This window comes from Corylus avellana, chromosome ca3, assembly GCF_901000735.1.
Source record: "Corylus avellana chromosome ca3, CavTom2PMs-1.0".
Classification (NCBI taxonomy): domain Eukaryota; kingdom Viridiplantae; phylum Streptophyta; class Magnoliopsida; order Fagales; family Betulaceae; genus Corylus; species Corylus avellana.
The window spans coordinates 16,935,123-17,007,211 of NC_081543.1; the positions used below are offsets into that span (position 1 = coordinate 16,935,123).

Sequence of the window (72,089 nt, forward strand, 5' to 3'; positions counted from 1 at the left end):
TTGACTAAGGTTGGAGTGAAAAAAGAAAAAGAAAAGGGCTTTAGGTGTTATTGAGGGCAAACTTGGAAGAGCAGGCGGAAAAAGATCACGTGATATGCACGTGAGACGTTTTCCATCCACTTTGACGGCAGAAACTAACAGAAGGTTTAAATTGACAAATTTTGTAACTTTAGGGGGGTACATTGCAAATTTTGAAACTTTGGGGTTCAAATTGAAAAACTCTTGAAACTTTAGGGGGGTAAAGTGGATTTTCCCCATTTTGTTATTAAACGATATGGGGTTTGCACAACAATAACAATTAACAAAGTGTAAATGTCCTTGAGAGGTAGCTCAATTGGCTGGGACCATGCTTAATGAAGCAAAGGTCAATAGTTTGAATCTCCCCATATAGTTTGAAACTAACAGAATGTTTAAATTGACAAATTTTGTAACTTTAGGGGGGTACATTGCAAATTTTGAAACTTTGGGGGTTCAAATTGAAAAACTCCTGAAACTTTAGGGGGGTAAAGTGGATTTTCCCCATGTTGTTATTAAACGATATGGGGTTTGCACAACAATAACAATTAACAAAGTGTAAATGTCCTCGAGAGGTAGCTCAATCGGCTGGGACCATGCTTAATGAAGCAAAGGTTAATAGTTCGAATCTCCCTTCCCCTCTTGTGCAAATATGTAAAAAAAAAAAAAAAAAAGTTAAATGATTAGATAACATAAATGCTTCTTTGCAATTTAGCGTCCATCTCGCATACATCTCACTATTAAATTTATATGAACACCTTTGGGTTTTGACTCCCAAAAATCAATGGGAGAAATTGTTTTCTAAGTGTAATAAATTACTTACACGTTACAAGTGCACTTAATAAGACTATAAACCTTAACAATTCTCTATCACATGTTACAAACACTTTCACTTCAAGTGATTTATATCTCATGTAACTCATCATTATTATTGTAACTCTGTTGAGTTGGCATGCTCCATCTACTATTGGTGTTTTTTCCTTTTTAATTAATGGTAGATGGAGCATGTTAACTTAGGAAAGATGTATGCGAGATAGACGATATAATGCAAAGAAGCATTTCTCTATAAAAAATTTCATTGTGGACATAAGTGCATGTACATTATGTTAGAGAGAGAGAGAGAGAGAGATAAAACATAATAATTTCTTTTATTTCCTTGAAATATAGTCACAATTTTTCAAATTAGGACTTACTAAACACAAGCATGTACTGAGGTTTATTGAATTAGTATAGGAGCTAATTAATTTACTCCATTTATTTATTTAATTACTAGCTTGTACTGTTAGCTAGAGACCAAATTAGAAATATATAAGAGTTTAAGCCCTCCTCTCAAACGTAACCGGAAGCACACTCCCATCCAAGGCCAACAACCTCTTCCCATTTTCAACCAAAGCACCAACAGTCCCGCAGTCAAACCTACAAATGGGACACACTTCCGTACGACACCATTCAATGTTATATATATTGTCTCCCACTTGGGCTTTTACGATCTTGAAGTAATTCCCGGTGGGTCGCTGGCCTTCGTCTTCTCCGGTGACAATCAATCTCCTTCCACTGTCAGTGCTAGAATATATTCAGAATATATTTTGATATTCACCATAATTGCTGATTTGATATATTTTCCTTTTATATATATATATATTTTGATATTATTCTGCAATATTGTACATTAATTTCGTGATTGTATTTTCTAGTTTATCTGGCCTTATTCAACTGTAAATAAGCCTCTTTGTATACAATTCAACACACATAGAAATATAGTATTAAGTTTCATCCCTATATTCTCTAGTTTATTTTAACATGGTATCAGAACCAAGTTTTGGCCTTGTCTAGAGAAGTAGGAAGTCAGTACGTTCTCCACACAATTCAAAGGCTTTTTCGATCTTGTTTTGGTATAATTATTATACCAACAGGCTCAAAAAGGTCTGATCTATCCTGTGGAGTTCTCAGATCGTTGTTCTAAAGTTCAACGCGCTCTCATGCGCTGTCTTAAGTGTCTGTGTCACTGTTCATGCGCCTAACGCGCCGCCCAGTCAACCGTTTTTTAGAAAAATACCGCCAGAATCCAGATCGGAGGCTGTCGATCTACGGGCCTGTCGAAAGCACACGCCACTAGGAGACCCCACGTGCCTCCACGCGTTGCCCAACTTTCTGTGGAATTTTGAACCTCCGCACGCGCCGTTTTGGGCCACCACGCGCCGGCCCTGTCAGCCGTTTTCAGAAACGAATCATAGATTCATGATCGGAGGTTGCTGATCTGTCAAACCAGTTGAAGCACGTGCCACCAGGAGCCACCACGCGCCGCCATGCGCCACAACCTTAGTAAGTTTTTTTTTTGAGCTCACCTAGTTACACTAGAATCAGCCACACTAGATCATTTCTGATTTTTGGGCCCATAAACTTATAATACACTCAGCCACACTAGATCTCAGCCCCTTTTTAACCAAGCCTATATTCCTTATTATACACTCAGCCACACTAGATCCTAACCCCTAAAAACAAGCTCATATCCCCTATCATGCACTCGGCCACACCAGATTCAATCCTCTCACTAGGCTCATAGAACCTATCATACACTCAACCACACCGGATTATATTAAAAAAAAAAATAAATAAAAAAAAAGGAAAAAAAAATGGTTGTACCTACTACCACTCTCCCAAACACCAAAGATATTTCCCAACCAATCCCTATTATTCTCGATGGCTCCAATTACTCAGCTTGGTCTCAAAATATGAGTAGGTGGCTCAAAGGACATTGTCTTTGGGAGTATGTTTCTGGTGAAGAACCTAAACCTCTTGCTGGAGAAGAGGAACCCGCTGCGGCTTTCTCTACCCGCCTCTGCACATGAAAAAGTATCCATTACAGGATTATCTCTTGGTTCTCCAACCCTTGTGTCGTCTCCATCAGCATGACATTTGGAAATCTTGACAATGCCAAAGATGTTTGGGACATGTTAGCTCAGTGCTACAGCACTACCGATCTTGCTCAGCGGTTTCAGATTGTGACCAAGCTTCATCGCATGCGTCAGGAACCAGGTCAGAGTATTACTGATTTTTATTCCCAAATGACTTGTCTTTGGAATCAATTAGCACTATGTGAGCCTAATTGGAGGAATAAGGTTGATGCCTCTGAGTACATTGCTTTTCGCGATAGCATGCACCTAGCCGAGTTTCTTACTGCAATTCGAGATGAGTTTGAGCATACTCGAGCTTCTCTTCTTCACCGCTCACCGTTGCCATCCTTGGAAAGTGCTCTTAGTGAACTCGTTTCAGAAGAGATCCAATTCGCCACTATGAAGTTACACACCTCTGAGATGGTCATGGCCACTGCATCCCGCAATACGCGTGCCCCTAATTCTATTTCTGTCGGGTCTTCCTCATCCAATCGGAATATCCAGGGCCATTATTGTCAGAAATTTGGCCACGAGTATAGTGAATGCAGAAAAAAGGCTCTCTCGTGGGGAATCATTGAGCTCTAGTCATAAGGCTGCTGAGGTCACTCATACTGATACATCTTATATGTCTTACATCGATGTTACACCCCAACCCAGTACCCTTTCTCTTGCAGAAATTGAAGCACTCATTCATCAGGTTTTATCTAAGTCCAATCTTAATACCGCCATGTCCACCACACCAGGTAATTCCTCTTGGTATATTGATTTTGCTTGTTGTAATCACATGACACCGAATTCTTCCATCTTTTCTGCAAAATCTGTGTTACCTAGGCCTACCACCATTTACACTGCTAATGGTTCCCATCTTGATGCTAGTCACGTCGGGTCTGTTTCTACTCATCAACTCTCTTTGTCTGATACATACTTGGTGCTTAATCTCTCATTAAATCTTTTATCTGTTGGCCAATTTTGTGAACTTAGCTTAGAATTGCACTTTTCTAACCGAGGTTGTGATGTGTAGGATCCACGGATGGGACAACTAATTGGGACCGCCTGTAAGATTGGACGTCTGTTCGAGCTTTCATCAATCCATCTTCCTCCTGCTGTGTCTGCTGCCACTCCATCTTGGTCTCCCTCTACCACCCTCAGTTTATGGCACTCTCGTTTAGGACATGCATCTATTTATCGTATTCGTTCTTTAGCTACAAGTGGTCAGTTAGGGTCTGTTGAGTCTGAGTTATTTGATTGTGTTGCGTGTCAACTTGGAAAATAAAGTGCTTTACCTTCTAATAATAGTGCATCTGTTTCTTCTGCTCCTTTTGATTTGGTGCATTCTGATGTATGGGGCCCTGCACCTATTCCCACATTGGGTGGATCCCGCTATTTTGTAATTTTGGTGGATGATTATTCTCGATACACATGGCTTTATCTTTTACAAAATCGGTCTGAACTTCCAAAAATTTACTTTGAATTTCAACAGATGGCTCAAACCCAATTTTCCTGAAACATACAAATTTTTCATTCTGATAATGCCATGGAATATCGTGAATATACCTTCCTTACTACCTTCAAACAAAATGGCACTCTTCCCTATCGCTCATGCCCAAATACTTCTCAACAAAATGGTCATGCTGAACGTAAACACAGGCACATCTTAAACACTGTTAGGGCTTTGCTCCTATTTGCTTCTATCCCTGAACACTTTTGGGGAGAAGCTGCTCTTACCGCTGTTTGTACCATTAATAGGGTCCTGTCTCCTTCTACCTTAAATAGGTCCCCCTATGAACTCCTGTATGGTTCTCCCCCTGATTACCAGTCCTTCCGCATCTTTGGTTGTGTCTGTTTCGTGCTTCTTCCACCCCATAAACGAACAAAATTAGAACCTTGTTCTCGTCTATGTTGTTTTCTTGGGTATGGCATTGAACACAAAGGATATCGTTGTTATGATCCTATTTCCAAACGGCTCCGCATCTCGTGGCACGTCACTTTTTGGGAACATAGGTTCCTTAGTGATATGGAGTCTTTTCCTACTAGTCCCTCTAATTCTTCTCCTATCTTCACTAATGTCTCATTTGATTTGCTCCCGGACACTACTGATCTTGATGTAGGGATGACAAGCTCTCCAGACAACATTCCAACGGTCAACCCCAATGACTCTGTCCCGCCTGTTGATCCATCTACTCTTGAGCCAGCTCCCTCTGTCCCTCGTCGTTCTACTCGGGTAACATTTCTTCCTTCCCACCTTCATGATTATCACTGTTATTCTGCTTTTGCTACTCTACATGAACCTCACTCATTCCGTGAGACTCATACTAACCCTCTTTGGCAGAATGCTATGTCTCAAGAACTTAATGCCCTTTCCAAAACCCATACTTGGGACTTAGTTGATTTACCTCCAAGCAAAACTGCGGTAGGGTGCAAGTGGGTATACAAGATTAAGACAAAATCGGATGGATCTATTGAGCGATACAAGGCATGTTTCGTGGCAAAGGGTCCAATCAGGAGTATGGTATGGATTATGAAGAGACTTTTGCACCGGTGGCTCGCTTTACTTCTGTTCGGTCCTTCCTTCCTATGGCTTCTGTGCGTCGTTGGGATCTTTTTCAATTGGATGTGAAAAACGCATTTCTCAATGGTGATCTTAGTGAAGAAGTTTATATGCAACCTCCTCCTGGGTACGATCATCCACCACACAAGGTTTGCTGACTTCGCGAAGCTTTGTATGGTCTGAAACAGGCTCCACGGGCTTGGTTTGCCAAATTGAGTTCCACTATTGCGCAAATTGGGTTTCTTTCTAGCCCCTATGACACTGCTTTTTTTATCCGGCAATCTGATGCTGGTCTCATTCCACTCTTACTATATGTTGATGATATGATTATTACTGGAGATGATACTGTCGATATTCGTAACCTTCAACAATTTTTGAGTCAACAATTTGAGATGAAGGATTTGGGTTTTCTCAGCTACTTTCTTGGATTGGAAGTGTCTTCTGATCCAAATGGTTACTATCTCTCTCAAGCCAAATATGCTTTAGATCTCCTCTCACGAGCTGGCCTTACCGATTGTAAAATTGTTGATAGCCCTCTAGAGACAAATGTCAAACTTCGTGCCACTAACGGTGAGCTACTTTCTGATGCCACTCTCTATCGACAGTTAGTTGGAAGTCTCATCCATCTTACTGTGACACGACCGGATATTGCCTATGTAGTCCATCTTGTTAGTCAGTTTATGACCACGCCATGCTCAGTTCATTATGCGGCTGTTCTTCGCACCCTTCGCTACGTGAAGGGCACTTTGTTTCATGGTTTGCATTTCTCTTCTCACTCATCATTAGACTTATATGTATATTCAGATGCTGATTGGGTAGGTGATCCCACTGATCGTCGTTCCACCACGGGTTATTGTTTCTTACTTGGTGATTCTCTCATCTCTTGGTGTAGCAAGAAACAATCTGTTGTTGCTCGCTCTAGCACTGAAGCTGAGTATCGTGCTCTTGCTGACACCACCTCTGAGCTCCTCTGGCTCTGTTGGCTCCTACAAGATATGGGTGTTTCTCAGACCTCCAGTTCTCTTATCTTTTGTGACAATCAAAGTGCGATTCAGATTGCGTATAATGATTTATTTCATGAACGTACTAAACACATTGAGATCGACTGTCATTTTGTGCGCCATCAACTTTTACAGGGGACTCTCTGTCTCTGTCCTATTGCCTCCGCTGATCAGTTGGCCGATGTGTTTATCAAAGCACATCCACCTGGACGGTTTCGTGATCTTGTTTCCAAACTCAAGTTGGCATCTACATTACCACCTTGAGTTTGAGGGGGGATGTTAGAATATATTCAGAATATATAATATTTTGAATATATTTTGATATTCACCACAATTGCTGATTTGATATATTTTCCCTGTATATATATTTTGATATTATTCTGCAATATTGTACATTAATTTCATGATTGTATTTCATAGTTTATCTGGCCTTATTCAACTATAAATAGGCCGCTTTGTATACAGTTCAACACACACAAAAATATAGTATTCAGTTTCATCCCAATATTCTCTAGTTTATTTTAATAGTCAGCATCTCTCTCCCCCAACTTCCATGCAGTTGACTGCACACAGGTAGTGCTTGCAGAGAAAACAACCTTCAAGTCCCTACTCTCCCTAATCATCATCTCTCCCTCCACGAAAGGCGTGAAGATGACAATAAACCCTTCTAAGCCCGAAACGTTTTCCTGCCCGACGTACAACGGGCACGACCCATTTCAATTAGTCAGGGTGAAACAACCGCAATTATCGGTGATAATAGGATTGATGTAGCATTCTACACTGGCTTCAAAGGGCTTCCGGCATTGTCGAGCACCAACGCAAGGGAGGACGATGGTTGGGCTGCTGCTGATATGGCTAGGACTAGCCATATGAAGCTAAGGCTTCCGATCAATGTCATGAAGGAATTCATATCTAATTAATGGATTTCTTGTAAAACAAATAATAAGGATGTCTGAGCTAATTATAAGTTGGTGTAAATAGTTGTTGTATTTGTGTTTGATGTTTGGGGCGGTATTTCTAGGATGTGGTGCGGGCATGTCAGCCGTCAATTCATAAAAGTTGATGCATCTTATCTTATTACAAATTACGTGTGTCATATGGCCATTGAAACTAATTGTATTAACATGTTAAGTGATAAGCGCTTAAATATTCATATTTTCAGCCCTTATCTTACATGTTTTAATCCTTTGGTTTTGGTTAATTAGGCAATTTTACTTCCTTTTTGTGTTTTTGAAGTTTTTACAGGCTTTTGGAAGAAAGTGAAGTAAAACTGGGTGATTTAAGCTCAAAAAGAGAATATGGAGAAATTGGAGCTCCCTGGTACTGAAATCAATCGCAGGGTACTTGTGATCGAGCGCAATACCAGAGGAGATACTGCATGAGCCAGGCCAGGAGCAATCGAGCGTAGGCAAAAGAAGGATCGATCGTAGACCTGCGATCGAGCGCACACGGGCTGCGATCGAGCCACCCGTGTGCAGGAGGCATTCCAAGTGGCGGCTACAATGTCCCTATTTCCATATTAGGGTTTTTCAAACTCCAAATTGTAATAGGACTGAAACTCTGCAAAAACCCTAGGGTTTAATACTTTTCCAAGGATTTCTAAAGCCTATAAATAGACTCTTAAGCCTTTAGAATAGGTAGGCTTGGAGAAGGGAGAAGAATAGGAGCTCTCAAGTTCAAGTCTCGGGTTTATTCTTTCTTTTCTTTATTTTCTTTTATGAAGATGTTTAACATCAACTCTATGTATAGCTAATTTACTTAGTAGGGCTAGATTGAAGCCCTAGTTATGTTAAATTAATATTTCAATATTGGCGCCTTGTGATGATCATGTTGTGCTATTTAACTTGATTAATACCTGCTTGCATGAATTCCTCATATGTGTATGCCTGATCAACATGTGCATGTGGCATGGACTTATTAGTTAGATCAATTTGGATGGCCTAGTCCTTGGTTTAACATAAGTAACAAAAGAATCCACACCACGATTCTTGGGTTAATCAACATGGGGAACCGGGAGTAGACATGCCCTAGGCCCTGTGTGTTTGTCGATTTCCATAGAACCTATGCTTTTCTAAAGAACAACTTAGTATATACCATGCTAAATCCTTTAGGAAAGAAAAGAGTTAGAGTATGTACTCATGCCTAACTCGTTGCTTAGGGAAATCAATAGCTTAAGGCGTTAGAGTTTAACCCTTAGGTTGGCAAACATTAAATATGCATAACTTGATCAAAACATTGGCATATTGAAATACTAGTTTAATATAATTAGTGGTGGATATCAAAGCCCTACCCTTTGTTATCATCACATCAACAATCAATCTTTATTTTGCTTTTGCTTAAGGAATTTATTTTTAAACATAAATTCAGCAATCCTCGTGGGAATGATCATGTACTTGCACCCTATACTACCATGTTGACCTTGTGCACTTGCAGATAAAACGTACAATTATTTACCTATTAATTTAGGTAGATTTTTGCACAACAAGTTTTTGGAGCCATTGCCGGGGATTGTGGTGAATTTTGTTTAAATTTATCTTCTTTTAGTTTTGTTATTTTAATTTTTAATTTTTAATTTATTTTAGCAAAAATAAAAATGAATTTCTTGTTTTTCTTAACTTTCCTATTTTCTGTTTCAGGTTGCGGATTGGCATTATGTGATTGCGATCAATCGTCAGCCAAGTGCGATCGAGCGCAGTGCGATCGAACACACCGACCTGCGATCGAGCGCCGTTCCAGAAAGCATCCGGACCAGGCAGTGCTGAAGCTGCCAAGTTCATGCAAGGTCGTCGATCTCAAGACTCAACTGTTTTTCCCCTCGATCTTGAAATTGAGCGGACAATCCGACAACGACCTAGAGACAAAGAAGGAGAGGAAGAAGTTGAAATGGAAGACGTGCCAGAAAATCCAATTGGGCCAAGACCCCTAGAAGCAAATCCACCACGAGTGAGGAGACCAATGAAGCAAGCATACGTGCCCACAAACCTCCACCAACCCTCATGCATAGCATATCAACCGGAGGTGGAGGGCAGTTACTATATCTCTCCCCAAATCCTCAATGCATTGACCCACTTCAAAGGCACAGCTACTGAGGATCCCAACTTGCATCTTAAGGAATTCTTTGACTTATTCAAGTTGCAGAATGTTCAAGGCCTCACTCAAGAGAAACTCAGGTTAGTTCTTTTTCCTTTTTCCTTGAAAGATAATGCTAAACTGTGGTACAATTCCTTGCCTGCAGAGTCCATTCATACTTGGGAAGAATTGACCACCAAATTTCTGAAGAGGTTTTTCCCAGCCCAGAAGACAAAGCAACTTAAAAGGGAACTTCAAATGTTCCAACAACGAGATGGAGACTTGTTCTTTGAAGCATGGGATCACTTCAATTCTTTACTCCTAAAGTGTCCACATCACAACATCCCTCAAGATGAGCAGGTACAAATTTTATATGAAGGATTAGACGATACTAACAAAGGGATGGTTGATTCAGCTTGCGGAAGAACACTTATGGAAAGGAGTAGTGAGGAAGCCATGGAAATTTTTGAGACATTAAGTGAACACTCACAACAATTCTGTTCACGAGGAAGGAGATGAGTCAAGAGCAAAGGCATGTATGAGGTGAATCTCAGTGGAGTATCAACTAATTAGTTGGCTGCAGTAGAAAAGAAATTGGATATGCTCGTCAAAGCCATGACTATTTAGAAAACTTCACCTCTACAACAGGACACGCAATGCCAGGTATGTGCTATTTGTTCCCATTTAAATCACACCACTGAGAAGTGTCCTTTTGCAGAACAAGAAGAGGTGAACTTTGTAGGACAAAACAACTATCCCCACAAGAACAACCCATACTCCAATACTTACAATCTAGGATGGCGCAACCATCCTAATTTCTCCTGGAGTAATAATCAAGGGCAGTAGAAGGGGACCCAACAAGCAAGTCAACCAGCTCAAGAGCCAAAGATGAACCAACTAGAAAATATGATACATAGCCTGGTGACTTCACAACAACAATTCATGGCTGATCAAAAACATGTCAATACAAAGACTGAGCAAGCCATCCAAAAGCTGAAAGTGCAAATGGGTCAGATGGCAAAGGAGCTAAGTGAGAGGAAGCAGGGGGAATTCCCAGCTCAAACAGTACCTAACCCAAGCAATCACCACCAGCTGAAGGCAGTCACAGTTCAAAGAGGTCCCACTCCTACAAGAGCACTTGAACCTAATTCTGAAGAGCTCAAGTGCAGCTCTTCACACTAGGAGTCCTACAACCATCAGTAGATGCGTTGAGCAAGCAAGAACCTCAAGTGCATCTACTCACAAAAGTGGTACTGATGCCACTAAGAGGACGATAACATTATTATTTTTTTATCTTGTTTTGTTTTCATCTCACTTTCTTTCCTTCACACATGTCTTGACTATCTTTGATGTTTTGACCTTTTACTTTTCTTTTGAAAAAATTTTTTTTTTTTTTTTTTTACAATTTTGACATTCTGGTACTATGATCGATCGCAGGGTACCTACGATCGAGCACAGTAACCGAGAGGGACTACATACTTTCTATTAGAGCGATCGAACGCACCCCAGGTGCGATCGAGCGCACTATGCCTAGACATGCGCGCCTCTGCCCAAATGCGATCGAGCGCACCAGGTGTGCGATCGAGCGCACTCGGACAGCAGGGCCTGCGAAATATTTAGGTCAGTTTTTTTCCCATGGCCCACAACATCTCTCCCAGCGCTGTACAGTCCCTTCCCAAATCTCCACCTCCGGCACTCATTCTCTTCCTATTTATCAACTAGATTTCACCAAATCCACTACACCACCACCATCTAAGACCCTTTTCCAGCCACCATACCACCATCTTTTCACCGAAAACCACATCACATGCCAACCTCACCCCAACCCTAAAACATCACCGACCACTCCTCCAATCTCCATATTTTTTTTTTTAATTTTTTTTAATTTTTTTTTTTTTGCAATAGTGGGTGTTTATCCACCCACATTGCCTCTGTGTTGGATTTGTGGTGTGTTTGCAGGGGGTTTGGAGCATCCTTGGCCGAAGTTTAGATTGTAAGTCAATCAGAGTGCACACTACGTGTTCGACAAAAGTCCCCAACCAACTCCCAAATGCCTAGAACACGTGCTTCATCTTCCAGAGGGTCGGGAGCTCATGATATTTCTCCCCCACCAGCTTTTGAAGAGCGGGAGCTCCTGTTTGAAACCACTTTCGCCATTAGAGAAGATTTCCAAAACAACGAGGCAACTCAATGGGCGGTTGCCGAGTTTAGGCGAAGGGTTCTCAAGAAGCTCTTCAAACCAGTCACCTCTACTGTCTACCGGAAGTTGGTCGTTGAATTCTACGCCAAGCTCTCCCATGATTGTAACAACTTGGCCGCTATCTCCTCCAAAGTTCGAGGGCAAATTGTGCATGTGACGAGAGCCGACATAGCTGCCGCCTTGCAATGCAACAATGAGCATCCTCCCGAAACTGCCAATCTTGCCGAGCAACCGGCCCGCTATTATATGGCAGAGATCATCGACGATATGTGCCAAGGAGACTATGTAGATGCCCGCCACAATGCTGGCAGCCGGTCCAAGTTGCCGCGAAGGTTATGGTTTGTAGACTCGATGCTTCATCGCAATGCCTTCTCCTTGGGACACAAAACGCAACGGCGAGATCAATTTCTACAAACCCTTTACGCCTTTCACAAGGATGCCTGGTATTCGATTCCCGAAATTATCTGGAACCAAATCTACAAATTTTGGAATGGTGTGCATGTTGGGGGAGCAGAGTCCACTTACTCATGGGGGTTGCCTTTCCCTTACTTAATCACACATATCCTTCGGAAAAAGGGCATCAAGGGCACTGCAGCTGACGAACCAGTCATAACCACTCCATTATTTGGCATTCGCCAATGGAACAAAAGCTGCTCCCATATGCCCCAAGCACTCCCAGAAGCTGGGGAAGAGGTGGATGAGGCCGAGCCTATGGCTGAAGATGAACTAGATTCTGAGTCGGTAACTGACAATGATGACGAAGCTGCAATTGATATTCGAGCCATCCAGTACCGATCCCTTTGTGAAAAAATGGAAGGACTTCAAAGAGAGCTCGCCGATCAACGAAGGGAGGCCCGGGAAGATAAGGTCCACATGAATCAACTCTTGACTGCCATAGAAGAAGTCATGAGGTCCATCCTAAGCCGATTATTGCCTCCACCATCTGGAGTATCCACTTCTGGACCACACTGAGAGAGGACCACAGTTTGGCTGAAGACGTAAAACTTAGCGCTCATGGGAGGCACCCCATAGCATATCCTTTTATTTTGTTGTTTAAAATATATTTTGTTGTGTTTAGTATTTTAGGTGTTTTTGGTATTTTGTCATTTCTTTTCCATTCTGTTACTGCGATCGATCGCACCACACATGTGATCGAGCGCAGGTCTCCATATGTGAGACTGCCGCACTCTGATAGTGCGATCGAACGCACAACATGTGCGATTGAGCACACTTGGGCAGCATCTCATAGTTATCTTTTTATTTTATATTTTTTTTAAATGTGTTTTAAGTTAATTTTTGTTTTGTTACTTGTTTGTGTGTTTTATTATTTTGCAGGGACAAGTGTGCTTCAATTCAAGTTTGGGGGTGTGCAATGAGCCATGCTTTCCAAGACTATTTCGTCCATCTCCCGGTTACACTCTTTTCTTAATTTAGACACATTGGGGACAATGTGTCATTTAAGTTTGGGGGTATGGGCACACATGTTCACACACACTTTGTCCCAATGTCATGTTATTTGTTTTGTGTGTTGTTCGTTTATTTGAAAAAAAAAAAGAAAAAAAAATATGCATGATCATGTTTGTCTTAAAATTTTGGTTTATCTTAAAAAAATTGTGGTTTGATTTCATTGGTGAGCTTAAAATTTTGAACACATGATCCAATAATTGAGTTTTTCAATTTGGTTACTTGCTTAAGACAGTTGAGAATTCACATGTTTGATTTGATCTTACACAAGCACATTAGTACATAATTTGTGAGGTATGACATGAAGTCTGATGTGTGTGTTTCTATGTCTTAAGTGAAACTGGATGATTTATTAGATGGATACCTTGGCATTTATATATGTGAAAAAAAAAGAGAGAAAAAGAGAAAAAAAAAAATGATCATTGATAAGCTTTTCACTGAGTAACTGGACCTCTTGTCTCAAAGCATTGAGTGTTCACGTCAAAAGGTGAAGAATTTTGATTTGGTTAATGTCAGGGTTAGTTTGGTTTCGTAGCCTTTTTGACTCGAGTTAGTAAGTCCTAGGGGTGTCTCTACACCTAATGCCCTAAAACCATCTGGTTTGGGAGTCATTGACTTAACACTCGCTACATGGGTCAATTAGAAAGCTTAAGGGAACCGAACATTGCACAATCTGACCAAAAAAAAAATAAGGAGAGAAAACAAAAAATTATGCCATGGTTTTTCATTCTAATAGGGATTCTAGTGAATTTTCAGATATCGAGACATTGCATATTGGAAAGATTTGGAAGCCTCATAATTTTGTACTAATTCACTGTACACAAATTTCAAACTTGTGATGATTTAGCATGTCCTTTGTAAGTAATTGCACTTTGAGATTCCAATTCATTGTGAAGATGGAGTTCATCTTTTTAAGCTTGCTTATGAATGAAAATCATAATCTTGAAGTGATGCTTTAATTTTTGGAATAACATGAACTCTTGCATGATGTTTGTGGGTAACATTTCTGGAAAACCCTCACGAGACTTCACTCGTCCACTAGGGAATTCCTAGTGGTTTAAAAGGCTTGTTGCATATGCTAAATGCAATCGTACATCCCACGAAAGATGGATTTATCTTTTGTTTTTCTGTTTTTCCACTCCTGTTTTTTGTTTTGTATTGCTAAGGGACTAGCAATATGTAAGTTTAGGGGTGTGATAAGCGCTAAAATATTCATATTTTCAGCCCTTATCTTACATGTTTTAATCCTTTGGTTTTGGTTAATTAGGCAATTTTACTTCCTTTTTGTGTTTTTGATGTTTTTACAGGCTTTTGGAAGAAAGTGACGTAAAACTGGGTGATTTAAGCTCAAAAAGAGAATATAGGAAAATTGGAGCTCCCTGGTACTGCGACCGAGTGCAATATCAGAGGAGATGCTGCATGAGCCAGGCCAGGAGCGATCGAGTGCAGGTAAGAGAAGGATCGATCGCAGACCTGCGATCGAGCGCATACGGGCTGCGATCGAGGGCACCCGTGCGCAGGAGGCATTCCAAGTGGCGGCTACAATGTCCCTATTTCCATATTAGGGTTTTTCAAACTCCAAATTGTAATAGGACTGAACCCTGCGAAAACGCTAGGGTTTACTACTTTTCCAAGGACTTCTAAAGCCTATAAATAGACTCCTAAGCCTTTAGAATAGAGAGGCTTGGAAGAGGGAGAAGAATAGGAGCTCTCAAGTCAAGTCTCGGGTTTATTCTTTCTTTTATTTTCTTTTATTTTATGAAGATGTTTAACATCAACTCTATGTGTAGCTAATTTACTTAGTAGGGCTAGATTGAAGCCCTAGTTATGTTAAATTAATATTTCAATATTGGCGCCTTGTGATGATCATGTTGTGCTATTTAACTTGATTAATACCTGCTTGCATGAATTCCTCATATGTGTATGCCTGATCAACATGTGCATGTGGCATGGACTTATTAGTTAGATCAATTTGGATGGCCGAGTCCTGGGTTTAACATAAGTAACAAAAGAATTCACACCGCGATTCTTGGGTTAATCAACATGGGGAACCGGGAGTAGACATGCCCTAGGCCCTGTGTATTTGTCGATTTTCATAGAACATATGCTTTTCTAAAGAACAACTTAGTATATACCATGCTAAATCCTTTAGGAAAGAAAAGAGTTAGAGTATGTACTCATGCCTAACTCGTTGCTTAGGGAAATCAATAGCTTAAGGTGTGAGAGTTTAACCCTTAGGTTGGCAAACATTAAATATGCATAACTTGATGAAAGCATTGGCATATTGAAATACTAGTTTAATATAATTAGTGGTGGATACCAAAGCCTTACCCTTTGTTATCATCACATCAACAATAAATCTTTATTTTGCTTTTGCTTAAGGAATTTATTTTTAAACATAAATTCAGCAATCCTCGTGAGAATGATCATGTACTTGCACCCTATACTACCATGTTGACCTTGTGCACTTGCAGGTAAAACGTACAATTATTTACCTATTAATTTAGGTAGATTTTTGCACAACATTAAGAGACAAGGCGTCTCCAACATGCACTTTGTTCTTAATTGGTAGCAAAATTGTCTTCCTAGAATTGTAGCTAGTTTGAAGATATACATTGGAAGAAGCAAAGAAAATGTCAAAGTCAACGTTTGGTTAATTAATTATCTTGAGTTATATGGAATATCGAAATATGATAGAGATTTAATATATTATCTGAAAGCTGAAAAAACATAAAAGAAAGAGAAAAAAACGTTACATCTCAAAGTTGGAAAAAATTTGGAAGTTGATCGACGGTCCGTGTTAACAACAACTAATGTAGATAAATTATCCACCATCAGATAATGCAGGAGGGAGACTTTGAATTAAAGCAACAACTAATTAATGTAGATAAATGAGAAAACATGTATTCCAATGTTTAAGTTAACAATACTATCTACCGTCAAATGGATCTGGTTTACATGCTATTAAAATAACAGCGTGTATGCTGTAGTGTAAGTAACGGTCAAGATTGAATCTTAAAGTTGACTTACTTTGAAATGCTTTTAATAGGAGAGAGAAAATAAAGAAAGATTTTGAGAGATTCAATCTTAACCGTTGCTTACACTATAACATACATGTTATTTTAATAACAGCATGTAAGCCGGATACCCCCCCCCCCCCCAATAATGTTCATCTTTTGCTGTCTATGGGGCTTAATTACTTGTCGATCTTGGATAGTCTTTCCACTTGCTCAAATAGGTCGACTCTATAACGGGTTTGGACACAGTTTTCGAATGAGTTACAAATCAGACAATAAATTACTAAAAATTAATTGCTTTCAAATCAGACAATAAATTACTAAAAATTTGAATCCTTCACCAACTTTGTTGTGAGATGACATTGTACACAGTTTTCGAATGAGTGAATCACACGAATAGGAGAAATGATAATCTGCAAAACCAATAAGGGATTTGGCAAAAGAGCTTGTCGAATGTGTTGGCGAGGAATAGCTCTGATGCCTAAGTTAGTAGATTTTCTAAAGAATAATAACTCAATGTAATAAGAATTTATCATTCTTATAAGAAGGATGTGCTAGTTGGCACCAGTTGTTATCCCTTAATTCTCACGTCTTCGCATTACCCAGGTTGTGGGGTGACCGTGGCTAACCTTCATAGTGGGGCTGGTTCCGAGACTAATGATCACTCATGATCGTGTCTCGGTCGTGGTTGAACTTGGTGACGGATCACAAGAGTATAGGCAATTGCTACCTATCTTTCAGTAATAATGGGTTTGGAATTCTCAAGCCCTCCTAATATGAGACGTCCGTTAATATTTTATGTAAACGTAAAAAGATTAACATATGATAAATTTGGATACTACTAACAAAACAATCTTGAGGCTCTACCTTCTCTCTAGAATTCTTCTCTCTATTTTTTTCTAAACAACACCAAAAAGAATTTCAAGAGGATCTAGATCTTCCCTCCTCCCCTTTCTCGGTAGCAGTGCTCGGTGTCTTCTTTGTAGGCTCCTCTAGTCTCCTTTTTTGGCTGGTTGCTTTAGATTTAGTTCGTAGATGTAGATCTAGTCCCTTCAACCTGATTGTCTTCTTTAGCCAATGCGTGTCTTTTAAAGGGATGTCTACGATGCTGTGCTCCTTTACTGCTGCTTGTGGTTTTTTTTTTTTTTTCCTGGTCTTCTGGTTGATGGTGGATTTGTTGTCCTGGCTTTTAGATTGAGGATGGAGTGGATCGGTGTGGGGGCTTAACTCTCATGGTGCCGGATTTTTAGCTTCTAGTTTTTTTTTTTGTTTTTTTATTTTTTTATATTTGGGCTACCCATGTCCTAATCTAGTCTGCACAAAGCAAACATGTTCCTTAAATGTAATTGTACATGGGTTAGCAAAAGCTTGAATTCATTTTTATGACTTTGTAACCTTCATAGCTTTTGGCTATGATTTTTCATAGCTATATGCTCAGTGATGTGAGAGCTTTATGCTCGTGAAATTTAATCAATGGAAGTTCCCTATTTTTTCCAAAAAAAAAAAAAAATGATAAATTTGACCCCAATATTCTTCCCTATATCAGACTCCTCAAAGAAAATATACTTGAAAATTAATAAAAGCTTATAGCTTATTTTTAAAATTTGCATAGATCGAAATAATTTATAAAATTTGAAACTCATTTGCACTGATAATTGTTAGAACAGTTTTCGGTATGGTGTGGACTGGGCGTTCTTCGGGACCTTCTAGGTCTGCAATAAATCATTGTGCACTCCAAAATTGCTACAAAAGAAATAAGGGCGTCAAAAGATCCGCCAGTCTCTATGCCGAGATACTCCGATGCTTAAGTCAGTTTCGTGGAGAAGAGAAATACTATGCACAAACTTAACAATTCAATCTACTTGAATCTAAGTACTCTTGAGGGTGAATTAAGAATCAAATTAAACCGCTTCTCTAATTTTAGTGAGAGAAGCTCCTCCTTCTCTCTAGGTAGAGAATACACAATATCCTTGTGAGGTTTTCCACCACTGTCTGTGTGGCTTGTTGGGGAGGAGGGAAACCTTCCCTCCTACCCTCTCTCTTTTCTTTTTCTCCAATTGCACAATATTGTTTTTGCTTGGTTCTCTCATTTTTTTGTCACCTAAATACACATCGTTTTTGCTCATTTTTCTGTCATCCACCTCTCTGCTGCCCTGTGTTGCTCGCCTCCTTCCCCGTTTGGTTGCTCGCCGCTCGCCGCTCACCGTCCTCCACGTTGTAGCCCAGATCTTCCTTGGTTAATGGATGAGTTTGTTTAAAAACCCGATCTACTCTCCTTAGGTTGACCCGGGCCTACACGCGCCACTCCACCGTCACCGTCACCATCAGCCTCCCAGCCTTCCAACGCCACCGCTCGATCCACCATAGCATGGCACGTCCCGGAGCGTGACCTCCACACGCCTGAGCATGGATCTCACGTGCCAGCACATGTTCCCCACACCCCGGGCAACAGAGCCCTCCACCGTCACCACCGGCCTCCCAGCTCTCCTCCGCCTCCATGTGCTCCTCTTTTTGCATTGCACCTGCAAGAGCGTGAGCTCCACATGCTTGAGTGTGGAACTTATGCGCTGCCACCACTGCTGGTTGTTGGGTTTTGTGTTGCATTCTGCTTGTTTTTATTTTTATGTCTTTTCCTTTCTTTCCATGTATGTCCTATTGTTTTGTTTGGGTTTAATGGGTTTTAGTCTCCCTTTTTTTTTATTGTTTATTTTTTGTAGTGGAGACTAGTGCTTCTGGAGACAGTACTCCCTTTCCATCGGTTCCAGATGTGGATCTTACCAGTGCCCTTCCTATATTGACTTCCCTCGGGTGGTCGATGTTCTTTGCTGGGAGTGCATATGGGTTTGGACCTCATGGGGTTCTTACACCTGTAATTAGGGTTTGTAAACCGCATGAGGTTTGTGACTCTTCTTGTACTCATTTTGTCTTTAAACCGCTTTATGCGGTCCCTTTGAGAGGACTTGGCTAATTATTTGGCCCATTTCCTACTTTGTTCCTATTACATGCACTGTTAATTTCAGTGTTTGGGTCTATTGTAGGAGCGCCCACCCCTTTTCAGTATTTTGATCACTTATAACCCTGTCCCTATTTGATTATAAATTTTTTTTTTTAAAAAAAAGTACTCTTGAGGGTGAGAGATTATAAGATATTTCAAGATGTCTTTGTACCTTGTGTAGGGGCCTATTTATAGGCTAAATAGTTGAGGTAAATTTGAACCAATTCTCCTTATTTGAGTTGATTTGGGAGTCCTAGGAGCTGGAGTTGGATTGGGGCTCCTACTCCAATTCAAACTTTATCTTGACCCAGATTATTCCAATAGAGCCCACTTGGATTGTATCTCCTGTCATTTCATTAATAGCTCTGTGGGCCTATCATTGGCCCTAAGGCCCAAAAATTTAATGGGCTTGTAGTGCAATTTTATTCCCAAAAATAACCAAGAATGAATTGAATACATACTTGATTCCAAGAAAATCAATAGATTTTTAACACGTTTTCCAATACATCAATAAGATCTTGGGTCGGGACTTAGGGTTGTTAAGATCAAGATTCCTTATAATACCTAAAATATTGTAGAGCCTACAATTCTTAAAATCTTGATTGTTCGTTGAGCAACAAGCATTTGTGGTCATCAACTTTATGATGCCTAAACTACGTTTAAAAATAAAAAGAAACCCTAAGAGCACTGGCAGCAGCTTTCCTTTGATTTTCTCTAAGTTTAGGACATAAAAATACTTTTGCCTTCCCTATGAAAATATATTTTACAATAGCTTCATTAACCTTTCCCTATACCATTAACATATTATTTCTTTACAAAATACAAGTTTCCTACCAATCCTCACTTTTTTCACAAAATTTCAACACAATTCTCAATTAAAGACAAAAAGATGAAAGAGGAGAGAGATGAAAGAAAAATGTTTATATTAAAATAATGCATAGGGAACCATTTTTGGTTCCCTACACATTGGGAAATAGTGTAGCAACACAAGAGTGTTGGTTAAATTTAGGACAACTTATGTGGGTGAGTTTTTATGATTTTTTATTTATTTTTTATTTTTAAACATAGGAAAGAGAATGGGTCATAAGGTATCTGCTCTAGTGCTCTAAGGCTAAGGCCACCCAAACATCTTCGAATGGGCTTTTGGGTTTGAATTTTTCGTGGGGCGGAGTGTTGAGTGGTGAGATTAGTTTGGGAGGTTGAATGCTTCTTAACATGCTTTCGATTCTTGGATCCTCACTCAACCCAATCATGATTTGTGTAAGGTTTGAGGAGTTCTAATGGTCTGTGTGACGTCCCACATTGCCTGGATATGGAGATAAGGATGTGCTTAAATGTATACTACACCCTTAATGACAACAACGCGTTTTAAAGCCATGATGGTCATGATCCCATCAGAACTCCTCAGTTAAGCGTGCTTCTGCTGGAGTAGTACTAGGATGGGTGACCTCCTAGGAAGTCTGGTTCGAGGGGAGTCAAAAGCGGACAATATTGTGTGTCATTAGGGTGGGATGTTATAGTTTGAGTGGGCAATTAGGTTTATATGGTTTGTGGTGTCTAACATTTTATGATGGGTGTTCGAGTGAAGACAGGGGCGAAGCCAAGGGCTTTGAGAGAGGGCCTCTCAAACCCCCATTTTATTTTTATTTTTTTCATATGGGAAAGGAGAAAAGGAAATAATAAATTGAGACTTGAGTTGAGTATAGCATGTTAACAATTGACTCACATATTACATATATATAAAAAGTAAAACCTAATCTCATAAACTGTGTTGCGATTTGGCGATTCCAAATTTGTGATTTGCAAATTTAATCAGCCAAATTTCTCTTCTTCAACCCATTAAACAATTCAAATAAAGTGTTTAATTATTTTTTCTGAGAGGTATGTTATCAAATTTTTACACTAATTTATTATTAAATAAAAAAATGTCAATGTACAATTTTATATTTAAATTGGTCAATAAAGATTAATTGTTTATGAATATAAAAATCAAACATAAATTATAATTTACATTTATATGTTTTAAACAATAATTACTTAATTAATTAATTAATTTTGTTAACTATATTTTGTTAATAAGTTTTTGTTCAACTTTATTTTTTAATCTTTATCTTCTTGAACCAAAATCCTGACTCCGCCACCGGTGATGAGCTTAGTTTGGATGGTCAAAGAAGATAAAAGTTTGTTTGGTTGCTGAAAATGTGTTGGAAAATTTTTTTTTTTATTTTTGACTTTTGCGACTTACAATTTATTCAAAAGTCAAATATGAAAATTTGAAGGATTTGCATGGAAAGCAAGTAGTGACAAATTCGCGCATAATTACTGCAATTGGGACCAGAGACAAACCAAGAGAGGGCCGGAAGGGGCCATGGCCTCCTCTCTTTTTAAATCTAGACCCATCCCGAGAGGCTGACGGAGAAGCCATTACTAGAGTCGAAACTCGAGTATCTCGGCCAAGAGAGAAAGTGAAGACTAAGTTGACCAAAGACGATTAGGACTTTAGGAGAATATCCCTCATGATAATTCTCCATAATAATTTTTATCTTTAGGTTTCCTTTGGCACTAAGTATTTTCATAATTAATGTATTTTTATTGTATTTTATTTACATTATGAGCATGATTTTATTACCTTTCGTGACTTTAGAGTTTCACAATAAATTTGGATCAATTGTATTGGAATAATCAACTTTTGCCATCAATAATATTATTAATTAGTTTTCTTTTTTCAACCTTTACATCGATTTTGTGTATTGATCAGAACACAGTTTCTCTTTTATGTCTTGTTTTTGCTACATTATAAGAGCCTGTTTGAAGTTGCGTTTAAGAGACCTAAAAATACTTTTAACATTTAAAAAGTTTATTTTTTAAAAATAAAGTACTTGTTTGGTAAAAAAATTAGAAGCTCTTTTAAAGGTCGAAAAAGCTTAAAAATAGCTAAAACGTACTTTTGGCAAAAGCTTAAAAATGAAGCTTTTGCCCAAAAACTCTTTTGACTTAAAAGCTCTATTTTTCAAAGGCAATCCAAACAAACTCTAAGTGCAAGCACATTGTGAGACAGAGAGAGAAATCTAAAACATAACAATTTCCATTTCTTTGCGTGAAAAATAGCCATTACTTTACTGAGGACTTACAAAACACATGCACCGAGGTTTATTTATTTAGTAGATGGATAAGCTAATTAACACCATTTATTTAAGGAGAGGACTTCCGGCACTGTCGAGCACCGGAGCGGGAGAGGACGATGGTTGGCCTGCTGCTGATATGGCCAGGATTAGCCATATCATGAAGCTAAGGCTTCCGATCAATCTCATGAAGGAATTCATATCTAATTAATGGATTCTCGTAGAACAAATAGCTGATTATAAGTTGTTGTATTTGTGTTTGATGTTTGGGTTGGGGTGGTATTTATAGGATGTGGTTAATTAGGTGTCAATTCATTGAGATGACACGTAGGGAGGAGTAGGTGAATAAAAGTCCATGCATCTTATCATATTACCAATTACATGTATCTTGGGGAGGAATTTAATTATATTAACACTCGCGTTAAGAGACAAGACGTCTCCAACTTGCACTGATTGTTCTTAATTGGTAGCAAAATTGGAAGAAGAAAAGAAAATGTCAAAGTTTGTACAAAAAGTAGAGCTAGACCACTTGTTTTGAAGTTTTGGATTGTCGTCCCAGGCTATCCATTCACACACACATGTATATCTCCGTGGAAGCCACAACAAATTAAATCCACATGCTCGTTACCTAAAAAAGATAGCGATTTAATACATCAGATAATGCAGCAGAATTAACGTTAGATATATAAGCAGCAGGAGGGAGACTTTTTGAATTAAAACGTTAAAATGAGCCATTGAGGATATATAGAAGAACAAGTAATGTAGGTTAATGAGAAATTGTTGGGAAAATTGATAATTAATTGGCAACCAATTTCTCACCAACCCTTTATGCGAAAGACATGTTTGGAAAGAAAACACATGAGAACACACACTAATCACACACGTACACAAAGAGTTTACGTGATTTGGCAATATGCCTATGTCTACAGGGCATGATCCGGTCCCCTTATTTTCTATTGGGAAATATTGAGAACAATGGTACAAACATGAACCGCTCAAGTTTAATATCTCAAACCCAATCCCTAACCCCTTGTACACCCCACTCAACTGTCCCTCTCAAATACCTAATAAAGAAAAACTCTTTACACTTTGTAAATGCCACAAAGTGCTCTCACCAATTTGGATTTTCCCAATAATCTCAACCAATGACTACATATCCTTTTATAAAGGCTTAATCACGAAAAATAGGAGAACAATTTTAATTCAATTGCTGTTGGGAAAACAAAACCATCATAAATACAAAGTCTTTTCCATGATGAAAATAAGCAGTGCAGCCCACATGTTTATCCACACACGTTTTCTCCAAAAAAAACTCCAATTCCAAGTTGCTCTTGGACTGCTTTGAAAACTAACATTATCTTCTTATAAATAAATTGAACTTGATAGCGATTTAATACATCAGATAATGCTGCAGAATTAACGTTAGATATATAAGCAGCAAGAGGAAGACTTTTTGAATTAAAACGTTAAAATGAGCCCGATGAGGATATATAGAAGAACAAGTAATGTAGATAAATGAGAAAATGTGTATTCAAATATTTGTTTTAAGTTTATAACAAATCACAACTTTAACTCGTTATTAGAACCATGATCTTCTAAGCATCGTTGATGGCTCAAAAATTTGTTTTGCTCAGTTTGTTGTTGATACGGAAGGCAAGCCTACATCTGTTCTTATAATTCAAATTATATAATCTGGCAAAAGAAAGATCAGTTCATTTAGACCGTACGTTTTGTTTGGTAGGTGGAGGTGATTTACAAATCGCCAATATTTGTTCTTCCTTTGTTCTCACTTCAAAATTCGCCTTATTACGGAAGATATCCTGCATTGTCCTGATGTTTGTTCCAATGTTTGGCTAATAATTTTGCCTTTGTTACCATATAAAACTTTGAATTTTTTGTATAGAAAAATGAAAAAGTTTTGTTTTGTAGTGAATTTTTTATTAGAATAATAATAAAAAGTGAATGATTTGATATAAAAAGTTAAAATGTTTTGATGTTTATTTATTTATTTTGGAAAAATGATGCATGAACAGTAACAAAAGGATGAAAAGGGTTGACAAACAAGGGCAGTAATTTTTTTTAGGGTTAAATACTAAAAACCCCCTTAGGGTTTGAACTCTTAATTTTTTGCCCTCTAGTAGGTTTTTATTTTTATCATAGGAAGTACTTGTGGTTTTTATAAAGACAAAAATGGTACCTCTGTTGAAATTCCGTCCAAAATTTAACGGAATGCTATGTCAGTACCAATCAAATTGCGCCATCTGTCCGATCAAATTGCTCATTGAGGCTGCGCTGGTCATGATCCAAGGCCCATATAACACACACCCATTTGACCATAGAATCAAGTCTATATAATAAGCCAATGACCATTATATTGCACGTACCGGTGTACCATGTCATATGATATATCTTATCAACTAATTATTAAAGCAGTTACCAAGTTATTACAAAAATGTTGACATGCTCATATCATACGCATGGTCAGTCAGCTAACATATCCCACGATTTTAAAAAAAAGTGTTCGTGAGTGTTTACTGACCTCGTATGCTCACTTAAGCCTTCCGACGTCATGAATTCCTGTTATACGAAACACGACTTATCGTCATAAGCAGTACTAGAAAATTTTATGAGGCTCTATCCAACAAAGGAAACCGTCAAAACCCTCATACACATTTATGGGCTAAGGGGCGTGTGACTCGCTCTCTGGTCGAGCGCTCGTTCCTAAGGGTGAGTGTTTGGCCAGAGGCTAGGGTTTGGCCAAAAATGCCTGAAAAATTATCCTAAGTTTCTATCTATGGCTGTGTGTTGGTGTCTTCTCCTCCTTTAAGCTTAAAATAAACACCTATGACACTAGATGATACCACTAAAAGAATAATGGAAAAGTGTTTAAAAAGTAAAAACCTTTGAAAATTACTCTTGCTTTTTAAGAAATAGGCACATTCAAGCATAAAGAAGACAAAAGTGGGTTGAAAGCTTTTGAAAACATTCTATGAGAATAAGTTTCATAGCCCCTTTAAAACTTGTAATATTAAGAATAATAGCAATAGAAAAGTACAAAGGAAGGATTAAGGAATTACCTTGGAAGATTGTTAGAACTCCTCCCTTCTCCAAAACACCAAGGGACACTCAAGGCTCACAGACTCTTAAGAATCAATCCAGCAGGGTTTCTTTCAGGCAACAGGGCTGGAATGGGGGTTGTGAGTCGCATGGGGTGGGGTATTTATTGGGGAAAAAGGTTGAGGGTGTTTTAGGAAAAATCTTAAAAAGGGATGAGAGCTCGTGTACTTTGAAGACGAGCGCCTGTACGTGTACTGTTCACTATATGTTATAAATGCTTTTCAAGCGTGCATTTTGGGTATTAACCAAGGGTCTAAAAATCAGTCAACGAGTGCTCGTGTACTGTTCATGCGAGCGCTCGTATGGTCCCCTAGGCGAGCGCGTGCCCAGTGAGGGTGTTTTAGGCTATTTGTTTCAAAGAAAGGCTTAAGGGCATTGGGTTATAGTAAGAAGGTTTAGGATTCTTTGTTTAGGGTTTGTTTACAAGGGATTATTAACCAGTAAGAGGTCTTAACTTTTTTTTTTTTTTATTTATTTTTTTTTTTTTATAAAAAAAATGGTTTTAAAAGCCGGGGTATTACAGAAACAATATCATAGCAACATAATTCATGAATGAGTTTGAACCATAAAGAGAAGTAATTATAGAATATCCTACTCGAATAGAGATAGTTCACACTTCAAATTTTGTGCTAAAATTAAGAACCTCGATCTCTACAAGGGAAACAAAATCAAAGAATGGGATTTTTTTTTATTAATTTTTTTTTTTAAAAAAAACTCTATCAATTTCTAAAGAGTAATGCTATAAGTGATTTTTGTATCCTTCATGTGTCACTCTAAAACTTATGTTGCATTTAAAAACACAATTGGGCTTGTGATTGATCACTATTGAATTTTGATTAAATGATAATTTTAAAAATCACCTTATTTTTTAAGTGACATAAGAGTAACTTCTAGCATATTACTTGTTTCTAAATCTTAAAATCAAATATATACTTTGTCATATATATATATAACACATCCTACAAGGCTACGACCATACTATTTCACCATTTTTTTTTATTGGCTTCTTGTTTAACTCTTGCACCCGGTCCTTCTCACCCGTCTCCAAAGTTAGAATGATAGATATACAGAGAAAAAAAAACAAACAAAAAAACGCAGGAATAGCAGAATCTTGAAAGTCCTTAGTCCACAAAAGATGATACATGTGTGAATGGATAGTCTGAGACGACAATCCAAGACTTCAAAACATGCAAGTGGTCCAGCTGTACGTTTTGTACAAACTTTGACATTTTCTTTTCTTCTTCCAATTTTGCTACCAATTAAGAACAAACAGTGCATGTTGGAGACGTCTTGTCTTTTAACGTGTTAATACAATTAAATCCCTTCGTAAGATACACGTAATTAGTAATAAGATAAGATGCATGGACTTTTATTCACCCATGGCTAACATGTGGACGGCTAACATGCCCGCACCACATCCTATAAATACCACCCCAAACATCAAATACAAATACAACAACTATTTACACCAACTTATAATCAGCTCAGACATCCTTATTTGTTTTGCGACAATCCATACATTAATTAGATATGAATTCCTGCGGCTTCATGAGATTGATCGGAAGCCTTAGCTTCATATGGTTAGTCCTGGCCATAAAAGCAGCAGCCCAACCATCATCCTCCCCTGCTCCGGTGCTCGACAGTGCCGGAAGTCCTCTTGAAGCCGGCGTAGAATACTACATCAATCCTGCTATTACTGACAACGGCGGTCGTTTCACCCTGATTAACCGAAATGGGTCTTGCCCATTGTACGTCGGGCAAGAAAACGTTTCGGGCTTAGAAGGGTTTCCTGTCATCTTCACGCCTTTCGTGGAGGGAGAGACGGTGATTAGGGAGAATAGGGACTTGAAGGTTGTTTTCTCTGCAAGCACCACCTGCGTGCAGTCAACGGCATGGAAGTTGGGGGAGAGAGACGCTGAGAGTGGAAGGAGATTGATTATCACCGGAGAAGACGAAGGCCAGCGACCCACCGGGAATTACTTCAAGATAGAAAAAGCCCAAGTGGGAGACAATATCTACAACATTGAATGGTGTCCTACAGAAGTGTGTCCCATTTGTAAGTTTGACTGCGGGACTGCTGGTGGCTTGGTTGAAAATGGGAAGAGATTGTTGGCCTTGGATGGGAGTGTGCTTCCGGTTATGTTTGAGAGGAGGGCTTAAACTCTTATATATTTCTAATTTGGTCTCTAGCTAACAGTACAAGCTAGTAATTAAATAATGGAGTTAATTAATTAGCTCCTCTACTAATTAAATAAATCTCAGTACATGCTTGTGTTTAGTAAGTCCTAATTTGAAAAATTGTGACTATATTTCACGGAAATAAAAGAAATTATTATGTTTTATCTCATAATGTGCATGCACTTTTGTCCACGTACAATGAAATTTTTTATAGAGAAATGCTTATTTGCATTATCGTCTATATCGCGTACATCTTTACTGAGTTGACATGTTCCATCTACCATTAATTGAAAAGGAAAAAACACCAGTAGTAGATGGAGCTTGTCAACTCAACAAAGTATTAGAACATAATTCTTGAAAAATAAGAAAAGTCAGAAGGCTACACAAAGTCATATGAGCTACAATAATAATGAGGAGTTACGTGAGATATAAATCACTTAAAGTGAAAGAGTTTATAACATGTGATAGAGAATTGTGAAGGTTTAGAGTCTTATTAAGTGCACTTGTAACGTGTAAGACCTAATTTATTACACATAAAAAACAATTTCTCCCATTGATTTGTGGGAGTCAAAACCCAAAAGGTGTTCATATAAATTTGTGAAATGGACGCCAGATTGCAAAGAAGCATTTATATTATCTAATCATTTACACTTTGTTAATTGTTATTGTCGTGCAAGCCCCATATCGTTTAATAACAAAATCTATCACTTACTGTTAACTATCACAAGAATTCACTGTTTGCAATTAAACACTCCCAACATTGCCTTCAACAATTTTTTCCAAATTTCCCGATTTATTTATAAGCATGTAAAGTTAATATTTTAAAACTCTTACTTTTTACTTTCCAATGACTATCTAAGAGATGAAGAAATTATTAATACCAAATATGACCTTTCTTTTTCTCTAGAAAATTAAATATTATTGTGTATACCTTCTTTAATATATTGAACTGGATACTATCTGTTATTGTTTAACACTGCATTCAATAAGTAATTTGCTAGTTTCAAGTAATTTGAAGGTTTTCTTAAACAAATTAATGTCTTTATGACAGTAAGGAGTGGCCTAACACCTAGACACTGGTGGCCGAACCATTCTTAAGAGTCACAGGGGGCCCTCGGCTGAGCCACGCACCAAATATTTTTTGGGAGTTGCTCATTTGGGGGGTGGCCGATCCTTTTTTTTTTTTTTTTTTTTTTTTTTTTTTTAAGTTTAAGATTGTTTCTCTTAGCTTCTTAGTTTTTATATTTTTATTTAATTCCTTTTTTATCACTATTTTTTTTGGTATTCTAATTTTATTTGAGGCTATTTTCATCCTTAAAAAGATTTAACGTCTAAAAATTTTTTAAGAAAAAAGGGCCAAAAAATTTAGTTGGTAGGGGCAACAAGCCAAAAAAAAAAAAAAATCACCTTATAAAGTTTTTTTTTTTTACCTTGAAATTTTTTGTTTGCCTTATGAATTGGGGGGGTGAGGGTGGCCATGGCCTAAAAAAACAAAAAAAAAGTAAAATTTAAGGGATTGTATATACCTAAAACAAGATCATCCAACCTATTCATTCCTCCTTTTTTTCTTTTCTTCTTTTTTTCTTTTTTTTTTTTTTTTAAAAAAAACGCATTATGAATTTAAGGGATTGTATATGCCAAAAACAAGATCTTTCCCCTCACACTTTCCATTCTGTCATCTCACAACAGAGTTAGTGATGGATACAAATTCAATTTACTAGCCGAATTGCTAGTAATGCAAACAACAAATATGATAAAGCCCTTATAGAGTCCATTTGTTTGAGCAAGTGGAAAGGTTGTCTAAACAACAAAATTACTATTTAGGGACAAGTGAGCCCCATAGCATATCTCATATTTACTGTTTAAATTGCTTACAATCTGAATAACAATATTACTATAGGTCACTATTCATTGGTGCTCTCTTTTTGAAAGAATATTTTTTATTGAAAATGTGAAAAATAGGTCTTGAAAAATGTCACATCACGATCCGTTTCAAAGAAAAAGCAAATGATTTGCCCTTTGCCAATGCTCACTCAGAATAAGTACGTTTAAAATTAGACAGGGCTTGCTTGTTCCAGCCAACTTAAAAATAAAGAAAAAGTAGGAAAAAATGATACTTGATATATATATTTGTTTTTGCAGATATAAATGAATGGATGATCCCCTGTTACAATCACTAAAGGTTTTTACATTATAGACACCGCCGTTGTCAATATACTGATCTACGCATATGCATAATGGACACCAAAGAATAACAGAAAAAGCAAAAAGAAAGAAAAAAAAAAAAAAAAAGATACATAAGAATGGTAATGAAGGCACAAGAATGGTTGCTCTAAACTGAGCAGAAGGATATTTTGCTGCACAAGCAAAACTAATGACTTCTTATTATCCTGCAAATTTTAAAGCAACAGATGCATAGATAGTTAATATTCATGAATGCAATGTCTGGGATTCAATCTGTAGAGAGAAGATTAATAAATGGAGGTGGAAGAATATCTTGCCTTCCTAATCGAGAGAGCTCAGGTTCTGCCAGTAGCATATCTTGCAGTGGTTTCACATTAGTTTCTCTTTCACTGGAACCACAAAAACAAAGAGCAACATGAATTCTATTTTGTCAATTTCAAGCAGGTTTTTCTATATTCATATTTTCTACTTTAGGCAACAAGATATATTCCAAATAAAAATGATAAATGAAGATGCTCCATTTGGTGGAGGCGGAAAAGAAAAGACTAGATAGATAATATAAGAGTGGTGGTGCATGTATGCTGCACATTGTACATGCCATCATCAGATACTGATATACAGGCTTTTTTTTTTCTTTTTTCATTTTTTTTTTTTGTATTGGTAAGTTATGCACCCGATGGGACTTAAATCTACGTCCTCACCCTCCACCTTGTACAAAGGGAGGAAGTACCATTTGAGCTAAAGCTCATTGGCCACAGGCTAAATTAGCATATCAAAAGCATATATATCATATAGAGTTGATTGGTCAATCACAACATTAAACTTCACCAAGAAGCTGTTTCGGCTGTGCTTAACCAAGCTGTATTCCACTGTTCCATTCTAAGATCTTATCTCCGAACTACATTATCATCTGAAGAACTGCAAACATGAAAAACATTTTCCTGCTAAATATGGAAGTCGCCTATCCTTGGCCAGAAATGGGGTTATGCTATAATATAATTGCATTTTTTCCACCTAATCATCAGTTACAGAGGCCTTTAGACTATTCTGCTTTTAACTCCTAGTTTTGCACTTTGCCCTCGATTGTGTTTTATTCAAGTTAGTATATGTTCAACAGTTTTCTTGTAAATACAGGCATATAATTTAAAGTAGAAGGAAAAGTGAAAATTAACTAGATACCAATAAATTGGTTCAAGGGACAGCAGCCTGTGGTGAAGAGTGCAATCACTGCCAACATAAGTCACAATTAAGCTGCCAGCATCAGGGTGAGGCCAGCTCCTAGAAGTAGGAAACCGGAGTATAAACGTGCCAGGCTCTTGGACGCCCCTTGGACCTTGAAGTGAAAATTCTGCTTCTTCTTTTGTTATGAATCCCTCAATCCATTTAGGAGACGTAGAACTCCACATTGCATTAATCCAGTCTCTTGATAATGTGAAAGCTACAGGGAATAACCAACACCACATCTTCTCAAACTTCTCTTGGGAAAGATACTCTCGACATCCAGCGATTCTCCTCAGAAGCTCAAAGTCCTAAAGTAAAATAGAAATCAGCAAAACAATGGAGGCTAGTATCTTCATCTTATAAATGTCCATTTACAAGCAATCAAGGATTTAATTTAGTAAACCAAAGCTATTTCTGAAGTATGGCAATTGAAATTCACAAATAATAGAATGAAAAGAAAAATGATATAGACAATGTTCTGACTCGCATTATTGAGTTCCTATGGGGGCAAGTGCATGAATTCTGAAAATCTGAATGCATCACATCCTACAATAAGAATAGACTACAAAGCATCTTCAATGCTTAAACTACAGAGGTAGGACACTGCAAGTGCATGTAGAAACTACAACATGATTATCACTTTCTCCAATTTTTTAGCAATTGGAACTGCTCACTAAGATTCAATTTGTTAGTTACCATTGTTAGGCACTTCTGACATGGTCATGATTAGTAGGACGTATTTGTGTTATTATTCTTTTATCCCAATCTAATAATAAGGTTGATAGACATGTCTATACGCAGCTTTTATAAGTTCCATTGAGCACCAAACGAAGTAATGGAATTCAACATATTACATGAGTACAAAAATGACGCCCATAAGGACATGCATGGCAATAGATTCAAGCTTCATCATTCATGATGTTGCTTCCTTCACTGAAAAATGATGAGCAAAGGCTACTTGCGACAAACTGGAACCAGGTTGCTTAATAGTCACAGGATCTTGAGGTATGTTTAATTTAGATGAGCTTGCAAACTCAAATATCATAGAGTTTTCTAGTCATAAACCAATCCATCTAAGATTAGCACATGAACTGCCAAAGCCTGCCTATATCTGTCTTCACAAAAAACTGAACATTGTATATCTCAAAATATTAAGTAAATAAATTCACCAATCCTTTCAGTTTAAGCTTTTGGAATAAGAGATGATGTAACATGATATCAGAGCAGTCTTGAATTCGAACCCTAACTTTTTAATTTGCCTCCTATTTCTATTAAATATTCATATATTAGGTCTCATTAAGGGAGAGTTTGGGCTACGTGGGCATGTTGGAATATTAATTAAAGAGTTAAATTCACTCGTTCCTATTAACATAAGCTTTCAGAATAAGTACTTATTTAACAATGTATACATGTAGAGGCGTTCCTTAAGCTTATTTTCAGGGAGAAACTAAATTAGACATGGGAGCTTTTTCTGAGAAATTTATCAAAGCATCACTTGCATGAGATAGTGCATATGACACATAATTCATTCTTCCAAAGCAAAAAGCTTTTTACAAATGACAATTTAAATAGAATTGATTGGCTGAGAAATCGTATGTCTTTCCAAAGAAATGTCCCCCAGATATCGATTTTGCTCAAGAAAAGGGAAACTGAAATTTCATATATCTTAACCAGGATGGTTGTGTGAGGATACAAAAGGAATTAAAAGTAAAGACCACAGAGAAACTTATCAATAAGATCTCTGAAGAAGAAAATAAATATCACAGAATAAACCATAATATTATCATTGTAATTCTATCCTAGAGCCAGCATGTAATTAAAAGCATATACAGCAACATTTTCTTTCCATATTAAGTGTTGTATGCTCTCCTATTTAAGCCCATGTAAACCGTATGAAATCATCATCGAATGCGAGTATTTCTTCTCTCTCTTTCTTCCTTTCTTTTCTACTTATAAAACGGAATGGACAGCAAATAGAAAATGATCAGGATTTCAAATCTTAGAGACTAACAGATACATGAAGGATGCAGACCATATTGCTTACAAGTTATATCAAACAGAGACAACAGAAGAAGCAAAGAAAGCAGTTGCATTGACACCATCTGACAAAATAGCAAAAGCTGATTTGTTTTTCTTTTCCTCTTCTTTTTTTTTCCCCTCTGGGACACAACATCCTAACAACTAAATCTTTTCAGAAAAAAAAAAAAAAAGAAAAAAAAAAAAGGTCCCAATTCATTCTCATCTGTATGCAACACTTGTAAGTGTAAATCCATTTTATATAATAATAAACACACACACACACATATATACATATACATACATGTAACATATCTTGTAAACTCATAATGCACATCTTTAGAAATGAAAGGTAATATTAAATATAGGAAAAGATGATATCTGCCTCGTCAATATCACCATAATGTCTCAAACACTTAGATGTTTCAACAAGTAATCAAATAAATTGCTAGCTACCAATGTTTAATAGTTAAAAAATCATGACAATACATTGTGAGGAGAGGGGGTGGAAGAAGAGACCTGTTGTGTTAGAGATCTAGAACTGCAACAAGCAACCTTCATAAAGTGCTCTTCAATCTCAAAAACCACGTCCTCCCAACGAATTTTATGGTTGTTTTGTGAAATCGAATTCCAAGCTTTTGTTCCTTCCTCTATCAATCTCTTGGCAATACTTATTTGGTGCCTACGAAATTATTATAAAGGAGAAGAGGTAAAGGGATGGCGGTGACCATTTGGTTGATCCAATAATAATCCCTTGATAGGGAAGAAATCTGCCCTATTAGAAATGAAGACATAGGAAAGGGAGCAAAGAACAATAAGAAAGTATATATGTATCCTAGGGCCAATTTGGACTTTGGCATAAGCGAGCTTCCTTGAGTGGATATAATTCATAGTTTCGAGCTCTCGATGTAAATTATTTGCATTATAGTCGTGCATGATCTTTCTTTCAATCCAGCAGATACATATTATGTATGGTAAATGGGAGTAATTCTAGAAGTTCCTCTCGTGTCACTCTAAAAATGAGGTGACTTTTAAAATCACCAATTGATCAAAATCTAATAATGATCAATCACAAGTCCAATAGTGATTTTATGAGTCACATCATTCTTGAAGAGACATAAGAGGAACTTATAGCATTACTCGGTAAAATGTGAACATAACACTGTCATTGTGATTTGAAACTTAAATAGGAAAACCTTGAGGCAAAACCATTGAGGTATTAGTCAAACTTATAGAGCATTTCTCAATGAAGATGGCAGCAAGATATTTTTGTCACTACAAACATCAATGGCAAATCATCATGCTAAATGGGATATTATGATATGGCTACTTAAACTCCAATTTGGCTACAGCCACTAATTAAGCATTGCTTTTTCTAGATTACCTACCGGTGGTGTGAACATCCCGAATAGAGAGACACCTGATGCGCGAATTCTGAAAGTTCATTGTCAGAAGCAGACAAAGCAATCTCCTTGAGCATAAAAGACCTCTCATTTAAGCCTGAGAGGGAGTATTTGAAAATGGTCATGTCTGATATTGGACTTCTTCTACTTGACATACTCTTAAAAGATGAATCTCCTTCTCCAGTACTCTCTGAATCAGATGGCGAGTCATCTACTTCTTCGAGTTTTTCATGTCTTCCCTCCAAACTTGTCCCAACCTCATTCTCAACCTAATTAAGAGTATTATTCAAATGAGGCTAGATTTTACAACATATATAAAGTCCCATCTATCTTACAGAAACTTTAAGGTCATCATCCCAGAATATGTTTCCAAGGGTATGTGCAGCATATAAGAATCGAAAAAGACCATAGGATCCAGCACTTGCTAAAAGAGACAAAAATAAATCATAACCCAAAAGAAATTAAAAGAAAAATATGAGTATACTTTGTTAACTACAGAATTCAAGGCATTAATCAGGAAGATCCACAGTTCCAAAATTGCAACCTGGATTGCAAGAAGAGGTACTGTAATATGCGGTAAAATAGGTTTAAGCTAATGATACATACATAGACAGGGGAAAAGGTCAGAATTCCCTGAAAATGACTGGCTATGATTATTTACTACTTACATAGACTTGGGCACACCGGTCTGGTTTGTATCTAATCAGATTCCTCTTTTTTTCCTTTCCCCCTTTTTTTCTTTTTGGCTTAACTATCCAATCATCTCAAGAGTATTTGATACATATCTCATATCCAAAACTTTGGCATGCCATTTCTTGCATGAGTAAGTTCCATACAACAAGTGTCCCATCTATTTGGAATAATTTTAAAAACCATTTTCGCTTCTCAAACACTGAAACTCTTCTCAAATATCAGTTATCCAAACAAATTTCCAAATGTAGCCTCCAACACTAACACAATTTTCAAAACAATCCACAAAACTCTTTTAAAAAACAAAAGACTTCTCAAAAAATAACTAAACACAGACTAATTTTTCCAAGCGTGGATGTTGCTTGTTACATATAAAAAAAAATATATATAATTAAAAAATAAAAAAAGTAGCAGATGGTTTGGTGGCGGCCTGCCCAGTGGTACGTGGCCACTGATTTGTCTTGCAGTCCTGTAGTAGCCGCCAAATCACCACCACAGTGCTTACTGCCAAGCGGCCACCACCCGTGGAGACTAGCTCTAGTAGCTCTTTTTTCACATTTTGTTTCTTTTATTTTTTTGGAACACTTCTCAAATCTTTACCAAACAAATTCTCTTCTGTGGACTTTATATATAACACTTTTTCAAATGTGGCCCCTACCAAAACAATTCTCAATTTTCACTTTTTTCAAAACCCAAAACAATTCTCAAAATTTTACCAAACTAACCTAACCACTTTTGCATACCACATACCATTTTTAGTTCAATTGGCATTTGATGCTCTATCAGTGGGTGTTCTGGATAAAAGAAAAATAGCTGAAAAAAGAAAAAACCAGTAATACCTGATTAGCTGTCCAAGCATGAGAGTTGCATTCCTCATCAGGTCGCTCCAAGGTAGGGCCAATCTTAAAGGCTGCAGATATTTTATCATGTCCTGATCTAACCCGCTTTGATAATGGACAGGGTTTTGCTTCATGTACAGAGTTGTGCTGAATTTCTAACGACCCCTCATCCATTCCAGATGATTGAGATAAATTAAGAGGATGGATGGCAGAAGTTGATCTTTTCCATGTCAAAGAGGATACCCGAGTATTACGGCCCCGTGATATACAACGAATTGGAGGGGAGAATACCTCAAAGAATGGATAACTTTCCCTTTTAATCATGTGAAATCTGATACGGAAAAGCCTATTATCACACTTTGACGAAAGCTGAAATTAAAAAGAAAGAGAAGTCATTGACAAATTCCAGTGGTACACAACCAACTGGCCTGCACATAAACCTAAGACAAAATTTGACCTCTGAGCAAAAGAAAAATTGGAATGCTATTTCTATTTGTGCTACGCAAGATAGGGGGACCTTTCCAGTCATAACACACTTAAAGACGCTAATTCAGGGAAAGACCACTTGCTTTCCTGATAGACAAAATAATTCTCGAATAATAGATATCAGTACTTTTTAAGGACAACCTTATGCAGGATCTTGCATGGGCACCACATGCAAATGTGTGACTTTATCTCTTTACAATTAGATACTATTTAAACCAGTTACGTGGGGACCATGCATAAGCAGACAATGACTAAAAGCAAGGTCAGCAGTAGAAACCCACTAGGTCCGCTACTTTGCCTTTAGTGTTATGGTGATTTTGCCTTCATAAGCACAGCAATATATCCAATAAAAAGGAAACCTAAGATCCTACCAACAAGATGGTCTTAACAAAAACTAAATTATGAGATTTACCAGTCAAGTCACACAATTAAGATCAAATCAAAGATTTACACTAAAATAGGCAATTAACATGAGAAACATGAGAAACATTTTAGAATCCTAAACAAAATTGATGTCACAATGCAAAGCAGACCTGAACCCACAACTCTTTTTGTGTCAAAATATTACTAAAAAGGAAACAAGATAAAGACCATGAGTCACAATCACCCAAACACAAGCACATCCATTTTCATCCTCTCCTCTCTCTCAGTGGTAAAGAGCATTCCTAAAATTTATATATGGTAGGATGGAAAAATGAAATATAAACATTAAAGTGCCTTAATGAAAACAATTTTCTACATGTAGGAAATCCATTTTACCTTATATAAATTGTGTCTTGCGATGACTTAGTAACTTTCATAAGTACAAGTTCTAGAACAGCATGTGAACAGATGGGTAATTATCCGGGAACTGCCCACAAGCAAATGTAAAACTTGTAGAGTTATAAACGATCGTATCATCATTACCTAAACTTTGTACTCTCACAGATCCCCTTGTCCTGCCCTATATAGTGGGCACATTTTAAGTGACGTTACCACAACTTTTCCTCACTTGAGAAAAAAGATTCCATAAGATAGGCCCATGCAATGTTCAAAAGGAAGACTAGCCAACTGCATCATGTGACAAGTTGCACCATAAGATGGGCCCATTGAATATGCCTACCTTGAAGATCAATTCTAATTGATCAACTCTAACATCCAAAACCTTATGAAACATTGTATTGCTTGTGGCCCATCGCAAATGTCATGACTTGAATATACAAGCAAGTTGCTTATAAATCTTCCTACCAAATCTAGGGAGAGAATTCCATATATGTTCACATAGGAGGTGTCAAAAGTAACATTTTACACATAATATTAGCACCTGAGATATCTTGAGCTTAAAGGATGCACGCCCCTGCAACAGTTTACTTGGTCTTTGACAAGAAGCATATTCAATTCCATCATAGCTAGCTAAAAGAGGAGCTTCTCCATCAGTAGTCTTTTCCACAAGTGCCCAATTGTCAGCATACAAAAGTGAAGCAACAACCTGTCAAAACAAGCAATGTGTAAATATAAGAACTAAAATTATTGCCAAAACCAACAAGTAAACAGTATGGTGAATTGTATAATATGAAAATCCAGATAGATAAACCTCAATATCCTTCTTTACAGTCTGACCCAAGGCATCTAATAAAACAACATCCAAAGAAAAGTTCCGGCGACAAGATGCCTGTGAACGGAGGCAATAATACACATTAGAAGAAATCTGAGTAGAAAAAGTGGACAATTATATGAGAATGGACGATAATTTGTACAGCATTGTGCTGAAAAGGCATTTAACATGAGACAGAATGCTTAGTAAGAAAGGAAATATATAGAACCTAAATATATATATATATATATATATATATATATATATATCAATTTATTTGATGGTACAAATTATCAAAAAAAGAAAATTTATTTGATGGTACAAGAAAGTATAGCAGCAGCTTCCCTATAACTTCTTCCCTTCCCTAAATATAGGAAAAATCTAAAACAAAAAACCCACGGAAAGTCACATTCAGCAGCTTCCCTATTGCTTCCCTGAATATTAGGAATGCTATAATGCTATTAAAAAAACCACAAAATGTCACATGCAGCAACTTCCCTATTGCTTCCTTAAATATTGGAAATGCTAAAGTGCTACCCAATACAGTGGGCCTATACCTTCTCTATCCATTATTTTAACACAAAATATTTCTCCCATCTGTCGTCTCTTCTCTTTTTGCCTTTCATTGGAGATTGTGTTGGACTTTTGTAAAAAATGTAAGGGTAGGTAAGGAACTTGTATTTTGTAAAGAAATAATATTTTAATGGTATAGAGAATGATAAAGAAAGCTATTGTGGAGTGTATTTGGAAAAGAAAACAAAAAGTAGTTTTGTTCCCTAAATTTACGGAAAATCAAAAGGAAGTTGTTAGCACTCTTAAATAATACAAAGCCATAACACAAACTACTTCGGATCTGAATGCCATATAGATCAAAAGTATTGGGGGGAGGGGGGAATTGATTCACAATTTCAACATGCATAAGAATCACTCTAGTATATTACAACCTTAGACAATGAGACATCCTACACTCAGCGTATACATGTATCTTCTCTTTTGTTATGCTTAAAAAGAAAATTTGAAGTTGACAGGGAAATCTTAATTCGAGAACTTAGTCCTCAAACTAATCATCAAGAATGTTTAAACTACGCATAAAAGACATAGAAGCTACAGAACAAGATCTAACATTAATAACTTAGACTACTATATGGCAAAGGTGATAAGGCACTAAGCCCTGATGGTTTTTCTATGGCTTTTTTCCAGACTTGTTAGGAGGTTATTAAAGAGGATTTCATGAATGTTTTCCAAGAGTTTCATATTCGTGGGAAGTTTGAAAAGAACATCAAAGCAACTTTTATTCCCCCCATCCCTAAGAAAGCTAGGGCTATGAATATTAAGGACTTCCGCCCCATTAGTCTTGTGGGTGGGGTTTATAAAATCAACTCTAAAGTCCTAGTAAACAGGCAGAAAACAGTTTTGGAGAAGATTATTTTCAGGTCTCAAAATACATTCATCAGGGGGAGACAAATCTTAGATTCAGTTTTGGTAGCCAATGAATGTCTTCATAGCGGAATTAGATCAGGTGAACCTGGTGTGCTCTATAAGTTGGACCTAGAGAAGACCTACAATCATGTTAACGAAGGTTTGCTACTGTATTTGTTGACAAGATGTGGCATTGGGGAGAAATGGAGGTTGGATAGCTCACTGTATTTCTATGGTGTGTTTCTCCATTCTGATTAATGGATCTTCATCTTGTTTCTTTAATAACTCATGTTGGTTGGGACAGTGGGATCCTTTATCACATATGCTGTTTGTAGTTGTCATGGAAGCTTTGAGTATAATGTTGTCCGCCATAACGGATAGGGGACTCTAATTAGGTTTTTCAGTGGGATCGAAGAATAATGATGAGCTACTAGTGTCTCATCTCTTGTTTGAAAATGATATTTTGATCTTTCATGAGGCAAATCTAGATCATTTCAATCATTTACGCTGCCTCTTCTAATGTTTTGAAGTTGTCTCAAGGTTGAGAATTCAAATAAAAAAAAAATGTAGTCAATTATTACTGTGTAGCGTGAGCTAACTTCAAAAGTCACTTAGATAAAGATAATCTAGTCTATCTTGATTCAAGCAAGAAAATGGATGCACTAACACGCAACAACTTTCATGCTAGTGTGCTCGGCCTTTGCTGCTTGGGGTAAAATTATATCATGTCTTTATCTAAATCAGAATTAGTTCTTGTTGGCACTATGGATGATATTAGAAGGTTAACTCGTATCCTTAGTTGTAGGGATTCCTCTTTGCATTTAAGGTATTTGGGTCTTCCTTTGGGGGCTTAGTACAAGGGTAAATTAATATGGGATGACATTGTTGAAAAAATAGAATGTCATTTGGCTGGTTAGAAGAGGCTTTATGTGTCTGAGGGTGGTAGGTTGACATTGATTAAAAGCACTCTTTCCAATTTGCCAAGGGATTTTTTGGTGGAGTTGGTGACAAGTTCAAATTCTATCTACTTAGTTAGTCTAAGATTTGTTCTCCGATTTGCTCAGAGGTGGTTTGGGGCTTAGAAATATTTTTTTTATATAGGTAATCAAAGGAATATCATAAAAATTGTAAAGCACCCCTAAGCATACAGGAAGTATACAAAAAGGACACCAAAACAGAAAAAAGTAACAAAAGCAAAGAAAAACCTGCAAACCCCAACAACAGAAACCCAAAGCCCACAAAAACTCAGGACTCCATTAGAGCACAACAAGAGCCCTCTTGCAGATATATGTTATTCTTTTCAATAGATGTAAGTCAGAGATTTCCTTTTATACACGGACTACAAGAACATCAACATAAGTAATGGACCTAGTTATCGATTGTCATATGATTAAAATGGCTAACATATTGAAGCTACAACATTTAACAAATCAATTTGAAAAATATCACGACAACATACATAGAAGTTGATGTAGGGATAAATATTAGACGCATCTCAAAAGATACACACAAGTGCATATACCATAAAAAATCATGTGAAAGGAAAACGTAAGGAATTACTCCAAATATGCTTCCATTTCCAACAAAAAAGTTGATGCATACAACAGGACAACCAAGAAACACGCCACATAAAGAATCTCTCTGACCTTGCCACCAATAATACTCCAAACACCATCGCTGCCTACTTCAATTTCAGAGGCAGATGAATTATCAATAGATAATTTTAGAGGTGCATCCTGGCATCAGACATTGTATTTGTCAAGTGAAAGAGAACATAAAAAATTTTGAGGATTCAAGAACTAAAACCGCATTGTACCTTTTCATGGTGATTCTTAATAGATAAAGTTGGAGGCAAAACTTCCACATTGTGGACATAACCCTGCAGACTGTCACCATCTACACCATTATGGGCCAAATTTATTTTCCTTAAACTACTTGAAGTCAAATCTTTGTCAAATGAGGAACACAAACGCTTCTCTTCCACAATCTCTCCATCAATATGAAGCTGAACAAAATCTGTAGAAACCTGAAATGAACACATCAATAATAAGCACCTCATTAACTCCGAAAAGAACACAGAATATCACATTCACTAATACTAGAGCAGTACACCTGAACTGCTTCATAGTGTACTCTACACACAGGGTATTGACTCAGTAACAGCTTTAGGCCAAATATGTGATATTTTTGTGAGGCTTCAATAACCAAAAAACATACCCTCTTAATGCTTTTGTTATTCCACATTATACAGGTCTATCTTTTCTTTTATGACCATTGAGAGGCCTGTTCATATATATATATATCTTCTTCTTCTTCTTTTGGGAATATAAAATTTCCAAAAAAAACTTGAAATTTAAAAATTTAAAATTTAAAAACTTGAAAAAAAAATTTGCAGCTCTAAAACATAACAACAATAATCCAGTATATCGAGCTTATCCACATAAAATCTTATTCCCAATTTCTAAATCACGTATTCTTCTCATTTCCGTTCACTTTTGTCTAAAACAGTGACTCATGAAAATTTCCAGGAACCATTGCTCTCAAGTATTATGCATCACAGATGAAAATTCATAAACTCCAACATGAAGAGACAACCTTAAGATGTAAATAAGAGAATAATACTAGTTCTAAAAGTTATCAGACACAGGTAAAAGAGAACAATACATGTCAAAGAAAGAAAATAAGCACAGAAATTAAGAGCATGGATGAAGTAACACCAATACAGTTCAGCTCCCCTTATCCCTAACAATAGATAATCATTTAGAAAAAACTATTGAGCAGATCATCTCACAATGTTAGATAAACCCGCACCAAAAAACCAAAACAACAACAAAAAATTGACAAAGGGGAATCTCTAACTATTCAATATCACAAACCTCACATCCAACATGAATCCATTTTTCAAAAGGAGACTCAATCTTCTTGGATGCATGTGGAACTTTGGTCCAGGAAGTGGAATTTGCAGGATCAGGAGCTTCTTTGTGTAAGAGAAGCAACGGCAGAAGCATCATTCTCTTTTTTTCATCTAGAATGAGAAAAGGAGTACCGCCAATGCTAGCTGAGTGCACCTGCATGCTCAAGTGAACATTAGCCACCAATTTATTGTCAGAGTTTAAAAACATAAATAATTAAAATAGAATCTACATGAATAACAATAATTGGGCATTAAAAATGTACTGTCATAGGTGAATGACAACAACCAGAAATCTTAACCCTTAGAGACGAAAACATCTTACAACGTTGGAAATATAGATCAATTATTTAATTTTGCAGACTCACATAGTTCGTAGAGAACTCTTAGACTTGATCCTCACTAATATATTCCATTCCTTATAAAAGTGATAGGGTTATTTGACTGCATAATATATGGTTTAAGCTGGTGGATTTGGGGAATTTTTGTAGTTCTATATAGTGATAATCATATAAAACCATAAGAAAAAGTCTTTACCACAGTGATTTGCTTGTTGTCCAATTACAGAAAAACATCCAAATCTTAAAAATACGCAGAATGGTGAACCTATGCTCTTCAATTAAGTGCATTTAGAGGAACTAAAGAACACTTTCAAGTGCTTACAAAATACTAATACCTCAATATAGAATAAAATACAGTACTAGCAAAAACAGAATGTGCACAAATTTTCCCACATTGGCAAATCAAAAGAACAAGAAAGAGGATATGAGAATTGAAAAGACATATAGAAGTCTTCATATGGGCATAAAAAATGTGAATCCACTCAATTGTCAATTTTGATTCATTAATGGGACCAATGCAGCACAGAAACTGACAGGCAAGAAGCATAGGCACGTGAGTTGGAAAGAAGCAGCAATGAGTCAGACCTGCTCTAGCACTTAAATTATAAATGAACTCACAATTCTAGACACAACTAAATTCAACAAATAGACAGGCATCTAAGAATCAGGTAAATGTTGCTTGTCAATTCATGATTTTTTTTAAAGAAAAAAGATGGATAATATAGATGTAGAAAGTTGAGGGCAGAACAGAATTGACCCTTTTGTTTGATCTAAAGTGGGAAGGAAAGGGAAAAAGGAAAGGTATTTCCCTCATTCAGTTAGATGGAAATGGAAAGAGAGATGCAGTCCCTTTCCTTCACACACCAAATCCTTTCCACCTGAAAGAAATGGTTGTGAGAGAGAATATAGTTTACATATTTTATTCTACATCTGGTCCAACCATTTGATTTCTCTTCTCTCCTTCATTCCAAGGTCAACCAAAGACATGGAGAGAAAGCATTTTTCCAATCCATCCCTCCACTCCCTCTTCCTTCTCTCCCCATCCTTTCCTCCCTCCAAATCAAATATAGCGTAACTTGGAAGAACTGAAAACCGGCTATCATCACTTGGTTAAAAGTGGAGGATGTACAGGAGGCATAGAGGATTATATATGACAATATATAATAATAATGCAACACAACTAATAGATAAAACGTGGAGGATGTACAAGAGGCATAGAGCATTATATATGACAATATATATTATAATGAAATACAACTAATACATAAAACATGAGGGATAAATCAACGACATCAAATATTTGTGAATGACTGAACAATTAGACAAAACTGATTATGATGAAAATGAAACATGCACCTTTTTGTACTGAGGAGAATAGAGCATTAGTTTCAGTGATGAGCTTTGGGTGAAATCAGGCCCACAAAAGTAAATAATTGGACATATTGACATATTCAAAACTGAAGATTTTGATACATAAACATGAAAGAAAAACAGGGGGAAATCTGGAACCTAATCAAAACTGGAATTTCACGATATTTTCTGAATAGATTGAAGTGTGCAAATAAATTACAACTTATTCCCATTGAGAAATTTGGCCAGGGATTGGAAGGTTATCTTAACCAGCAAACTTATGGAGATTTTTTTTTGATAAATAAGTAAGAATATCATTGAAAAGCGCAGAGGGGCGCAACCCAAGTACACAGGAAGTCTATAAAGACACCCCTTTATAAAAATACTTATGGAGATTTACACAAGTCAAAGTGATAATTGAGCATTAGAAACTGCAATGACATTTGTTTGCACTTTACTAACCAAAAAGATCTAAATATCTGATGTTCCTACTGATCCAGAAGTACAAAAGGAGGACATGAAGGCATTGGTGAAAAAAAACAAATAGATAGAAGAACTATCTAAAAAACAAACTACAAAAATTAACTTTTGTTCAGATAACTGAGGTTAGATGCATATGATACCTACAAAACAGCTAAATATACCTTATTCCTAAAACTAATTCAAGGAATACACGAATGCACAACAAATTATAAATGACGGGGCAACAAACCAAGAACACATAAATAAGAAATGGGCTTGCTCCTAAGGAAGAACAAGGAGAATTGAATGCCACAATGAACTTGAAAATGCAGTTGAATACATCAGGAGAAACGAAATATTTTTTTCCTCAATAAGGAAGAACACAGAGGATTAAATGCCAAAATGGATTTCAAAATGCAGTTGAATAACTCAGGAGAAATGGGAATTTGCAGTTTCCTACAACTAATCCATACAAATCAAAAACATTGAACAAGCTTGTACCATAGCTGACCAATAAAATATCACAAACCATGAAGTAATGAGACACGTAAACACATGTATCAAACCATAAATAAACACACACACACACACAAAAGATATTGATATTGTTCCACTCCAGCAGTGGTAATAGAGGCTACACTGCAATAAACTAGAAAATTCCAGTTGGGTTTCTAAAAAACGGGTACTATTTTCTGTAACCATGTAGCAAATTCACAAAAATTGAAGAAAAGACAAGTGATCATCCGAAAGAACCCATAAATTGCACAAAAATGAGAAACGGGTATTTCCCAAGCAACAAACTGGATTAAAGAATTAAAAGAAAAAGAAGCAAAGTAAGAAAATGGGCAGTTAGAGTAAAGACCTGTTGAATGATTGTAGCAGGTAATGTAGTGGAGTTCATAAGGTAGACCCAAAAGCAAAGAGAGAAAGTCCCTTCTCCTTCAATTTCCACTCCAAAATCCTTCAAAAGAGAGTACTCTCCACACTCTACCACCTCATTACCCATGATTTTCCGCCCTCTGAATTCTGATCAAACAGGCTCAAGAGGGCTTCTTTACTCGTTTGCCAACGTTTTCAAGAAAAACCTTAAACCCCCCACCAGCTCTTGTGGATGTTTGGTGACAGCTGTTACTTGAAGGTTGGTATACTGTTCCGGTTCCACTTTGAAAAGTGCGCTTTAAGAGCCTGCTGCCGTGCGATATATCGTTGCTTGAAACTCGACGGTGTACGGTGGTTCGTGACTCAGCGTCCGTTGGGTGGCTGATTCGTCGAATTGTCTATTCGATTTTGGGGATTTTGAGGATGAAGTTTAAGGGAGGAGATAGAGGCAAAGTTTGGGGGGCGAAATTTCGTTTGGCGTAGAAATAGAATAGAAGAGAGCCATCGTTTTGAAATGGTTTTGAATATTTTGATTTTTTATTATTATTAAAAATGTCTCTACTTTTCTTGAGAAGTAATTCAATCAACTAGGACCAAGCCTAATAAAGCGGAGGTCATTAGTTTGAATTCTCTCATCCTCTTGTGTGGACATATAAAAAAAAATGTCTCTACTTAGATACACCATATAACCATAAATTGCTTAAAACAAATCCTAACTATCAACCGGCTCCTCTCCAATTGAAATAAATTGCCAAGGATCCAAATCCTCGGGTCCAAGCGTAATTTGCTCTTTTGTTTTTATGGATGACTTGGATACTTGAGGACTTGACATTGATACTGGGTGCTATCACTTATGTTGATATGTTAAATGTGACACATATAGTAAATAATAAACCATTAACTTTGACAATAAAGTGATAGTAAAACTTTTTTAAAATCAAGGAAGTGCCGCACAGCTGAGGGTGAGGGGTTTCTCCCCCTCCCCCCCTCCTCTCTTTCCCCCCCTCTTCTCCTTGATCCGTCTCCCTTCCCATTTTCCTTCCCCTCTTTCCGACTGGTGGTTTCTTTTCTTTTTTTGTATTTGTTTTTGGATTTCGCTTTCTTTTTCCTGTTGTTGTTCTTTGTTTGCTTGTTTATTTTTTCTTGCGAGGTGTTTGTTTGGGCACACTTTGTGGGTGCCGCTCATGGAGGATTCACTCAAACTTCCCCCCAATTTCTTTGAGTGCGCCGCCGATCTCCTCCGCGCCAGTTTTGCCGTTTACTATCTTCTGCTGGGTCTTTTCACGCGTCCCCACCGCGATGTGCTTCCAACAAAATCTACGCATTGGTTTCCGGCAAGCACGCGATCGGCTTTTCTTCCGGCTGCTGTCAACCGCTTAGTGTGCTCCTATTTTTAAATTTTTAGTTGTATTGCTTTGATTTTTCCTGTATTTTTCTTGTTTTTCTTACTGCTTGTAATAAGGTCATGTCCTATTTCTTGATCTCCTCGCTTGTTATTTTGGTCCAGACTCCTGGGGTTGTGGATGTGAATGATATCTTGGCTTTCGGGTTCAGGAGGATGTGTGTCGGCATGGGGTCCTTTTGATCATAGGGTCGAGGAATAAGAGCTACCTATGCATTAGTTTGTGTCTGCCTAGCGCAGATCTGTTATTCCAATTGAAGATTAGTTATAGGTTAGCGGATATTTGGCGTCTTTGATGTGTAATCTTTAAGTTACGATTTTAATCTTCTAGCTTCGGCTAGGATCTTTCAGAACGTTATGTTCTGTGATTGTAAGAGTTTTAATACTCTTGATTCATCTATTAATGAAATAAGAATGATTTTCCTTCAAAAAAAAAAAAAAAACTTTTTTAAAATCAAAATAAAATGCAAGGATTTTATTCTTAAAACTGAAAACTTAAAAATACTACATTCAAATAAAATGAATAGGGACTAAATATAAGATTGGGTTAAGTACTTTATTAGTACCTCGGTTTGCACTTTTTTATTTTTTCCCCTAGGTTTCCAAAACAGTCAAATCTGATACCTCACCTATGAGAAAATACAAAATTAATACCTCGCTAGTTTTCGTCAGTCCCAATTAACGAAATTTCACACCATCACTACGTAAATGAGTTGTAAGGCCGACACCCATGTCCAATTACTTCTCTGTTTCTGTTCTGCTTCAGCTTGTAAAACCCGGCATTCTATTACTGCGATCGAGCGGAGACCAAGTGTGATCGAGCGTACTAACCTGCGATCAAGTGCAGTTCCAAAGGACTTCCGCACAGTAGTACTGAAGCTGCTGTGACCACAAGGGAAAATTGTTCTTATGCAAGGTCGTCGATCTCGAGCCTCAACCATCCTCTCACTTGATCCAGAAATTGAGCGGACCATTCAACAAGGGCATAGAGACAATTCTGACACATAAAAAGAAGAAGAAGTTGAGGAAACAATGCAAGAGCTGCCAGAAAATCCGCCACCAGTGCGAAGGCCCATGAAGCAAGCTTTCATCTCGAAAAACCTCAACCAGCCATCATGCATAGCTTATCAACCGGCGTTGGAAGGCAATTATTATATATCCTCGCAAATACTTAATGCATTAACTCACTTCAGGGGCACAGCTACTGAAAATCCTAACTTGCATCTTAAGGAATTCTTTGACCTCTGCAAACTTCAGCACGTTCATGGTCTAACTCCGAAGAGGCTCAGGTTAGTCTTATTCCCGTGTTCCTTAAAAGACAATGCTAAGTTGTGGTATAATTCTTTTCCTGCAAAATTTATTCATACTTGGGAAGAGTTGTCCAGCAAGTTCCTCAAGAAGTTCTTCCCAGCTCAAAAGACAAGACAGCTTAGAAGGGAGATTCAATCGTTCCAACAAAGAGATGGAGATCTATTCTTTGAAGCGTGGGATCACTTCAATACGCTGCTTCTTAAGTGTCCACATCACAACATGCCTCAAGATGATTTGGTACAAGCTTTTTATGAAGGTTTAAATGATATTAACAAAGGTATTGTTGATTCAGCTTGTGAAGGTGTGCTGATGGAAAGAGCAGTGAGGAAGCAATAGAGCTCTTTGAGACATTAAGTGAACACTCCCAACAATTCTCATCCAAAGGGAGGCAAGGAGTAAAGAGCAAGGCATGTATGAAGTGAACCTGAGTGGTGGACCCCCAAATCAGGTGACTGTTGTGGAAAGGAAGCTGGATATGATTGTCAAAGCCATGACTGCTCAGAACGTCTCACCTAGTCAACAAGCCATGCAACCTCAGGTATGTGCTTTATGTTCTCATTTTGATCATACTACTGATACTTGCCCCTTGTATTCATCTACAGATCAAGAGCAAGTAAATTATGTGGGACAGAACAATTATCCGCCCAAGAATAATCCCTACTCCAACACTTACAATCCAGGATGGCGAAACCATCCTAATTTTTCATGGAGTAACAATCAGAATACTCTGAACCATCAAGGGCAGCAGAGGAACTACCAACAAGCAAGCCAACCAAGCTAAGAATCAAAGCAAAATGACTTGGAGAGTATGGTACATGAATTCATGAATGATCAAAGGCAAATCAATGCAAAAACCGATCAATCGATACAAAGAACCGAGCAAGCTATGCAAAGATTGGAAGTGCAAATGGGGCAAATGGTAAGGAGTTGAGTGAAAGAAAACAGGGTGGATTCCCATCCCAAACAATACCCAATCCAGGAGCATCCTCGTCAGGACAAAAATAAGAGAATAAGGGGAGAACAACAGTCTGGATGAAGACGTTAAACTTAGCGCTCATGGGAGACAACCCATAGTTTATCCTATTATTTTTTTACTTGTTTGTCAATTTATTTTGATGATTGTTTTTAGTTTTGTTTTTGTTTCCTTTTTAATTTGTTCTAGTGTTTATTTTACAGGGACAAGTGTGCTTCAATTCAAGTTTGGGGGTGTACTATAAGTCATGCTATTCCTGTATTCCAAACAATTTCGTCAATATCCCGGGTAAATTTTTTTCATGTTATACACACATTGGGGACAATGTGTAATTTAAGTTTGGGGATATGGGAGACACTTTACACACACTTTGTCCCAGTTTTTATGTTATTTTTATTTTATGAAAAGAAAAAAAAAATTGTGAAAAGAAAAAAAAATGCATAATCATGTTTGTCTTAAAATTTTGGTTGATCTTAAAATTGTGATTTGATTTCATTGGTGAGCTTAAAATTTTGAACACATGATTTAATAACTGAGTTTTTCAGTTTGGTTACTTGCTTAGGACAGTTGAGAATTCACATGTTTGATCTAATCTTACACAAGCACATTAGCACAAAATTTGTGGGGTATGACATGAAGTCTGATGTGTGTGTTTCTATGTCTTGGGTAAAACTAGATGATATATTAGATGGATACTTTGGCATATATATATATGATCATTGATAAGTTTTTCACTAAGTAACTGGACCTCTTGCCTCAAAGCATTGAGTGTTCACGTCAAAAGGTAAAAAAATTTTGATTTGGTTAAAGTCATGGTTAGTTTAGTTTCGTAGCCTTTTTTACTCGAGTGAGTAAGTCTTTAGGGGTGTTTTACACCTAATGCCCTAAAATCATCAGGTTGTGCAATGCTTGGTTCCCTTAAGCTTTCTAATTGAACCATGTAACGAGTGTTAAGTTAATGACTCCCAATATATATATATATATGCCAGTGTTGTTCATTTGAATCGGGATTTCAGTGAACTTTGAGATATTGAGACATTACACATTAGAAATAATTGGAAGCTTCATATTTTTGTGCTAATTCACTTTACACTGTTTTCGAACTTGTGATGCCTTAGCATGTCTTTTGTAAGTGATTAAATTTTAAAATTCCAATTCATTATAAAGATGGAGTTTATCTTCTTAAGGTTGCTAATGAATGAGAATCGTGGTTTTGAATGATACCTTAAATTTTTGAAATAACATGAACTGTGCATGATGTTTTGGGTAACATTTCTGAAAAATTCTCACGAGACTCCACTCGTCCTCTAGGAAATTCCTAGGTGTTTAAAAGGCTTGTTGCATATGCTAAATGCAATCGTACATTCCACGAAAGATGGATTTATCTTTTTGTTTTCTGTTTTTCATTTTGTTTTTAGTTTTGTATTGCTAAGAGACTAGCAATATGTACATGAACTGTGCATGATGTTTGTTGATAACATTTCTGGAAAACCCTCACGAGACTCCACCCGTTCTCTAGGCAATTCCTAGGTGTTTAAAAGGCTTGTTGCATATGCTAAATGCAATCGTACATCCCACAAAAGATGGATTTATCTTTTTGTTTTCTGTTTTTCATTTTGTTTTTAGTTTTGTATTGCTAAGGGACTAGCAATATGTAAGTTTGGGGGTGTGTTAAGTGCCAAAATATTCATATTTTAGCCCTTAAACTTATATATGTTAGTTCCTTAAGTATGTTAATTTGTGCTATTTTAGTTCTTTTATGTGTTTTCCATGCTTTTGTAGGCTTCTGGAAGAAAAGAAAGTAAATCTGGAAGATTTGGGCTCAATGACAGAAAATGGGAAAAGTTGGAGCCCCTGACAGTGCGATCGACCGCACTACCAGAGAAGACAAAGCATGAAACGGCCATGTGCGATCGAGCGCACACGGGTTGCGATCGATCGCACTCATGCGCAGGTGACACATCAAGAGTGCGGCCAGACTGTTAGTATTTCCATATTAGGGTTTTCCAAGTCCCACTTGTAATAGGAATAAAGCCCTACCAATTTCCTAGGTTTACTAGTGTAACAAGGACTTCTAAAGCCTATAAATAGACCTCTTAGCCTCTAGGAATAGGTGTGGAGAAAAGAGGCCCAAGCTCTAGAAAGGAACTAAAGGCTAAATCAAGAGTAGTTTGGGTTTTTCTTATCTTCCACCTTTTATCTTTATTATGTGGCTTATATTTTATTTAGGGCTAGATTGAAGCCCTAGTCATGTCTTTTTAAGATTACAATATTGGCGCCTTTGTTACAATTATATTTTGGTGTATTTAACTTGATTAATACCTGTTATCTTGTATTCCTCATATGTGTTTGCCTAATCAACATATGCATGTGGTATAGACTAGTTAGTTAAATCAATTTGGATGACCGAATCCTGAGTTTAACAAGAGTAACAAAAGATATCCACGCTGAATTCTTGGGTTAATCAACATGGGAAACCGGGAGTATACACCCATGCCCTAGGCCTCAAGTGTTTGTTGATTTCCATAGATTTATGCTTTCTTAAAGAACAACTTAGTATACACCCATGCTAAATCCTTTAAGAAAGAAAAGAATTAGAGTATACACCCATGCCTAATTCGTTGCTTAGGAAAATCTATAGGTTAAGGAGTATACATTCATGCCCTTAGGTTGGCAAACATTAAATATACCGGTATGATTGGCGCATTAACATATTGTTATCTTAATTAGTATGATTAGTGGTGGATATCAAAACCCTAATCTTTTTTTGTTTTAGTTTATCTTTTATTTTATGTCTTTATTTCAAATTCAATCGTGACAATTGAATTTTATATGTTTAATTAAATAGGAAATTACTTCTAAACATAATTTACCAATCCTCGTGGGAATGATCTCGTATCTGCTTGCTATACTATCGTTTTATCTTGTGCACTTGCGAGTAAAACGTACCAAGTATTTGCCTATTAATTTTGGTGGGTATTTGGCACAAAAAGTTTTTGCCTATTAATTTATGTATATCTAATGTTAAGTGCTAAAACACCCATAACATACAACATTAATAGGCAAGGAGTATATCTATTTGTAGAACATGTAAGTTATGGGCTAAAAATATGAATATTTTAGCACTTAACAAATATCAAATTTTAAACTACCCCAAAATATTATGTAGAAACTCACCTCAGTGTCAGTGTTCGACTTTGTCTTCTTAACCTTCTTTGGCCATATCTTTCCTATTTAGATTCTGTGGTTGGGTGCAACTCCTAGCGTTGTGGCCCAACTTATTGTAGTTTTCACACCGTAAATCATACTCATTTCGTCTGACCTTAACACTTTCATTAGGCTCATTTTCATCAACTCCTCTTCTTCTCACCTTCTTCGGCCTACCTCGTTGTTTTTTTGGGTAAAGGTGGCAGTGTGGGTTTCACATCATTGTCAATATCCCAATCTTTAGGGTCAGGCATCAGCTCAATGCTATATGCGTATGACTTCTTATATGTATCCATTGAGTACCACTCAGTTACATACATCTCTAGAGTTTCCCTATTTGCATAAATTGCACAGCAAGCATGAGGGCATGGAATCCCATTCAACAGCCACCTACCACATCCACAGGTTCTTGATTTCAGATTGACAACCCTCCTAGCCTCATGATTGTGGTCAACCTCAAATGTCAAGTCATTACTCCAATGGGAGATGTATTTCCTAGCATCTGACGTGTTCCTATCTAACTTCTTTACAATCTTGGGGCAAATATTTTTGGTTGACGTTGCTACACCATTTCTTTTTTGGCTAATCTAACTCCTCAGTTGCCACCTTATCATCTCCATGCCAATAAGAATGGGCTGATCTCTATCTTCAAGTACCCATGCATCGAATGTCTCAACTGTATTATTTAGAAGTATGTCACTGCAATTGTATGCCTTGAAAACTTGCCTTGACTACATCTTTGAGTCCACCTTCTCAATGTAATCATGGGTTGTAGTATCCATTCTTTTTATCACAGACATGTAGTACTTGAATTGATTTTCATTTGTTGCTCGAGCTGCACCCCACAATGCATCCTTGTATGCCTTGCCCTTGTAACCTTTTTTCTTGAAGTTTGCATGCAAATGTTTAACACATAATCTGTGCTCCACATCAGGCATTAGATACTCCATGGCTTCCATCAATCCCTGTGTAAGAAAAGAACAATTTAATTAACACATGTTATTGAAATGTTGTCACAAATGTTAAATATTCATTCAATTAGGATGTCAGGTTTTTACCTTTTGTCTGCCGGACATAAATGACCATGTCTGCTCCCATGGATTCCCAATATCCTCCAACAAAGTGTTCAAAAACCATGTCCATGTGGCTTTACTTTCAATCTTGCATATAGCATATGCTATTGGGAAGATGTCATCATTCCCATCTCGTGCAATGGCAGCATGTAGCTGCCCACCATAATGACCATTCATAAAGCAGGCGTCCACACATATCATCGGCCTACATCCAGCCAAGAAACCCCACTTACAAGTAGCTACGGAAACATACATTCTTTGAAAGAATACCCAATCTCTTTGTATGTAAGCTAAGCTACCAGGATTCCACTTACGTATTGCATTACAATATACTCTTGTAAGTTTGTACTGCTCATCATGTAACCCGGTTAACAACTTCAATGCCATTCTTTTGGCACTGTGGCAAGCAAGCAAAATTAGCTTTACATTATAATCCCTACGAACCGCCTCTTTTAAAGCACTAGCCTTCCAATTAGCTTGATTTTTAAAGCTATCAATGTATCGGTGTGCTGCCCTGTAGTAACTCAAATAATTAACTAAGCTTAGGTAGCTTAGTTAGAGGGTTAAGTTGGACTTTAGGTCACTAGGAACAGCTAGAAGGGCATTTTGGGAATTTTGAACTTTTAGACCGAACGTACACTAGGGTTGCCGAAAGTACACTCTTGTTTTTAGTGAGGACGTACGCATGGGGACCACCATACGTATGCTGACAATAGTATGCCGTACTTTGTAAATAGTACATGGACGTACGCTACGGACTACACGGACATACGCTACTTTTGGAATATCCCTTAGATAATACCTGGACGTACGCTACAGCCTTTGGACCGCTGTGTAAACAATACCAGACGTACACCCCAATAGTACCCGGACGTTCGCTACTTTTCAGAGTAGTTGGTAGCACCCTCTGCTATAAATACTCCCCTACCTTCAACGTTTCACACACCCATTTACGCCCCAAGGCTCTATGAAATCCTTTGTGTGGGTGTGTTCTTGTGAGTTTTGTGAGTCTTGGAAAAGGATAGATTTCTTGGAGGTTTCGCTTCAAGGAGGTAATCTTCTAAGCTTAGTTTGTTCCGTAGTCATTATGCTATTAGCTTAGTTGGTAGTTTGTGGCTTGTGGCTTTTAGTTATGTTGTTGCCCTTAATCTTGGTTTAAGCATGGGTTAGCGTTTAACTCTTGTTGGGTATATTTCCTTTTGCATGGAGATGTTTTGAGATAGGAGGTCCTAGGAATCTGACATGGGTATGTCCAACAAGGATGATTTAACAATGGCCCAAGCTTCAGCCCAATTAAGTCCACAGTCTCAACAGAATGTAGAGGCCCAAATTGAAGAAATCCTGATGCTGTCTAGAGAGTTCTAAAAAACCTCGTAGCCGTCCAATTATCCATCATTTCGAGCACATGCCTAGGTCTAACTGGAAGTTCAGAACCTTATCTTTCCAACTAAAAGGTTTCAAACCATTTGGAGTTGCGAGTCGAAAGTTATGACCGTTTGAAGTGGAGTGGTCAGGCTTCTCGGAAATAGGCATTAAGGTGGCTATTTGTCCTCTTGTCTACTGCCCCACGAATTGATGATTGTTTTCTGCCATTATGACTTGTTTAAGTTAATTAGATGCTTATCCTATGCTTATAGGGTTGTTCTAAGCTTATATAGTACTTGTGTGTGCAAGTGTAGGTCAAACTAGAGTGTTGTATTAAAACCCAGCCTTTGGCTTTTTTAAAGGAGAGTTCTCCTTGTATCTCTGTATCTCTTTGGTGTGATCCTTAGAGTGGTGAGTTTCTATAGTTCTATATCCCTTGTTGTAATCCTTTGGGTGGTGATATTCTATATCCCTTTGGTGTTATTTCTTGGGTGGTGAACTTTCTATCTTTCATTTTGAGTGTGAATTTGTGTAGTTGTTTCCATCTCCTCTTTTGTCTGGTATCAAATTGGTATTAGAGACACATTGCTAAAAGTCTTGATTTCTATGACTGTTCGTGGTCGTCGTGCTCAGGCTAACCAACCCCCAGCAGCTCCAGAAAGAGACCCACGAGATATCGAAACGGACGACTTGAGGAGACAAATACAGCAGCTCCAAGAACGTTTAGAACATTATGAGGCCTCTAAACATGATGCCCCTTCTCATGGTTTGGATGTGGAAGCTTCCAACGACGATGGGGAAGATGTTAATCCTTTTCATTGGGCTCGTAGTCACGCCTTGAGTGATAGCACCCCACCTCATCCTCGAAACCTAAGAATTCATGGTGTCCAATGCCATTATGATGTCAATGTGGACATTCTAGAATTTGAAGGAAGAATGCAGCCCGATGAATTCATTGATTGGCTTAATACCATTCAACGAATATTTGATTACAAAGATGTTCCAAAACACCACAAGGTGAAGCTTGTTGCCATCAAGTTGAGGAAGCATGCTTCTATTTGATGGGAACACCTTTAGAAACAACGGGAACGTGAAAGGAAAAGCCGCATTGTGACATGGGCAAAGATGAAGAAGGCTCTCAAGAAGAAGTATTTGCTAGATCATTATCGGCAAGATGCTTTTCTTAAGTTCCATAACTTTCGGCAGAACGAACTTTCTGTGGAGGAGTACACAGCAGAATTTGATCATTCTATGATACGTTGTGATATTGTAGAATCAGAAGAGCAAATGGTAGCCCGTTTACCTTGGAGGTTTACGTTCCGAAATCGGTAATGTTGTACAATTACAACCTTATTGGACTTATAAGGATGTTCGTAAGCTAGCACTTAAGGTGGAAAAACAATTGAAGGAAGGGCGCAAGAATACCTATCGACTTTTCAATCAAGGAGGAATCAGCAACCTAGGGAGTAGTTCTACTACCAAGGCCACTCCAAATCCCAAAGTTGCAACTGCCAAACCAGCCAAGGGTGAAGCCAAACCACTAGCCAATAGTGAAGCTCCAACAGGTTCAAATCGCTCCAATATTTCTAACTCAAGTAGAAAATGCTTTAAATGTCATGTTTTTGGACATATTGCTTATGATTGTCCAAATCGCAAGATTATTTCACTTGTTGAGGAAGACTTGGAAGATGATGTTAAGAATGAACCAGTTGATGAAGAGTTTGAGGAAGACTTGATATATGCGGATCAAGGGGAGTCTCTTATAATTCGTAGGATCTTGAAATCCACCTACGCAGAAGAAGATTGGCTTCGAAACATTTTCCACACCAAGTGCACCTCTAGTGGCAAGGTGTGTAATGTCATCATTGATGGGGGAAGTTGTGAGAATGTGGTGTCTACAACCATGGTGGAGAAACTTAACCTGAAAACAGAACCTCATTCCTATCCTTACAAGCTTCAATGGATTAAAAAAGGCAATGATATCCAGGTAACTAAGATTTGCTTAGTTCAATTCTCTATTGGAAAAAATTACAAGGATGAAGTTTGGTGTGATGTTATTCATATGGATGCATGTCATATATTGCTTGGTAGACCATGACAGTTTGATAGAAGAACTTTTCATGATGGTTTCAGAAACACTTATTCTTTTGAAAAAGATGGAACCAAAATTACCTTAGCTCCCTTAAGAATGTTGACTGAACCTAAACCTTCTAAAAGGGAGGGTAGTAATCTACTTTCTATATGTGAAGTTGAGAGAGCTTTAACAAAATGTGGGAAAGGGTATGCTCTAGTGGTAGTTGAAAAGAAAGACTCAATTGAAATTCCTCTTATTTTACAACCACTTCTTGAGAAATTTCCTGTTGTTATTCCAAAAGAGCTTCCATCGGGTCTCCTACCCATGAAAGACATACATTACCACATTGACCTTGTTCCAGGTTATGTTCTACCTAACAAGGCAGCCTATCGAATGAATCCAAGAGAGCATGAAAAGTTGCAGAGACAAGTTGATGAGCTAATTACCAAAGGCCTTGTGAGAGAAAGCATGAATCCTTGCGCTGTTCCGACACTTCTAGTACTAAAGAAGGATGGTTCTTGGCGTATGTGCATCGATAGTATGGCTGTGAACAATATCACCATAAGGTATCGCTTTCCCATTCCACGGCTCGATGATCTTCTTGATCAACTTCATGGAAGAAGATCTTCTTGATCAACTTCATGGAAACCACAATCTTCTCCAAAATGGATTTTCGTAGCGGATATCATCAAATTCGCATGAGAGATGGTGATGAATGGAAGACAGCTTTTAAAATAGAGATGGCCTTTATGAGTGGAAGGTCATGTCATTTGGACTCTCTAATGCTCCTAGTACATTTATGCATCTTATGAATCATGTTTTTAGACCTTTTATGGGAAAATTTGTTGTTGTTTACTTTGATGATATCTTAGTTTACAGCAAATCTCTAAAACAGCATATGGAACACCTTCAACAAGTCTTTCAAACTCTACAAGAGCAAAAGTTGTATGTCAACTTGAAGAAGTGTTGCTTCTTCATAAATAGCCTAGTGTTCTTAGGCTTGTTGTTTCTAAGGAAGGAATCATGATGGATCCCAACAAAATTAAGGCAATCGCCAGCTCGCCTATTCCCAAGTCCCTTCATGACATCAAAAGCTTTCATGGACTTGCATCATTCTACCGGCGCTTCATCAAAGGTTTCAACACCATTATTGCTCCCATCACAGAATGCCTTAAGGGAGGAGCGTTTAAATGGACGAAAGAAGCCCAAAAGAACTTTGAATTTCTCAAGCAGAAAGTAACAGAGGCACCAATCCTTATGCTTCCAAATTTCTCCAAAGTGTTTGAAGTTGATTGTGATGCTTCTAATTTGGGAATTGGTGGTGTTCTCAGCCAGGAAGGCAAGCGAATTGCCTTTTTCAGTGAAAAGCTCAATGACTCCCAAAAGAAGTATTGCACCTATGACAAATAATTCTATGCTCTTGTTCGTGCCCTAGAGCATTGGAGTCATTATATACTCTCCAAAGAATTTATACTTCATTCTGACCATGAAGCTTTGAAGTACTTGAACAGCTACCAGAAGCTCAACACACAACATGTAAAATGGAGTGAGTTTTTGCAAGCTTTTTTATTCTTAATCAAGCACAAGGCAGGTAAACTCAATCAAGTAGCTGATGCTTTAAGTCGAAGACACTCTTTACTTAATACCATGCAAGTGCAAGTTGTTGGTTTTGAAGTTGTCAAGCAACTTTAAAAAGATGATCCTAATTTTGGCTGTGCTTGGAAGGAATGTTCTAATGGTCCTAACAACCATTTCTTGGTGCAAGATGGTTTTCTTTTCAAAAACAACCATTTATGCATTCCCCAATGTTTATTAAGAGAAGCCATTATCAAAGAAGCCCATAGAGGAGGTCTTGCTGATCATTTTGGCAGAGACAAAACTTTAGCTCTTGTGTAGGAGAATTTCATTTGGCCCAAGATGGTACGAGATGTTGTGCGGCAAGTGAAGCAATGTTGAATTTGCCACCTCACAAAGAGTTGCAAACAGAACACCGGACTATATATCCCATTGCTTGTTCCAAATGCCCCATGGGAGGATATTAGTCTTGATTTTGTTGTGGGTTTACCTAAAACCCAAAGGAACAAAGATTCCATTATGGTGGTGGTTGATCAATTCTCAAAGATGGCCCATTTTGTCCCTTGCAACAAAACTCTTGATGCATCTCATGTTGCAGATTTGTATTTCAGGGAGATAGTCAAGGTTCATGGCATTCCCAAAACGATTACTTCCAATTGTGATTCTAAGTTCATTGGTCATTTTGGCGTACATTTTGGCGAAAGCTTGGAACTATCCTCCAATTCAACTCTGTATACCATCCCCAAATAGATGGTCAAACTAAAGTTGTTAATCGAAGTTTGGGAAACCTCTTGAGGAGTTTTGTGGGATCTCCTCCTTTCTCAAGCTGATTTTGCCTATAATAGGTATGCTAGCCAAACCACTGGTTGTAGTCCTTTTGAAGTTGTCTATGGCCTAAACCCCATTAGCCCTCTTGATTTGGCTCCAATTCCTACTACCATTCAATTTAGTGGCAATGCTGAAGAACGAGCCAAGGGAATCAAGAAGTTGCATGAGAAAATTCGGAGTCATATTGAGAAGCAAAATGAGAAGTATCGTACACAAGCCAATAAGAATAGAAAGCCAATGGTTTTCAAAGAAGGAGATTTGGTATGGATTCATCTTCAAAAAGAACGTTTTCCAGTGAAACGGCGATCTAAGCTCCTACCTCGAGCAGATGGTCCTTTCAAAGTGCTCCAATGCATTGGAGAAAATGCGTACAAGATTGAGCACCCTTTAGAGTATGGTGTATCTGCCACTTTCAATGTATGCGACTTAGCACCATATGAAGAAATCGAAGAGACCACAGACTTGAGGGCAAGTCCTCATCAACCGCAGGAGCCTGACATGGGTATGTCCAACAACTATGATTTAGCAATGGCCTAAGCTTTAGCCCAATTAAGTCCACAGTCTCAACAGAATGTAAAGGCCCAAATTGAAGAAATCCTGATGTAGTCTAGAGAGTTCTAAAAAACCTCATAGCCGTCCAATTATCCATCATTTTGAGCACATGCCTAGGTCTAACTTGAAGTTCAGAATCTTATCTTTCCAACTAGAAAGGTTTCAAACCATTTGGAGTTGCAAGCCAAAAGTTATGATCATTTGAAGTGGAGTGGTCAGGCTTCTCAGAAATAGGCATTAAATTGATTATTTGTCCCCTTCGTCTACTGCCCCACGAATTGATGATTGTTTTCTGCCATTATTACTTGTTTAACTTAATTAGATGCTTATCCTATGCTTAAAGGGTTGTTCTAAGCTTATATAGTACTTGTGTGTGCAAGTGTAGGTCAGACTAGAGTTTTGTATTAAAACCCAGCCTTTGGCTTTTTGAGAGGAGAGTTCTCCTTGTATCTCTGTATCTCTTTGGTGTGATCCTTAGAGTGGTGAGTTTCTATAGTTCTGTATCCCTTGTTGTAATCCTTTGGGTAGTGATATTTTATATCCCTTTGGTGTTATCTCTTGGGTGGTGAACTTTCTATCTTTCATTATGAGTGTGAATTTGTGTAGTTGTTTCCATCTCCTCTTTTGTCTGGTATCAGAATCCATTTGCTAGCTTTAGATCCAATTTGGGACAATAGGAGGACAGTTGAACCAAATGAGGTTCTACCTGAAACTCTCTGAGTGGACGTACGGCCACGAGCCCAGACGTACGGTCAGAAGCGTTCCGGGGAACAACACTTTGGCCAGTCATCCGATAGCCTCTGTTTTGATGTTCTATGTTCGTTTTAGTTGGATTTAGAACTAGTGATAGGTCTTTTCTCAGTATTTGAGATTATGGAGCCTTAAGGAAATTTTATGGAGGAGCCTTACGACTTGGGTGAGTACAAACTCACATGGATGCTTGTTGTTACTTTTCCCGCATTGCACGTCTATTTTATATATATCAAACATGCACATTTTGCAACTCTCATGAAATACATTTTAGAACTACTGTGAACTCTCTTTTGTGAAAACGTGTGTTGATTAATAAGATAACAATGAGGCTTGTAAAATTATGCATATAAAAGACTAATAAGACTAATTGCATTGTATGACATGGTACACCGGTATGTGCGGGATAACGGCCATAGGCTTACTATACAGGTTAACTTTATGTTCAAGTGTGTATGTGTATGGGCTTTGGATCCAATGGTTTCGTGACCAAAACCCAGCCATTCCCTAATGGGTGGTCACTAACATCATTAGTGGTGTGGGCCACCTGAGGTTGGACTCGGTCGTGCCACTAATGTTATGTAAGATAGCATACAATATTTGGGGCACCGGTGTTGTATTACAGGTTCCTCGGGACAGTGCCAACCCTGCTGAGACGAGGTAATATCTCAAGTAGACCATACGGTTGAACTATTACTGTTACTCTATATCATAAGCATATATTATATCTATATTACATCCATGATAAACTGTCATCTCATAATGTTGCATGTGCTTTATAAACAACTGAGTTCACTATTTAATGACGGGTACATCATATGCATTTATACTCACTAAGTCGTTGGACTTACCCTTATATTATTTCTCTTTTTTTTTTTTTCCATATGTACAACTATGCGGTTATAGATAGTTTAGCAGACGATCGATACCGTGAAGCATCCGGTTGTTGTGGGGGATTCGACTTGGGAGATGCTTGAGGACTTGTTGCAAGCTTAGGCTATCTTTTTAGGAAAGTGGTTCCTAGATTTGTGTGTACAAGTCCTTGAGTATCTTGACATAAGATGGCTCTTTGAGACATTCAGGGGATGAAGCTTTGGGTTCTTGATGTGTCTCAAGAGGGACAGTGATGCAAGCATGAGTTTCTGTACTCACTTCCATGTCACTGGGCAGATCACGATCCGTTGGGGGCTCATTGTTCCCATGGTGCTCAACTTGCTCAGGGTGCTCAACTTCTTCTTCTTTTTCTTCCTCCTCAATGTTGTCAACAATTTTCTCATTCTCAAGTATGGTGATGATTTGAGCATGCTCATCTTGCTCTGCGTGCTCCTCTTTGTTATCCACAATTTCCTTCTCATCAACCATGTAGTGTAAAATGAATGGGCATTCGCTTTGGTGGTGAGTAGGATTATAACAATATTCACAAAATAAAGATAGTCCCCACTTATTTATAGTTCTGATATAGGCCGACCTAACTGCCTTGAGTTCTGCTATTCTCCTTTTTAAGTCATCAATGCGAGCAGTTGGACAAAATTGAAATACCTCATCTCTAGGAAGATAATTTCTTACAACACTTTTCTCTCTTTCAAAGTTGGAGGTGGCTTGGACATGCTCATGATAAGAATTTCCCTACTCATCCTCATCTATAATGTAGTGTCCTTTAGCCATCAGCTGACTTTGAAGCTCTTCTTCCTTATTGTTATCCTCTATGTTCTCATTGTCCCAATATTGAGTCATTGGGTCAAGTTGATGTTCAGATGGATGTTCATTCTCACTCTGGCCAATCCATGCTTCCCTCCCTGTGGTAGCTTGAGTGTTAGCATCTTTGAGCTCTTGATTAAATTGTCGCAGTTCTTGTATGGTCTGGGAGTTGGAAGTCTTGAGCTCTTGTATAGCATGTGAGTTGGAATTCTTGAGCTCTTGTATAGCTTGGGAGTTGAACGAGATGGACTGGTCAACTTTTTCTATTAATGTTTTCATCATGTCTTCTAGTGATGGCTATGGTGCAGGTTGTGGCACTTGAGTGGTAGACTGATAAACAGGCGGTTGAGCTTGGTGATCGAAAGGCGGATATTCTAAATGGTGCAATTCATCAAATTGGTAAGCATAATTTCCTATACCCTGAGTTGACCATGAAAAATTATATTGGTTGCTCCAGTCCGGGTTGTAATAATTGGAATTTGAATCAAACCTTGGACTGGAGAAATTAGTGTTCATTTGCTCATATGGAAAATTAGAAACTTGTCCTCATGATGGACAATCACTATAATGATGATAAGGAATGGAGCTGTATGAACATGGCTTATGTGGGTAAAAATTTTGAGGGTAGTTGGTAGGAGCTGGTGTCCTATAACTAGGAGATGCATTAAAATCATTAAAATGAAAATTCATGCTTCTCCCTCATTTTTTAGCATGCAAATATCCCACATAAAATATTAATCATTTTTTCACATATTTTTAAATAAACTAAAAAAAAATGACTAAAAGAAAAATTAAAACTAAAATTTAAAAATTCACTAAAGGACCAAAAAACAATTTTTGGCAAATTTTTTTAGCTATTGCCAGTCTATTGGAGCTGACTCTGGAGGTGCGCTCGAGCGCAGGTTAGGTGCGATCGAGAGCAGTAGCGCTGATCCATAGGTGCGTGGTTGTGAGTGCGCTCGAGCCTTCAGAGGCGATTGTCGAGCACAGGTGCGCTTGACTTGTTGTCTTGGCCCTAAGTTCGCTCGATCCTAGCAGGGCTGCGATCAATCGCACTAGTAGGGGTGTCCGGAAGAGATCTGCGGTAGAACTGTAAAACAAATCAAAAAAAAAAAAGCAAAACAAAAAAACAACAGGAAAAATCTCTTCTTTTGTTTTTATTTTTTATTTTATTTTTTATTTTTTATTAATAACAGGAATAAAACCAAACAAATTGCAGAAAAATAAAATCCTCATTATAACTAGTAGAAGAATAAAACTAATCTAGAAATAAATTGGTTTAAAAAAACAAACAATTCCCCGGTAACGGCGCCAAAAACTTCTTGTGCAAATTTATTTAACTCGCAAGTGCACGAATCGATTGTAGTTTAATGGATTGCAAGTGCAAGGTCGATCCCACAGAGAATTATATTCTTGAAAGAGCAATTTAAATCTAAACTAATTAAATCCTAACCTAGTTCCAAAAGGGTTTTGAATTTTTATTTCTGAAATTAAAAGACAAACATAAAGTAATTAAAATAAACTAAGAGATAAAAGACTAAGGTTTAGGAATTCACACTCACCGAATCATAACAACATACTTCCATGTTTATCAATATTAATATGAAGTTCTCACAATTAAATTCTTAGATATGTTTTACTATGCTTCAACAGTTAATCAAAATCATCCCATGTATCCATTCCTTGCACAAATCATAAAAGGAATCCAATATCAATTAAATCATTAGATGTATCCATAAATCACAAAAGATATCCAATCTTAGTTGCAACATCAAATGTATCTGTAGAACAAATCACAAGGGATATCCAATTATTTAGGCAGATAAAATCAAGCAATCAATTATGTGAAATTATCTTAAATCATCAAGTGTATCATTGAATCACAAAAGATATCCAAGAATCACTCCACACATTGAAAAAAAGTAAAACAATTGAAATATTAAACCCAATAAAATCAGATAAATAAATACTTACATGAAAGTATTGATGTTCTTCATCGGTGAGGTTTCATCCTCAACCTTAGTTGGGAATTAGCTCCACATAAAAATAAAACCTAAACTAAAGAAAAACTAAACTAAAAGAAAAGTTGTGGATTACATTCTGTCTCCAAAATTGTATCCCAAAACTAGTCTTTAGAATTCTATATCTTTTCTTGAATGCAAAGAGGTCTATTTATAGGCTTATGGAAGTCCTAGAAGCCCTATTAAACCTAGATAATTCGGAGGTTTGTCACCCAGTTAAAATAGAAGTCTGAAATCAGAATAGGATTCGTCCAAATTTGTGTCCTTTTATTGCGGGGCGATTTTGGCATAGTAACTGTAGTGCCCCAGAATTTTCAAAGCTATTTAAATAGATTATTTTGATAATGATGTTATTTTAATATCCATTGTAGCTAAGGATTTTAATTCTTGGGAAATTTATGAGAGTGGTAATTAGAGAATGGTAATTGGTGAAATAATAGGATAGTAAATGGTAGGTATAAGGATGGTAGAATAAGAAGGTAGAATAGTATAGGGTAGGTAGAATAGTATAGGGTTAGTGAAATAGTATAGGGTTGGTGAAATAGTATAGGGTTGGTGAAATAGTAAAATGAGGGTATAATTGTAAATTGAAGGTAGAATAGTATAGGGTTGGTGAAATAGTATAGGGTTGGTGAAATAGTAAAATGAGGGTATAATTGTAAATTGACGGTAGAATAGTGTTTGATTTTCTCCTATAAATAGAGCTCTTCTCCTTCAGAAATTTCACCACTCATCTCCTCTCCCATCTCTTGCATATATTCTTCCTTCTTCCGCTTTTTACTCGGTCTTTCTTCTTTCTAAGAGTGTTTACTCAGAACAGAGAGAGAAAGGGCGAGACCAAGCGCTACAAGAATGAAAGAACACAAGAGATAGCGGACTTTAGAAATTAGTTTCAAAAGTTATACTAGTGGTGTTAGTCATATTGGAGCAACTAGATTCCTTCATACCACTTCTAGCTTCAGTCTAGAGGTAAGTAAATTCACTACTCCTTCTAAAATTACTTCATGTCATGCTATTTATTCATTCTTTAGTAAATTGTAAATGATTATTTTATTTATGTATTATGAAGTTATGTTGCATGCATGAAGGATTTCTAAATGAATTATCTATAAAGTTTCTATTTATTTAAACGCTTTCTAAATACAACAAGTTTATATTTGAAAAGGTTTTCAATTTGAGAAAAGAAAGTTGAGAAATGATGATAAACCCTCCTACATGTTGCCCTAAGATGCATCAAAAGAAGTACAAAGAAAAGTACAAGAGATGAGATAAATGTTTATGAAATGAGGGCACATGTATGGAGGAGAGGATTTTTGGCCCCAAGATAAGTAAAGATGAGAGTTCGGTACCGATACTCGGATGGAGGCGAAACCACTGAAGGAGGCTATGCCAGAAGGTGGTATTCCATCAACAGACCGTTGAGTGCACCAAGAAAAAAGAGTTAATTGACGGTCGGGCATGGCTGAGGCCTCAGTTCAGTGCCATGGTCACAGGACCCGCAACCCTCGTGCACAGGGGTAATAGTGTACATGGGCCCTATTATGAGAAAATGATACTATATTTTCAACGATGATATGCTATGATGATTTACAAAGATTATTTATAATGATGCATTATGATGATGATTTATAAAAATGATTTACAACGATGATCTATTACTAGATGTAATAGTATGTATATGTTACGGGAGATGCAACCGTACATACAGATATTATTATGGCTAGAATTATATTTATTTGCGAAAATGATTTTCAAAACTGAGAACAATGAGTAAAACTATTTATGGTTGTGGATTTTACTTGCTGGGCCCCCTTTGGGCTCATTCAGTTTTATTTCTTGTTTTCAGGTAGAAAGGATGCTGGAATAGGAGGCCGGAATGGGGTGGGAATAATTATTAATTTTCAAAGTCTTTTCATATAAGTTATTGTAATGATATGATATTCCGCAACTAAAGTTTAATGTTTTCTAATTTCGCTTGTAATAAAATCTCTTGAAAAATGTTTTATGCATTTTTCGTATCTTTCAAAATCAAGTACTCTAATAGACCTTATAGATCTTTGCAAGAACTTTTGTTGTGAAAGAAGAAAAGTAGCAAACTCGGCCTTAACAAGCTGGGGATGTTACAGTAACCATCCGAATTAGGAAAATCCTATTTCACAATGAATTGTATTATTTTGAGTTAGCTTTCCAATGCCACTTGAATCACTTCAATCCGATATTTGAGCAAAACATTATGATCAAAATACTGTAACATGTGCAGAACCTGAATTTGAATCCAATCCGAAATTTTATCCAATCTAAACTTTAATCCAATCTGATCTTTAATATGATTTAACCTTTTCTTGGATTTGGTTAAACTTAACCACATCATCTAGGTTTTCTCAAAGTATGCTTTCTTCCAAACTTTGCATTTTTTCCTTTAAAGTTGTAGTTTTTCTTCAATGACCTACAAAATACTAAAAACACAAACTAACACAAAATATTAAATAACGCACAGTTAAAGGATTAACTAATGTAAATAAAGGGGTCCAAATATGGAATATTTGGCACTTATCATGCGTGGGGATGTGAGGGAGGTGGGGTAAACGCCATGCAGAATGCCCAGCAGAAGCTTGATAATTGCCAAGCTGAGTTGTCTAGTTGGAGCCGTAGTAAATTTGGAGATACAAAGACACAGGTGAAGGAAAAAACTAAAAAGTTGGAAGCCCTACAAAATTTTGAAGGGCCTGCACACCGAGAAGAAATAAAGCAGCTCAAGGGTGAGATTGAATACATCTTGGAGCAAGAGGACGTAAGGTGGAAATAGGGGTGTTAAACGAGCAAGCCGTTTGCAAGCGAGCTCGAAATCGACTCGTATAAGCTCGGCTCAATTATTAAATGAGGTGTTTCGTGAACACAAATAATGGCTTGAATATTAAACAAAGCAAGCTCAGCTCGACTCAGCTAGGCTCGTGAACAGCTCGTATAAAGCTCAAATTGGTAGTTGTTTACATAGTTGCTCATATTAATATTAAAAATTGATGATTTTTTTTTTTTTTCAAATAGCATCCTTTTATTATAAAAGGATGCATATCCTCTCTCTCCGAAACCAAGTGTCTTGCTGTCTTGACTCAAGTTCCATACTCGGTTAGCTAGGCTAAGCAAATGCTCATATGCAAATTGGCTTGTTGAGCCGTTTAAGAGTACTTGAAGTTTAAATTTATAATAAAAAGGCTCGACTTATTATGTGCTTGAGCTCGGGCTCAATTTTTGGCTCTTCCTTAAGCTTGGCTCGAGTAAAACTTAAACGAGCCAAGCCCAAACAAGGGAAGCTCACTCAAGCTTGGCTTGTTTACACCCATAGGTGGAAACAAAGAGCTAAGTAGAATTGGTTTCAATATGGGGATTGAAAAACCCTTTTTTTCATGCATGGGCTACTCATAGAAGAAGGATCAATCATATTAGGCAAATTAAGGATGAGGAGGGCAGGGAGTGGAAGAAATCAAAAGAAGTGAGCCAAGCCTTTATTCGGTTCTATCAAGGTCTTTTACGTCAAATGGAGCAATTGGTGTGGAGACGTGTTTGGAAGGGCTAGAGAGTAAGATGTCTACAATGATGAATGACAAATTGTTGAAAACATTTACATCAACTGAGGTGGAAGTAGCTTTGGCTCAAATGCATCCACTTAAGTCCTCGGGTTCAGATGGATTCTCTGCTAGTTTTTATCAAAAATCATGGGAGACAGTTCGCAATAAGGTATGCCATGTAGTTCTTGATTTTTTTAAATCTTTTGTTTCTTCCATCAATGATACTTAAGAACTGGAGCTAGCGTTTTCCAGAGTTACGAATGAAGCCGACGAGGGCGGCGTAAAGCCTGATGTGACGGCATGTGACCCTGTTCAAGTTGTTGCTTCTGTAGAGTCGGCGATGCATATGCTAAATGCAATCGTACATCCCACGAAAGATGGATTTATCTTTTTGTTTTCTATTTTTCCATTTAGTCTTTAGTTTTGTATTGCTAAGGGACTAGCAATATGTAAGTTTGGGGGTGTGTTAAGTTCCAAAATATTCATATTTTAGCCCTTAACTTACATGTATTGTAGCACTATGTTGTTAACAAGAAAGAAGTTTCACATAAACCATGGTTCTTATTCATGAGCAAGCTTAAAAAGACAAACACCATTATAACAGTCAAAAGGAAATCCAAAATCAAATCACTCATAAATGGACAATTGAGACCTCATATGTTCTGAAATGTGTAAAGTGTAATTAGCATACAATCATGAAGCTTTCAGTTTAAACTCAAGACAAGTGGCATAAAATTTGTAAAAATCTCTATCATATGAAACAACTAAGGCAAGATATCCATTTTTTTTTTTTTTTTTACAGGCTCTGCAATGTGTAACTCCCTTAAGCTTTCTAATTGACCCATGTAACAAGTGTTAGGCCAATGACTCCCAAGCTAGATGACTTTAGGACACTAGATGTAAAACATCCCTAAGGGCTTATTAACTTAAGTCAAAAAGGCTACGAAGTCAGATTAGCTATATCATAAATCAACACTGAACTTTACACATTTTGACGCGAACACTCAATGCTTAATGAGGCAAGAGGTCTGGTTACTCAGCGAAAAACTCAACATAATATTTCTTTTCTTTTTCCTGCTCTTTTTTTTTTCCCTTTATCTTTTATATATCTTGCAAGCCAATGGTTTTTCATCAATAGGTCATCCAACAAATCTCAAAGAGAACAAGCTTAAGCTCAAACATCATACCTCACCGAAAACATGCTAATGTGCTCATAAAAATTTATCTCAAAACAAGTGAAATCTCTTTTACCCAAAAATAAGTCAAAGGACTCAGACTCCAAATGACATAATGATGTGTTCAACCCTTTAAGCAAGCTAATGAAATGCAAATCACAGTTACAGTTTAACTCAAACTTGACAACAACATAGCACAATTTTTTCTTATTTTTCAATTTTTTTTAACACAAAATGACAAATAAAAATAAACAAATAAGAATAAAAATAAATAGACAAAGTGTTTTTCCATACCCCCAAACTTGAATTACACATTGCCCTCAATGTGTAGTATAGAAATACATTACCGGAAGTAAGGAAATCGGAGTGTGAACAAGGCTAGGGCGTCCCCCAAACTTAAACACCAAAACACCTGTCAATAAAAACTAACAGCAATATTTTTTTCATAGAAACAATATCAAAAGATTAATTGCTGTTAGAAACAAAAACAAAGAAAATTAACATGTAATGAAAAAGGAAAGAAAGAATTTTTGGAGTGAAGTGCAGAAAATAAACTAGAGGAGAAAACTTTACAGCGCTTTCCCCTATCATGCGGATGTCCAACCAATCCCTTCCACCCCTTCTTCTTGAAAACTTCATACCCCTCTGGAAGGATATTTCGCCATCTTATGTAGAATTTCTTGCTTCGAAGAATCTTCTTAGGAAAGTGGTTCCTAGATTTGTGTGCTTGTGTGCACAAGTCCTTGAGTATCTTGACATAAGATGGCTCTTTGAAACATTCAGGCGATGAAGCTTTGGGCTCTTGATGTGTCTCAAGAGGGACAGTGATGCAGGCATGAGCTTCAGTACTCACTTTCATGTCACTGGGCAGATCAAGATTTGTTGGGGGCTCACTGTTCTCATGGTGCTTAACTTGCTCATCTTTCTCTTATTCCTCTTTGTTATCCATAATTTCCTCACTCTCAAGTGTGATAATGACTTGGGCATGCTCATGATAAGAATTTTCGGCATCATCCTCATCAATCATGTAGTGCCTTTTAGCCATCTGCTGACTTTGAAGCTCTTCTTCCTCATTGTTATCCTCTATACTCTCATTGTCCCAATATTGAGTCATTAGCTCAAGTTGATGTTCAGATGGATGTTCATTCTCACACTGCCCAATCCATTCTTCAATCCCTGCGGTAGCATGAGTATTGGTATCTTTGAGCTCTTGATTGAATTGACGCAATTCATCTTTGAGCTCTTGATTGAATTGATGCAGTTCTTGTTTCATCTGGAAGTTGGACTGGTCGACTTTTTCTATTAATGTTTTCATCATGTCTTCCAGTGATGACTGTGGTGCAGGCTGTGGCACTTGAGTGGTAGACTGATAAACAGGAGGTTGAGCTTGATGATCGAACTGCGGATATTCTGAATGGTGCAATTCATCAAATTGGTGAGCATAATTTCCTGTAGCCTGAGCTGACCATGAGAAATTAGATTGGTTGCTCCAGTCCGAGTTGTAATAATTGGAATTTAAATCAAACCCTGGACTGGAGAAACTGGTGTTCATTTGCTCATATGAAAAATTAGAAGCTTGTCCCCATGATGGACAATCACTATAATGATGATAAGGATTGGAGCAGTATGAACATGGATTATGTGGGTAAAAATTTTGAGGGTAGTTGGTAGGAGTTGATATCCTATAACTAGGAGATGCATTAAAATCATTAAAATGAACATTCATGCTTCCCCCTCACCTTTTAGCATGCAAATATCCCACATAAAACATTAACTTTTTTATAAAAAAAATAAACTAAAAGAAAAAACCGACTAAAAAAATTAAAACTAAAATTTAAATACTCACAAAAAGGGCCAAAAATAAATTTTTGGCAAAAATCTACAGAACTGCTACAGTTGCTGCCTTTGCTGTGAGTGCGCTCGATCGCACTTGAGTGAAGATGCGGTAGTTAACGAGTGCAGGTGCGCTTGAGCTTGCTGTCTTGGCCCCGAGTGCGCTCGATCGTAGCAGGGCTGCGATCGATTGCACTAACAGGGGTGTGCGGACGGTGCTGCGGCAAAACTGTAAAACAAGCCAAAAAAAAAAACAAAAAACAAAACAACAAGAAAAATCCTTTTTTTTTGTTTTTATTAGTAATAGGAATAAAACAAAAAAAATTGCATAAAAAAAAATCCTAATTATAACTAGTAGAAGAATAAAACTAATCTAGAAATAAATTGGTTTTAAAAAATAAACAATTTCTCGGCAACGGCGCTAAAAACTTGTTGTGCAAATTTTAATATACTCGTAAGTGCACAAATCGTTTGCAATATAATGTTTTGCAAGTGCGGGGTCGAACCCATAGGGAATTGTGTTTTTGAAAGAGCAATTTATATCTAAACTAATTAAATCATAATCTAGTTCCAAAAAGGGTTTTGATTTTGGTTTTAAAAATTAAAAAACAAACATAAACTAATTAAAATAAACTAAGAGATAAAATACTAAGGTTTGAGAATTCACTCTCATCGAATCATAACAACATGCTTCCATGTTTATCAATATTAATCTGAAATTCTCACAATTAAAATCTTAGATATGTTTTACTATACTTTAAACAATTAATCAAAACCATCCCATGTATCAATTCATTGCACAAATCACAAGAGGAATCCAATATAAATTAAATCATCAGATGTATCCGTAAATCACAAAAGATATCCAATCTTAATTGAAACACCAAATGTATCCTTAGAACAAATCACAAGAGATATCCAATTATTTAGGCAAATAAAATCAAGCAATCAATTATGTGAAATTATCTTAAATCACCAAGTGTATCCTTGAATCACAAAAGATATCCAAGAATCACTCCACACATTGAAAAGAAGTAAAACAATTGAAATATTAAACCCAATAAAATCAGATAAATAAAGACTTACATGAAAGTATTGATGTTCTTCATTGGTGAGGCTTCATCCCCAAATTTAGTTGGGAATTTAGCTCCACATAAAAATAAAACCTAAATCTAAAGAAAACCTAAACTAAAAAAAGAAAAACTGTCGAATTTTGCTCTTTGAAATTCTCCCTATTCTTGAATGCAAAGAAGTCTATTTATAGGCTTATGGAAGTCCTAGAAGCCTTATTA

The 72,089-nt window shown here is 37.2% G+C and overlaps 3 protein-coding genes and 1 pseudogene across 3 annotated transcripts; 2 read left to right on the forward strand and 2 right to left on the reverse strand.

The window, feature by feature from the left end:
• Positions 1–1,198: 1,198 nt before the first annotated feature.
• On the reverse strand, positions 1,199–7,368 carry LOC132173285 (kunitz type trypsin inhibitor 104-like; annotated as a pseudogene).
• Positions 7,369–26,909: 19,541 nt separating this feature from the next.
• Positions 26,910–27,720, forward strand: LOC132176124 (kunitz type trypsin inhibitor 104-like). Its single transcript, XM_059588252.1, has one exon. It carries the CDS (start codon positions 26,973–26,975, stop codon positions 27,600–27,602), a length of 630 nt encoding a protein of 209 aa, XP_059444235.1. The 5' UTR covers positions 26,910–26,972; the 3' UTR covers positions 27,603–27,720.
• Positions 27,721–29,721: 2,001 nt separating this feature from the next.
• On the reverse strand, positions 29,722–45,894 carry LOC132176285 (SH2 domain-containing protein A-like). The gene is made up of 12 exons (XM_059588448.1): positions 45,378–45,894; positions 42,328–42,519; positions 41,268–41,477; positions 41,098–41,187; positions 38,033–38,110; positions 37,763–37,927; positions 35,974–36,342; positions 34,430–34,713; positions 33,561–33,723; positions 30,984–31,333; positions 30,122–30,193; positions 29,722–30,010 (listed from the first exon to the last, which is right to left on the reverse strand). The coding sequence occupies exons 1-12, from the start codon at positions 45,519–45,521 to the stop codon at positions 29,992–29,994; spliced, it is 2,136 nt and encodes a 711-aa protein (XP_059444431.1). The 5' UTR covers positions 45,522–45,894; the 3' UTR covers positions 29,722–29,991.
• Positions 45,895–55,850: 9,956 nt separating this feature from the next.
• Positions 55,851–57,432, forward strand: LOC132174213 (uncharacterized). Its single transcript, XM_059585905.1, has 3 exons — positions 55,851–56,015; positions 56,092–56,712; positions 56,827–57,432. The coding sequence occupies exons 1-3, from the start codon at positions 55,851–55,853 to the stop codon at positions 57,430–57,432; spliced, it is 1,392 nt and encodes a 463-aa protein (XP_059441888.1).
• The last annotated feature ends 14,657 nt before the right edge of the window (positions 57,433–72,089 follow it).

Bases quoted from the DNA above. Each gene is read 5' to 3' on its own strand.
- LOC132176124 (XM_059588252.1), top strand. From the start codon at position 26,973: ATGAATTCCTGCGGCTTCATGAGATTGATCGGAAGCCTTAGCTTCATA.
- LOC132176285 (XM_059588448.1), bottom strand. From the start codon at position 45,521: ATGGGTAATGAGGTGGTAGAGTGTGGAGAGTACTCTCTTTTGAAGGAT. The intron at 41,478-42,327 runs GTTTGTGATATT...TGTTCATTTCAG, and splicing joins GGATTCATGTTGGATGTGAG to GTTTCTACAGATTTTGTTCA. The intron at 34,714-35,973 runs GTATTACTGGTT...ACTCTTAATTAG, and splicing joins ATGCTTGGACAGCTAATCAG to GTTGAGAATGAGGTTGGGAC.
- LOC132174213 (XM_059585905.1), top strand. From the start codon at position 55,851: ATGAAGAAGGCTCTCAAGAAGAAGTATTTGCTAGATCATTATCGGCAA. The intron at 56,016-56,091 runs GTAGCCCGTTTA...TGGACTTATAAG, and splicing joins TAGAATCAGAAGAGCAAATG to GATGTTCGTAAGCTAGCACT. The intron at 56,713-56,826 runs GTAACTAAGATT...AGACCATGACAG, and splicing joins AAAAAGGCAATGATATCCAG to TTTGATAGAAGAACTTTTCA.